At 48.3% G+C, this 72,089-nt stretch overlaps 1 protein-coding gene across 1 annotated transcript; it reads right to left on the reverse strand.

Moving 5' to 3' along the window:
* Positions 1-13,187: 13,187 nt before the first annotated feature.
* Positions 13,188-51,382, reverse strand: LOC137305854 (elongation factor 1-gamma-like). The gene is made up of 10 exons (XM_067974789.1): positions 51,300-51,382; positions 50,255-50,413; positions 47,283-47,346; positions 32,582-32,724; positions 30,749-30,892; positions 22,579-22,708; positions 19,454-20,783; positions 16,015-16,187; positions 14,455-14,579; positions 13,188-13,526 (listed from the first exon to the last, which is right to left on the reverse strand). Exons 1-10 carry the CDS (start codon positions 51,309-51,311, stop codon positions 13,371-13,373), a joined length of 2,436 nt encoding a protein of 811 aa, XP_067830890.1. The 5' UTR covers positions 51,312-51,382; the 3' UTR covers positions 13,188-13,370.
* Positions 51,383-72,089: the final 20,707 nt, after the last annotated feature.

Raw genomic sequence — 72,089 nt, forward strand, 5'->3', positions numbered from 1 at the left:
CTCTCCTCTCTCACTCCTCTCTCTCTCTCCTCTCTCACTCCTCTCTCTCTCACTCCACTCCTCTCTCTCTCCTCTCTCACTCCTCTCCTCTCTCTCTCTCCTCTCTCACTCCTCTCCTCTCCTCTCTCTCTCTCTCCTCTCTCACTCCTCTCCTCTCCTCTCTCACTCCTCTCTCTCTCTCTCCTCTCTCACTCCTCTCCTCTCCTCTCTCACTCCTCTCCTCTCTCTCTCTCTCCTCTCTCACTCCTCTCTGTGCTCACTTCTTTACCAAGAGTTAAGGGTGAATTATGTCACCACAAGTAACTCGTCTGTTGAAAACTCTCTGTCACATTCTTTTCTTTAAATTAAATGAGGGACTTCAGTTATGTGGAGAGACGGGAGAGTCTGGGGTTGTTCTCCTTAGAACGGAGAAGATTAAGGGGAGATTTAATAGAGGTGTTCAAAATCATGAACGATTTTGATAGAGTAAATAAGGAGAAACTGTTTCCAGTGGCAGGAGGGTCAGTGACCAGAGGACACAGATTTAAGATAATTGGTAAAAAAGCCAGAGGGGAGATGAGGAGAATTTTTTTTACACAGCGAGTAGTTCTGATCTGGAATTCGCTGCCTGAAAGGGCGGTGGAAGCAGATTCAATAATAACTTTCAAAAGGGAATTGGATATGGACTTGAAGGGGAGAAAATTGCTGGGCTACGGGGAGAGAGCAAAGGGGAGTGGGACTAATTGGATAGCTCTTTCAAAGTCAGCACAGGCACGATGGGCCGAATGGCCTCCTTCTGTGCTGTACCATTCTCTGATTCTATGAGCCCTGCCCTTATTTTTGCACCGCACCCTCCCCCAGATAGCTCAGTGGGTAACTCCTCCTTGTCTGGTGTGACAGTCAGCCGCACAGGCCAGGGTTGCGTTCTGGCCGATGTTAAACTCAGCTGGAGCAGGAGTTGGGGCACTAAATGTTCCTCTGAGCACCCCTGGATTGGGGAGAGGTCAAAACCGGCCAGGGTCACTGCTCCTGTCCAGAGAACTCTGATAGAAATGCATCATCTGCAGACATTCGAGGGAGAAGAGGAATGGATGAGGACATCAGTGCAGTGCTGAGGGACTGTTGTATCGTCTGGGGTTTTTTTCAAGAGTAGGGAGTTCTCCGAGCGTCGTAGCCACTCATGTGTCATACTTCCTTCGATAACCACCAAAAACAATGTTAACTGGCTAATTTCATTACTGCTTGTGGGATCTTGCTGTGCATAAGTTGGCATTTCCCTACATAACAATGACTACACTTCAAAAGTTAATTCACATGAAGCCCTGTAAGAGATCTTTTCAAAGGCAAGGTGCTATATCAATGCCAGCCTACTTTCAGGGACATTGGACGTGACAGAAGGATCTGTACTCAAAATGGAACCTTCTCACTCATGGTCTACAGCTATCTGGTTGTCTTTGTCGCCAACTGGAAGATGGCAGAGGCCCACCCACAAGGCTGTTTGGAATATGCTCACTATTGAACCCAGCTAATCTTCAGTTTCCCCATTCGCTCCGAAATGGGCATCTGATGCTTCCAGGTAACAGATTGACCCCAGTCCAGGCCCGACCGCTCGACCCCAGTGCAGGGTGGAACCAGCTACAGCCTAGGGGTTGCCGACTCTGGTTGGACGTATTCCTGGAGGTTTCATCACATGACCTCCCATGTGGCCAACCGCCCCGCTCCCACACTCCTGTCATTGGTCCATCCTCCAGGTGCCCCACCCCCACAACGCCGCCATTGGTCCATCCTCCAGGTGCCCCACCCCCATAATCCCGCCATTGGTCCGTCCTCCAGGTGCCCCACCCCCATAATCCCTCCATTGGTCTGTCCTCCAGCGACATGCACCCCCCCACACTCCCGCCATTGGTCCATCTGCGATTGGCCCATCCTCCAGGTGCCCTACCCTCACAATCCCGCCATTGGTCCATCCTCCAGCAACCTGGCCCCACACTCCCGCCATTGGTCCATCCTCCAGGTGCCCCACCCCCACTCTCCTACCATTGGTCAATCCTCCAGGCCCCCCGCCCCATCAAGCAGCCTTTTCTCCCCATCTCCAATAAAAAAATATACTTTATTTTAATGTCCCTATGAGTTCTCTCCCGGGTGTTGTTCCCAGCAGTGTCCAGATGATTAACCTTTAATGCCTGGAAACTCCGGGACAATCCTGACGGGTTGGCGACACTAGCTACAATGGAACTCCCGCTGAGGTGAGCTCCCAGCCACCTTGGGACAACCTGCCCACCTTGACCAGAGATTGCCATGTGACTAAGACCCAGTTCTCCCTTTAGATTCAGTGGACGCGGTCTCTAAGGATATTGCTTTGCAGTAAGCACACTCCGGGACACAACTTTCCATTGGGCATTCAGTGAGTAGATTTATTTTTAGTATCAGCTACATTTCTCCTAGAACATTTGGTCCCTGTATAAAAAAGTCGGTGAAAGAAAAGGACTTGCATTTATATAGCGCCTTTCACAACCTCAGGACATCCCATGGTGCTTTACAGCCAATGAAAAACTTTTGAAGTGTAGTCACTGTTGTAATGTAGGAAACGCGGCAGCCAATTTGGGCACAGCAAGATCCCACAAACAGCAATGTGATAGAAACATAGAAAATAGGAGCAAGAGTAGAGTAGGCCATTCAGCCCTTCGGGCCTGCTCCGCCATTCAAAATGATCATGGCTGATCGTCTAACTCAGTACCCTGTTCCCGCTTTTTCCCCATATCCCTTGATCCCTTTAGCATTAAGAAATATATCTATCTCCTTCTTGAATACATCTAATGACTTGGCCTCCACTGCCTTCTGTGGTGATAAATGACCAGATAATCTGTTTTTTTTAAATGATGTTGGCTGAGGGATAAACATTGGACAGGAGACCGGGGAATCTTCTTCAAATAGTGGCCATGGAATCTTAATCATCAACCTGAGGGGGCAGATATCTCATCCGAGAGACAAGGCTATTTTGCACGCTGCTCACTATAGTGAGTGCCTCACCCTTGCACATCTAGCTCACATCTTTGGTTCATCTTGTGGGAATCACAGTGAACTACATCTGCTAGAAGATGTGGCATAAAGGTGCCTGATTACATTACAGTAAGGATGGTTTGCAAAGGCCCCCTTCTCTTTCCCCACCTCGGTCAGTATCAGCCCTTGTACCCAGACACTGCCAATTGGAATCTCCTGTTATTTGCTTTCTAAAATAAAAAAAACCCCATCAAATTATTCAGGCTACAAAATAAGGGCCGTATTCGAGGATGAAAGCAGAGAAAAAAACACAAGACTGATCCCTGATCTTTTTATTATTCATTCATGGGATGTGGGCGTCGCTGGCGAGGCCGGCATTTATTGCCCATCCCTAATTGCCCCTTGAGAAGGTGGTGGTGAGCCGCCTTCTTGAGCCGCTGCAGTCCGTGTGGTGAAGGTTCTCCCACAGTGCTGTTAGGAAGGGAGTTCCAGGATTTTGACCCAGCGACGATGAAGGAACGGCGATATATTTCGAAGTCAGGATGGTGTGTGACTTGGAGGGGAACGTGCAGGTGGTGCTGTTCCCATGTACCTGCTGCTCTTGTCCTTCTAGGTGGTAGAGGTCGTGGGTTTGGGAGGTGCTGTCGAAGAAGCCTTGGCGAATTGCTGCAGTGCATCTTGTAGATGGTACACACTGCAGCCACAGTGCGCCGGTGGTGAAGGGACTGAATGTTTAGGGTGGTGGATGGGGTGCCAATCAAGCAGGCTGGATGGTGTTGAGCTTCTTGAGTGTTGTTGGAGCTGCACTCATCCAGGCAAGTGGAGAGTATTCCATCACACTCCTGACTTGTGCCTTGTAGATGGTGGAAAGGCTTTGGGGAGTCAGGAGGTGAGTCACTCACCACAGAATACCCAGCCTCTGATCTGCTCTTGTAGCCACAGTATTTATATGGCTGATCCAGTTAAGTTTCTGGTCAATGGTGACCCCCAGGATGTTGATGGTGGGGGATTCGGCAATGGTAATGCCGTTGAATGTCAAGGGGAGGTGGTTAGACTCTCTCTTATTGGAGATGGTCATTGCCTGGCACTTGTCTTGTGCAAATGTCACTTGCCACTTATCAGCCCAAGCCTGGATGTTGTCCAGGTCTTGCTGCATGCAGGCACGGACTGCTTCATTATCTGAGGGGTTGTGAATGGAACTGAACACTGTGCAATCATCAGCGAACATCCCCACTTCTGACCTTATGATGGAGGGAAGGTCATTGATGAAGCAGCTGAAGATGGTTGGGCCTGGGACACTGCCCTGAGGAAATCCAGCAGCAATGTCCTGGGGCTGAGATGATTGGCCTCCAACAACCACTACCATCTTCCTTTGTGCTAGGTATGACTCCAGCCACTGGAGAGTTTTCCCCCTGATTCCCATTGACTTCAATTTTACTGGGGCTCCTTGGTGCCACACTCGGTCAAATGCTGCCTTGATGTCAAGGGCAGTCACTTTCACCTCACCTCTGGAATTCAGCTCTTTTGTCCATGTTTGGACCAAGGCTGTAATGAGGTCTGGAGCCGAGTGGTCCTGGCGGAACCCAAACTGAGCATCGGTGAGCAGGTTATTGGTGAGTAAGTGCCGCTTGATAGCACTGTCGATGACACCGTCCATCACTTTGCTGATGATTGAGAGTAGACTGATGGGACGGTAATTGGCCGGATTGGATTTGTCCTGCTTTTTGTGGACAGGACGTACCTGTGCAATTTTCCACATTGTCGGGTAGATGCCAGTGTTGTAGCTGTACTGGAACAGTTTGGCTAGAGGCGCAACTAGTTCTGGAGCACAAGTCTTCAGCACTACAGCTGGGATGTTGTCGGGGCCCATAGCCTTTGCTGTATCCAGTGCACTCAGCCGTTTCTTGATATCATGTGGAGCGAATCGAATTGGCTGAAGACTGGCTTCTGTGATGGTGGGGATATCGGGAGGACGCCGAGATGGATCATCCACTCGGCACTTCTGGCTGAAGATGGTTGCAAACGCTTCAGCCTTGTCTTTTGCACTCACGTGCTGGACTCCGCCATCATTGAGGATGGGAATGTTTACAGAGCCACCTCCTCCTCCCATTAGTTGTTTAATTGTCCATCACCATTTGCAACTGGATGTGGCAGGACTGCAGAGCTTTGATCTGATCCGTTGGTTGTGGAATCGCTTAGCTCTGTCTATAGCATGTTGCTTCCGCTGTTTAGCATGCATGTAGTCCTGTGTTGTAGCTTCACCAGGTTGGCACCTCATTTTTAGGTACGCCTGGTGCTGCTCCTGGCATGCTCTTCTGCACTCCTCATTGAACCAGGGTTGATCCCCTGGCTTGTTGGTAATGGTAGAGTGAGGAATATGCCGGGCCATGAGGTTACAGATTGTGCTGGAATACAATTCTGCTGCTGATGGCCCACAGCACCTCATGGATGCCCAGTTTTGAGCTGCTCGATCTGTTCTGAATCTATCCCATTTAGCACAGTGGTAGTGCCACACAACACGTTAGATGGTGTCCTCAGTGCGAAGACTGGACTTCATCTCCACGAGGACTGTGCGGTGGTCACTCCTACCAATACTGTCATGGACAGATACATCTGTGACAGGTAGATTGGTGAGGACGAGGTCAAGTAAGTTTTCCCCTCGTGTTGGTTCGCTCACCACCTGCCGCAGGCCCAGTCTAGCAGCTATGTCCTTCAGGACTCGGCCAGCTCGGTCAGTAGTGGTGCTACCGAGCCACTCTTGGGGGATGGACATTGAAGTCCCCCACCCAGAGTACATTCTGTGCCCTTGCTACCCTCAGTGCTTCCTCCAAGTGGTGCTCAACATGGAGGAGGACTGATTTATCAGCTGAGGGAGGACGGTAGGTGGTAATCAGCAGGAGGTTTCCTTGCCCATGTTTGACCTGATGCCATGAGATTTCATGGGGTCCAGAGTCAATGTTGAGGACTCCCAGGGCCACTCCCTCCCGACTGTATATCACTGTACCGCCACCTCTAGTGGGTCTGTCCTGCCGGTGGGACAGGACATACCCAGGGATGGTGATGGAAGAGTCTGGGACGTTGGCTGAAAGGTATGATTCTGTGAGTACGGCTATGTCAGGCTGTTGCTTGACTAGTCTGTGGGACAGCTCTCCCAATTTTGGCACAAGTCCCCAGATGTTAGTGAGGAGGACTTTGCAGGGTCGACTGGGCTTGGTTTGCCGTTGTCGTGTCCGGTGCCTAGTGGTCCGATGCCGGGTGGTCCGTCCGGTTTTATTCTTATTATGACTTTTCGTAGCGAAATTTTACAACTGAGTGGCTTGCTAGGCCATTTCAGAGGGCGATTAAGAATCAACCACATTGCTGTGGGTCTGGAGTCACATATAGGCCAGACCGGGTAAGGACGGCAGATTTCCTTCCCTAAAGGACATTAGTGAACCATTACTGATACAAGCTTTTTATTCCAGATTTTATTTAATTAATTGAATTTAAACTCCCCAGCTGCCGTGACGGGATTTGAACTCATGACTCCGGATTGATTAATCCAGCAACATAACCACAATGCTACCATACCCGTTTAAAGGGATGAACGATAAGGAAAGACTGGAGAGACTCGGAGGGGAATTTTAACTCCCTCTGCCCCACACAAACCAGGCAGGCAGTTAAAATACCCGTTCCATTCTGATTTTAACATGCCCGAATTTTTCAGGCATATGAGGTGCCCGCCCAAGGGTCCTACAAGTATACAAATCGAGGGCCTATTGATGTAATAGGACAACATCGGAACCAGTGGCGGCCGTGACCTCAGCACCTAAAACCAGGCCTGAAGATCGCTCGACCTTTCCAGGTAACTTCAAAGCTCTCCTTCATGGGTGAGGAGGAGTAGGAGGGAAAATGTAACCCTCCCCCACCCCATCCCCCCCTCCCCCCCCCTCCTCCCACCCCGCCCCCCTCGACCAACTGACCACTCAGATCTCCCATCCCCACGTTTACCTTGGGCCCGGTGGGAGGCCTCCATCTCCCTCCCTTATTGGTCGGGGAGTGGGCCAGCAGCCTGTTAGATGCACGGACGTTGACTGGACCTCCCATTGCTGCTCCCAGCCAGGCCGGCCGGCCAATCATGGAGACGCTGGCCCGTCCTTCGGTTAAAATGGCCAGGTTGGGCTTTTTGCTTTGTGAAGGAGCCCATTTTGGAGTAGAGAGCGGAAACGATGAATGCTAAGTATGACTTTAAGATAAATTGCAAGAGGAGGAGGGCAGGACGATATGGATTTGAGCCAGTGAAAGGTTAATTTAGGACAGATCAGGAAATTCTGAGCACAGTGCGGGTGAAAACTTAGACTTGTGAACATTTCACCAGCTGTTCACCAAAGGCTATTTTGTTTAATGAGGTTTCCCCGTACTGTTCTGTAATTCAGACTCGATTCTCGATCGTGTGTACTCGGTAGATTCTAAATTATGGAGTATGGAGAAACCTGAATTAAACAAATGGCCATAGCTTCACATTGCATCTCCCACGTGCTGGGGCAGTGCAGTTATTACAATAAGCAGAAGAGGAAAGAGAAAGGCATTTGATCTTTCAAACAAGGTCTCTGGAGAATGTCCACGATCACCTGTTACTCACCAATAACCCGCTCAGCGATGCTCAGTTTGGGTTCCGCCAGGACCACTTGTCTCCAGACCTCATTACAGCCTTGGTCCAAACATGGACAAAAGAGCTGAATTCCAGAGGTGAGGTGAGAGTGACTGCCCTTGACATCAAGGCAGCATTTGACCGAGTGTGGCACCAAGGAGCCCTAGTAAAATTGAAGTCAATGGAAATCAGGGGGGAAACTCTCCAGTGGCTGGAGTCATACCTAGCACAAAGGAAGATGGTAGTGGTTGTTGGAGGCCAATCATAGAATCATAGAATGGTTACAGCATGGAAGGAGGCCATTCGGCCCATTAAGTCGCTGCCGGCTCTCTGCAAAAACAATCCAGCTAGTTCCACCCCGACCTTCCCCCCTCCGCCCTATCCCCTGCAATTTTTTCCTTTCAAGTACTTATCCTGTCCCTTTTTGAAGGCCATGATTGAATCTGCCTACACCACCCCCTCAGGCAGTGCATTCCAGATCCTAACCACTCGCTGTGTAAAAAAGTTTTTCCTCATGTCACCTTTGGTTCTTTTGCCAATCACCTTAAATCTGTGTCCTCTGGTCCTTGACCTTTCCGCCAATGGGAACAGTTTCTCTCTATCTACTCTGTCTAGACCCTTCATGATTTTGAACACCTCGATCAAATCTCCTCTCAACCTTCTCTGTTCAAAGAAGAACAACCCCAGCTTCTCCATTCTATCCACGTAACTAAAGTCCCCCATCCCTGGAATCATTCTAGTAAATCTCTTCTTCACCCTCTCTAAGGCCTTCACATCTTTCCTAAAATGTGGTGCCCAGAACTCGACACAATACTCCAGTTGTGGCCGAACCAGTGTTTTATAAAGGTTCATCATAACCTCCATACTTTTGTACTCTATGCCTCTATTTATAAAGCCCAGGATCCCATATGCTTTTTTAACCACTTTCTTAACCTGCCCTGCCACCTTCAATGATTTGTGCACATATACCCACAGGTCTCTCTGTTCCTGCACCCCTTTTAGAATTGTTTCTATTAGTTTATATTGCCTCTCCTCATTCTTCCTACCGAAATGTCTCACTTCACACTTCTCTGTGTTAAATTTCATCTGCCATGTGTCTGCCCATTTCACCAGCCTGTCTATGTCAATCTTGAAATGAAGGCCAATCATGTTGGTCCTCACCTTAAGGGGCCTGGAATACAAAGGTTGGAAGTGATGTTAAGCTTTACAGAGCTCTGGTGAGACCCCATCTGGAGTATTGTGTTCAGTTCTGGTCACCGCACCTCAGGAAGGAGATATTGGCCTTGGAGGGGGTGCAGTGCAGATTCACCAGAATGATACCGGGGCTAAAAGGGTTAAATTATGAGGACAGGTTGCATAGACTAGGCTTGTATTCCCTCGAGTGTAGAAGATTAAGGGGTGATCTAATTGAGGTGTTTAAGATGATTAAAGGAGTTGAAAGGGTAGATAGAGAGAAACTATTTCCTCTGGTGGGGGGAGTACAGAACAAGGGGGTGTAACCTTAAAATTAGAGCTCGGCCATTCAGGGGTGATGTCAGGAAGCACTTCCTCACACAAAGGGGAGTGGAAATCTGGAACTCTCTCCCCCAAAAAGCTGTTGAGGCTGGGGGTCAATTGAAAATTTCAAAACTGAGATAGATTATTGTTAAGCAAACATATTAAGGGTTATGGAACCAAGGCGGGTAAATGGAGTTAAGATACAGATCAGCCATGATCGAATGGAATGGTGGAACAGGCTCGAGGGGCTGAATAGCCTCCTCCTGTTCCTACATTCCTCTCAGCCCCAGGAGTTCCTCAGGGCAGTGTCCTTGGCCCAACTCCCTCCAGCTGCTTCATAACGTCAGAAGTGAGGCTATTTGCTGATGATTGCGCAGTGTTAAGATCCATGCCACATGCAGTTGGACAACATCCAGGTTTGGGCTGATGTGTGGCGTGAATATTACTTGCCACTTAAGTGCCAGGCAATGACCATCTCCAATGAGAGTCTAACCACCTCCCCTTGTTATCTAACGGCATCACCATCGCTGAATCCCCCACCATCAGCACCCTGGGGGGTCACCATTGACCAGAAATTCAACTGGACCAGACACATAAATAGTGGCTGCAAGAGCAGGTCAGAGGCTGGGTATTCTGCAGTGAGTAACTCACCTCCTGACTCCCCAAAGCCTTTCCACCATCTACAAGGCACAAGTCAGGAGTGTGATGGAATACTCTCCACTTGCCTCGATGAGTGCAGCTCCAACAACACTCAAGAAGCTCGACACCATCCAGGACAAAGCAGCCCGCTTGATTGGCACCCCATCCACCACCCTAAACTTTCACTCCCTTCACCACCGGCGCACTGTGGCTGCAGTGTGTACCATCCTCAGGATGCACTGGAGCAACTCGCCAAGGCTTCTTCGACAGCACCTCCCAAACCCACGACCTCTACCACCTAGAAGGACAAGGGCAGCAGGTAAATGGGAACAACACCACCTGCACGTTCCCCCCCAAGTCACACACCATCCTGACGTATGTCAGCCGTTCCCTGAGTCAAAATCCTGGAACACGCTGCCTAACAGCACTGCAGGAATGGGCAATAAATGGCGGCCAAGCCAGCCAGCGACACCCACATCCCAAGAATAAATTTTTACAAAGTTACGTTCCTTCATGTCCTGGCTCATGTGTAGATGTGCAAAGGAAAATGGTGGAAGGCATCACCCTGAAGTTAAGCAAGGAGGCCCTGAGAGCACGAGAGAGAGAGAGAGAGAGAGAGCGAGCGCGAGAGGCCCTGCAAACACAAAAGATCTATCACTGCCTTACAGAAATCACAGGGCTCCAGCTGAAATCTTCCCCAGGCAGTTCAATCTCCCATTGTCAAACTCACAGCAGGTTAAAGGGTAACCAGCACCACCCAAACATCCTGCTATCTCCAAAAACTCGTACTTCCTTTAAAAGAAAAATCTTAAAGCAATCTATAAAAAGGTTTGCTTTCTGGCTGCAATTCACTCACTCTCTGATCCCTGATTTAGTTTATTGTACCAGAGGGGATGTGCGACAGGCTCCCTTCCGTTACCAAAAATAAGTTTAATTGCAAACTTGGAGTGCCTGGCAATCTACAAGCTTCTGCAGCAAGGAACGGAGCAGGGCTGCTCTGGTTTTAGATTAAATCCAGATCCTTCCAATTTCACCTCTTTCAGGGCCCAAGTCTATCAGAGCTGGCCATACAAGCTGTGCACAGCGCCAGCTCTGTATTATTTGAACTCGTTATAGATTTACTCCTTCACCTCCCCCATACATGTTAAAAGGAAATTACTGTTCAGACAGAAGGTAAATTCAATGAGAGTAGAGTCCTAGGAGCTGAGCACGTCAGGGGACGATAAAAATTCAAGACAGCGCCTCCTTTCTCCTGCTGATGTGCAAACATATATCATAGAAAGGTTACAGCAAAGAAGGAGGCCATTTGGCCCATTGAGCCCGTGCCAGCTCATGGTAAGAACAATCCAGCCAGTCCCACTCACCCGCCCTTTCCCTGCAAATTTTTTTCCTTCAAGTACTTTTCCAATTGAAACCACCTCCCCCTCACGCAGTGCTTTCCAGATTATAACCACTCGCTGCGTAAAAATGTTTTTCCTCATGCCGCCTTTGGTTCTTTTGCCAATCACCTTAAATCTGTGTCCTCCGGTTCTCCACCCTTCCGCCAATGGGAACAGTTTCTATCGATTCGGTCTAGACCCCTCATGATTGTGAATACCGCGATCAAATCTCCTCCCAACCTTCTCTGCTCTAAGGAGAACAACCCCAGCTTCTCCAGTCTATCCACGTAATTGAAGTCCCTCATCCCTGGAACCATTCTAGTAAATCTTTTCTGCACCCTCTCTAAGGCCTTCACATCCTTCCTAAAGTGCAGTGCCCAAAATTGGACACAATACTCCAGTTGTGGCCGAACCAGTGTTTTATAAAGGTTCATCATAACTTCCTTGCTTTTGTACTCTATGCCTCTATTTATAGAGTCCAGGGTCCTGTATGCTTTAACTGCTTTCTCAACCTGTCCTACTACCTTCAAAGATTTGTGCCCTTGACACCCCACCAGGTGTTCTGTTCCTGCACCCCCTTTAGAATTGTACCCTTTAGTTTATATTGTCTCATACTTCATGCCAAAAAGGTATCACCCCCATATCTAAGGAGATTGGAGGATTATGGCCAGCACCTCTGCAATTTCCACCCTTACTTCCCTCAGCAACCTAGGATGCATCCCATCCGGACTGGGTGACTTATCTACTTTAAGTACAGCTAGCCTTTCTAGTACCTCCATCAATTTTTAGCCAATCCAGTATCTCAACTACCTCCCCTTTACCAAGATGCTGTCAAAGACAGATGCAAAATGATCATTTAGTACCTCAGCTATGCCCTCCATGTGTAGATCTCCTTTTTGGTCCCTAATTGGCCCCACCCCTCCTCTTACTACCCATTTGCTATTTATATGCCTATAGAAGACTTTAGGATTCCCTTTTATGTTGGCCACCAGTCTATTCACATTCTCACTCCACCCCTTACTTCCTTTCTCGACCTGGTTCTCTTGTGTTATCAACCTGACATGTCATACACCCCCTTTTATCGGCTTCATCTCACTATCAGCATCCAGGGAGCTCTGGCTTTAGTTGCCCTACCTTTCCCCCTTGTGGACTGTACCCAGACTGTACCTGAACCATCTCCTCTTTAAAGGCCGCCCATTGTTTGATTACAGCTTTGCCTGCCAATCTTTGATTCCAATTTACCTCCAATTAATTATTTTACTCTAGATTGCTCCATGTCCTTTTCCATAACTAATCTAAACCTGATATGATCACTGTTCCCTAAATGTTCCCCCACTGACACTTGCACCCCTTGACCCACCTCATTCCCCAGAACCAGATCATCTGATGCTTCCCTCATTAGGCCAGAAACACTGGTCAAGAAAGTTCTCCTGAACACACTTCAGAAATTCCTCCCCCTCTTTGCCCCTTACACTACAACTATCCTAATATAGACTGGGATAGTAAAAGTCCCCCATTATCACTAGTCTATAGTTCTTGCACCTCTAATTTCCCTGCAAATTTGATCCTCGATATCCTTCCCACTAGTTGGTGGCCTATAGAAGACACCCAGTTTAATGGCACCTCTAACCAAAGATTCAGTCCTTGATCCCTCCAGGACATCCCCTCTCTCCAGCACTGCAATATTCTCCTTAATCAATACTGCCACCCACCACCCCCCCTCCCTTTCCTGAACACATTGTATCCAGGAATATTTAGTACCCAATCCTGCCCTTTGAGCCAGGTCTCCATTATCACCACAACATATGCCCATGTGGCTATTTGCACCTGCAGTTCACCAACCTTGTTTACCACACTTTGTGCATTCATACTCATGCACTGCAAACCTATTTTAGATCTTGTACCAGGAACACAACACTGCTGCATCTAGTCATGTGATACCCTCATCCCTGCTCTTCCCTTCCCCCTATCAAAACCAATATTAGAGAGACCATCCTCCTTCAATGAAGGTTTTCATACCATGGTTAGAGTTTGACTAATATTGTAAAGAAAGGAGCTTCAGATTGGTTTTGAAATGCTTTATTCTTCATTTTTTCCATATAGATATAAATTTCTTCAAATACTTTCTTGTAGCTGAGCTCCAGGTTTACACTGTGCAATATCTAGTGAGATTGTGCGTCCAAAGGTGCAGGAGACCAGCTGATTCACCAATGGCATCAACTGATGTGTCGTCATTCCAAGTCCTTTCACTTAAAGATTTTTCCCTGATTGAAGGGTTTGCCCACATGTCTGAAGGTTCCATCCAAGGCAAAGTACTCATTAACCAGAGTCTTACATTCATCGGTGTCCACATCCAACTTCTTCCAGGAATACATCTCAATTGCCTGCCTATCTTCATTCAGCTGGGGAGGAATACAAGTACAATTAGAGCTGGGGGTAGGACATCTCCAGAACTACAGGGCCTCATATTTAGGGAGTAAGTGAATGATTACACCAGGGTAGAGAGTGTATAGGACAAGCTCCCCCCGCCGAGGGAAACTCAGGACTTCAGTTGAACCATGTGACAGAGCAGGCCTACCTCTAACGATGCACAAGGTCAATCATAGGCTATGCTCAGGTCCTGGAGAACTCAAATGGCACAGGTACAGGCCCAAGAGCAGGTAAGGGGAGGGCAGAGACTTGGAACAGTGGTGAAGCCAACTAGTGTAGGCATGTGATCCAACATGGCCAAGGTAAATATAGTTGCAGAATGACAGTCACTAATCTCAATCCCTTTCAGATGAGACTTTTCCTCGGCAGGAGAGGGGGGAAAGCTGCAAAGAGTCAAATACAAGGGGACACATCTTAAAATTAAGCACAGCATCATTCCAGAGATCAGGCGAGTGTCAAGATAAAGGATTGAGGGATTATAATAAGGTGGTTGAGGGAATAGGCACATTCTACCTTAACATATTGCCACAAACCTTTTCAGCCCTTATGACTTGATAAAGGGGAAGAGGGACAGCCCCAGGGTAGAAAACCCAACTAGAAGGTCCCAGGTTTGATTTGCTGAAAGTGGATCTTAAGCCAGAGCACTAGAATGGGCTTTGATGCCCTGGGGCAAGGCAGGGGGTTGATGTGCTAGCTCCTGACTGCTATCCACTCACCGCTACCTGTGGGGGCATTAGGCTAGAAATAGGGTTGCACTTTTGTACCCAAACTACCCACAAGTCAGACCCTTCAGAGCAAACGAAAAACTACCTCCCGTTTGCACACTTTCCACTCACTGCCGAGTCACGTCTTGGAAAGATTCAACTAAAAATCCTCAAACTACCCAACTCAAGTTCTGACCTCAGAAGCAAGCTGCCGCCCTCGCAGAATCCAAATCCCAGAGATCGAGCTGTCGCCGTCAGTCCCAAAGAGGATCACGCTGGCAAAGCTATGCTGCCGCAGCCCATCTAAACGCTGGAACATCCCTGCATTGGATGGAAAGATGTTTGAAAGCAAATGAGCAGAATCCTTCCCAATACACCATGCTATCCTGGCAGTAGCAAGCACACCTTATCCAGGCTAGTTAATTGACTAGGCTAATCCATTTACCCAGTGGGTAGCAAAGAGGTCAACCAATTTGCACAAGGCCTGCTCAAGAATGCCATGGTTGGTTGTTACATGGACCTATTTAAGAGGTATCAGCCCCTTGAATTTCTAGGTTCTCATGGAAGTGGCAAATATCACAGCAGATTTAGCAACACTCCCACCAAGACTTGTCCAACTCACTGGGGTTAGAACAAACTTCCACAAGTAGGACAGACTCAGGTTAACCTTCAAGAGGCAGAATACCCAGAGCCCAAGTCACATGGTTACTGCCACAGCTATTTCAACCCTAGAGGATGTGTGTTAGTTAGCAATATCCCACAGATGTCAATGCCCATTGGGTTCTGGTCATTTACACTGCATTCTAGGTAAATAAAGACTAGAATTAACATGCCTGAAACCAAAAACTCTGCTAGTTTGTGATAACAGAATACTTGTAGACAAGTTTACAATCAGGTCATAACAGGCACTTGCTCAGGGCAAAGACAACAGTTAGGTATTTTACTAAAATGGCCACCACCAACATGCATTTACACAGTAAAACATCCCAAGGCTCCTCACAGGAGTGTAATCAGACAAAATTCATCACCAAGCCACATCATGAGATAGGTTTTAAAAGGAGCTTCTTAAAAAGGAGGTAGAGTCAGGGAGGGAATTTCAGAGCTTATGCCCCAGGCAGCTGAAGGCACGGCCAACAATGGTGGAGTGATGGACATTGGGGATGGGCTGAAGGAGGTTAGAGGTTACAAATCCTCTCCTCCCCATTAAAATACCACAGGAATATTCCTAACATTAGATTCTATAGCCAACAGCCAGTAAAGCTCCAACTATGTAGCCAGGGTTGGTTATATTCCAGGAGGTTTCATCACATGATCTCCCACGCATTACAATTCTGCCATTGGTCACCCGACATGTCCATCCCTGCGGTGCACCGCCCCCACATTTCCACCTTGTCCAATCTCAGTGTCCTGCCTTCCCACAGCCAATTGGGAAGTGAAAAGACTCCATTATCTGATTGTCAGTCAAGAATCATCCAGTCAAAAACCATGTTTCCCCATCTCCAATATTTTTAATTAATAAACACAAGTGTTCAAAGATAATGAAACACAAAATTTGTTTTAATGCTCCTAGGAATTTTCTCCTGGGTTACTTGCAGCAGTGTCCAGGAAATTAATTCCTGGAGACTCCAGGACAATCCTGGAGGGTTGGCAACCTTACATGTAGCCATTACTGATATTAGTAGCAATTCATATCCTAAAAGCAGATGGACATTAGATTACAGCAAACATGGTTCATGCTCCTCGGTTGTTTACTGACCAGTTATTAGATTGGAGCTCAAGGCGACCAGGCTGAGCTCTCCGGGGTGTTTGTACTCCATGTACCAAACTGACCAGCCCTCCTTGTCAAAGTGGTCCCAGAAATAGGGAAGTGCCACAGAACTGATGTCTTCGTTTGAGTATTTCCACTTGAACTCATCCAGAATAAAGGCACTGAAAAATAAAGTGATAATCTAGGATTTCCATGCTGTTAACAATATTCAGCACTGGACATACTATAGAAAAGCCCACTCAACTTTAACCAGACTGCAGAATTAATACACTGGGAATTGGGTGGTTCAGAGAGTGGCCTCTCACTTTTGGGATCTGGGTTATGGTCCAGACTGCAATTGAAATCTCCACAAGTGCTTCATGCAAGATATTGACAGGTTAAACAGATAACTAGCATTGGACAGACTGGAATATAGTTATGGGCAAACCTTAAGTCTATAAATTCAACATGAAATTTGTGAATTGAGATGCATGAGGTGATCAAACACAGTCAGTATGGATTTATTAAAGGCAAATTTTGCTTGACAAATGTTTTGAAGTGACTGATTATAGAGTGATACAGTAGCTAGGAACAGGCCATTCAGCCCCTCAAGCATGTTCCATTCAATTATACCTGGCTGATCTGTATCTTAACTCCATTTACCTGCCTTAATACCTTTACCTAACAAAAATTTATCACTGTTTTGACATTGTCACCATTTAGAATCAAAGGTTACAGCACAAAAGGAGACCATTCGGCCCATAGAGTCCACGCCGGCTCTATGCAAGAGCAATCCAGCCAGTCCCACTGCCCCACCCTATCTCCGCAGCCCTGCACATTTCTTTCCTTTCAAGTACTTATCCAGTTCCCTTTTGAAGGCCATGATTGAATCTGCCTCCACCACCCCCTCGGGCAGTGCATTCCAGATCCTAACCACTCGCTGTGAAAAAAGGTTTTTCCTTCATGTCACCTTTGGCCAATCACCTTAAATCTACGTCCTCTGGTTCTTGACCCTTCTGCCAATGGGAACAGTTTCTCTCCATCTACTCTGTCCAGACCCTTCATGATTTTGAATACCTCTATCAAATCTCCTCTCAACCTTCTCTGCTCCAAGGAGAACAATCCCAGCTTCTCCAGTCTATCCACGTAACTGAAGTCCCTCATCCCTGGAATCATTCTAGTAAATCTCTTCTGCACCCTCTCCAAGGCCAGAACTGGACACAATACTCCAGTTGTGGCCGAACCAGTGTTTTATAAAGGTTAATCATGACTTCCTTACTTTTGTACTCTATACCTCTATTTATAAAGCCCAGGATCCTGTACGTTTTTTTTTTTTTAAAACTCAACCTCCCCTGCCATCTTAATTTGTGCACATACACCCCCCCGATCCCTCTGCCACTTTTAGAATTGTGCCTTCTAGTTTATATTGCCTCATTTTTCCTACTAAAATTCATCGCCTCACATTTTTCCATGTTAAACTTCATCTGCCACGTGTCTGCCCATGCCCATGCCATCAGCCTGTCTATATCCTCTTGCAGTCTATCACTATCCTCCTCACTGTTCACTACCCTTCCAAGTTTGGGGTCATCTGCAAACTTTGAAATTGTGCCCTGTACACCCAAGTCATTAAAAAAACGGATCTATCTTTTAGATAGAAAGTGGATGACCTCACACTTTCCCACAATGAACACCATTTGCCACAGTTTTGCCCACTCACTTAATCTCAATGTCCCTTTGCAACTTTCTGCTCCCATCTACACTTTACTGTGCCACCTAACTTAGTGTCAGCTCTGTATCCCTTCATCCAAGTCATTTATAAATAGTGGAAAGGTGGAGGGGATGCAGCGGATGCAATGTCGATAGATTTTCAGAGCCACTTAAGATGTCTGGTCACAAATTCAGCCTATGGTACAAGGAAATGCAAGAGTATTGATAGAAAGTTGGTGGATGGGCAGGAAACAGTCAGGATTAACGGAAACTGTTTGGATTGAAGAGTTGAAGTGGTGAACCACAGGAAACCATAATACGCTACCAACACAAGGGCGCTGTTTCAAAAATACTCACTTCCTCTTTCAAAGTATCGACTCACATTAATGGGCATCACCTCCTTAGACGGACCTACTGCACTGAATTCAATGGAAGCTTCCTGTTTACATGACTATCCTTTAATGGAAGAATCTGGTGCACCACAAAGCCATAAAAAGGCCAAGAGTATAGGAGCAAGTACAAGAGGAAGAGGTTAAAATAAATCTGTACAAGTAATTAGCTGGGCCAGAGTGCAGTGCTTTATAGAAAGAGCATTAATACCACAAAAGATTGGACAATATAGATTCATCAACTTGCATTTATGTAGCACATTTAATACAAGACCCAAAGCACTTCACAGGAGCAATTATCAAACAAAATGTGACCGAGTCACAATGAGATATTAGGACAGGTGACAAAGCTTGGCAAAAGAAGTCAGTTTTAAGAGAGGTAAAGGGAGGGAATTCGAGAGCTTAGGGCTTAAGCAGCTGAAGGCATGGCCACCAATGGTGGAGAGATTAAAATCAGGGATGTGCAAGAGGCAAGAATTGGAAGACCGCAGAGATCTAGGAGGTTACAAAGATAAGGAGGGGCGAGGCCATGGAGGGATTTGAAAACAACGATGAGAATTTTTTTTTAAAAACGAGCTGTTCAGATTCAGCCAATGTAGGTCAGCAAGCACAGGGGTGATGGGTGAATGAGACTTGGTGGGAGTTAGGATTATAGGCAGCAGAGCTTTGGACGAGCTTAAGTTTATGGAGGGTGGAAGATGGAGGTCAGCCAGGAGAGCATTGGAAGAGTCAAGTCAGGATGGGAGGAGGAGATGAAATGCTGGGACTATTTCCATTTGAACAAAGGCCAAGAGGAGATTTAAGAGTGTTCAAGATTATGGAAAGGTTTGGTGCAATGGGAAAGACTACTTCCTCTGGTTGGGATCCAATGATGAGGTCTTCAACTAAGTTTGAGATAGATTAGGAGAAAATTTATTTTATCCAGTTGATGGAGAAGCATGGAATGCTTGGCCACGGAGTAGCTGGGGCAGAAAAAGTTACTCAGTAAGATTAGACTGAATTTCAAGCAAAGGAAGATAGCTTTAAGAGGAGGATGTAGGACAGTAGCAAAGAGCTGGCACAAAATGGTTTAATTCTGTGCTGATGGTGCTATGGACCAGAGACAAAGCTTTTGAAGGTCAGTTACATTGGGGATAATTGTCACATGGGCTGTCAATTTATCACAACCTTTTGAATTGCTAGTGAAGACCCACACTGGACAGCAACATGTAGTTACAGCTTGCTGTGTAAATTAGGAATTACAGGAGGTGTATCCCATAGCCATGGTGTATTATGTAGAATATATAATCAACCAACCATAGCCCAACACAAACGGGAAACTAGCTCCACACGAGACGGACCAACTGACTTACCTCTTCGGCAAGCAAGCAAAAGGATCTTTAGCCTTCAACCTCTCAGGTGATTGGGTGGGATCCCACCCATCACCACACTCTCCGGAAGCCCCCATGGTTTCCTCTGCAGCCAGTTTATCTGCTTGGGATGGATCCACTGTCCCACTTTCAGTTGTCTGGTCTCCTTTGGGAGCATTGACTACACTCACTGCAACTGATCCATACTCTACAGGTGCATCAACTTTGTGGACTTCCTCTTGCAAAGTATCTAGCAAGCCCACTTCAACATTAGTGGGTTTATCCTCCTTAGAAGTACCTACTTCACTGGTAGCTTCCTGTTTACATGGTTCATCCTTTTTGGAAGGATCTAGTGTCCTCAATGTAACTGCTCTGGCCTCATTCAATGATCCTGCCATACAGACTTCACCCATGGCCTCCTCTTTAGCCAGCCAATCTTTGGATGCACCCATTATGCCAATTTCCTCTTTAGATGGTCTACCTGGTTTAGAAGCATCCACTACCTGCACAGCAACTGAACTGCCCTTTTGAGAAGCATCTACCAGCCTGACCTTAACCATGGCTGCCTCTTCAACTCCTCTATTCCATTGAGGTGCATCAAGCTGGCTTACTTCAACTACTCCACCCTCTTCAGAGGCTCCTGCTGTGCAGACTCCAGCCACAGCTTCCTCTTTCAAATCACCTACCAAGCTCACTTCAACTTTACCTGGTCTGTCCTCTCCTAAAGAGGACGTTACACTGACTTCAGTTGTAGCTTTCCCTTCAGCTGAACTATCCACTTTAGCTGCAAGCACATTTGATGCTTCAATTGACTTGGTCTCTTCAGAAACTCCTTCCACTTGGACCCACACTGCAGCTTCCTCCTTAGCTGGTTCACTTGATGGACCAGTTATGCAGACTAACTCTTCACAAACATCCACACTGACAGATGTAGCTTCCTCTTTGAACACATGTATTCTGCCACCTTCCTCTTTGGTGGTTCTAACCTCTCTAGGAGCAACCACCAACCTCACTTCATTTGTTCTATCCTCCTTAGCGGCACACACTACGGAGAGTTCTTCTTCTGAGGCATCTAACAAACACTCAACTTTAGCTGGTCTAACCTTCAAAGGAGGATCGACATCATCAGCTTCACCAACTGGTCTATCTGCAATAGAAGGTCCTACCATGCTGACCTCAATGGCAGCCATTTCTTTAGACATTTCTGAATCTACTGGGCCAACTTCCTCTGTATTGGATCTACTCTCTTTGGGAGCTCCCATCAAGCAAATCCCCACTGTAGCAGCTTCTTTGGTGACATCTTGTTCAGTTGGAGTTTCCAATGATTTTCTGGCTGTTTTAAGAAAAATTAAGCTGCATTTATTTCCAAACTGTAGAAAATTACATTTTAGCTAGTTCATCCAAAAAAAGCCAACTCCTATACAAGTTCTTGTAGATAAGCAAAGAACCGCTGTACAAGATTAATGGTTTCTCTTCAACTAGGGCAACATCATTTGGTCTTTCAAAAGCTTCTCACAGGAAAGAAATACAAACAGCTATAAACTAACGAGTGCAAGACATTTAATCTTGAAAGTTAATGTTTGCAGGGGATTTATTCTAGTATAAGAGCTCTCCAATTTACTGATTAATAACTAAGCATATTTTAAGATAGCTAGTTATTGATGACATTAAACTCCTGGTACAACTCATCAGGATTGAGAAGTACTAGGAACACAAATCATGCTGTTTCCACCGTGAAACACTTGCACTTTGCTGCCCCAGATCAAGTTTGCAGATCCTCAGTCCTTAGTCAGAGGGGCTTCTGCTGGGCAATATGGCAATAAATCACACTGTTCAGAAACCAAACGAGTTGCTCCAATGTTCAATCTGGCCACTGACCATCCCCAAGATGACACCATACTGGCCAAGGGTTAAAAAAGGACAGTGGTGCACCTGGCTGTGGCCAAACTAGAGATGGAAGAACCTACAGCAAGTGCCAGCAGATCCATTAATCAATCAGAAGCACCCAGTAAGACCCCCTGCCTAAGGAGCTAATGCACTCACTTCAGGGGCACACCATCAGAAACAGCCCTGTAGTCAAAAGGAGAGAGAGGAAGGGGAAACCAAATCTATTGAAGTGGCATCTGCAGGCAGTTTAGATTTAGGAAAGCAAGAGCTACTGTATTGGAGCCAACAAGCCAACTCAATTGTGCCACCACAGCAGCCCCTCCTCCTTCCTATAAGGACTCCCATACATTATATTCTTGGTCCCTATTCAAGTCATCAGCAAATCTGGCTAGCTTTATGTACCCATGCTGAACGAGCAATTTTTTGTTTTGAGATCAGGAAATAAAAACTAGAATTCTGATGAGGAAATTACCCAGATGTTAGAGATTAAAAATCAGTTGAAAACCAGGTTACCAGCCAACTAAATCAGTTCATTCTAAGCCTACTCTTGGGAGGCAGGCTAGATACAGCCAGGCTATAACTGAAGATTCCAGTGATCAGCAATTTGAAATTCTCAAGAGGACGTAAAAAAAGGAAAATACTGGACTTGAGGGAGTGTGAAAGGAATGCAAAAGATCAAGAACGGAAAAATGGGAAGGATTTAAGAAACTTAGGTATGTGTTTAGAATGTGCCCAATGACAGTAATAGAGCAACAGCATATTAACAGGAGACTCACAATGGTATTTAAGGGAGCAGAGTGAGAAAAATTAGAAGTTTCTCAAGAAGTTTGCCCAAACCCACTACACATGTAGTGATACAAGAGGCAGCCCAGCCATTCAGTCCATCAAATTAGTGCTAGCTCCTCCCTTAGAGAGCCCATTTGAATCCATCACTCTGGAGTCTACACCTGGTAATTCAAAAAAGTTTGCCCAAAAATATTATCCAATATTTCACTAAGGAATGCAGACAGTGGGAATTTACTGCTAAAAATGGAACTAAATTCAAAATAGATTAATTCAATTTAAGATCAGATGGTATATGAAGAGGGTGTTTCACATCTATCTTTTAGAGAAGGTAGAGATTTGCCCAAGTCAGGAAATCATGCTACGCAAGGTCTCCTGAACCTCTTTGGGAGATTATTGTCCCATAATCACAGCAGCACTTTGAGGGATTGCTCATTCCTCTGCCCATTACTGTTTACCTGGACACTGGACCACTTGCTCACAGAGTTTCACTACTCCCAGCACTTTCTGGAATGGAGGCTGATTAACACATGTGGTGAACCAACGGTTTACATCGGAATACTCCTCCCATAGAGAGGGCACAAGGACCTAGAGAGAAAATACAACAATTACTCACATCTCCTTGGAAGATGTTTGTTAGCTGTGAGGATCCAGGTCATAGTCCTTGAAAAAGTTTATATAAATTCCCATGGGTGATTATTGGATTTTATATAAATCTAAAACATCACCAGACAACTCTCGAATGATCCACTAATGGAAGTTTGGAATTTTGGGGGCCATTTTTAAAATCGATAGCTATTCAATTTAAATCAGGCAAATTAGCATATTTGCATAATCCCATCCTCTTAATGAAAGCTGGACATTTCTGTGAACTTTGCTTAATTGGACACAGGTGTAGAGAGGCTAATTTCACCATGGAGGGAATCACAAGGCTTGATCTGGTCATCACCTGCCATCCGCACTCATGCACTTTCTAGTAGGGATCACTGGATTACAATGTGGAGAACCCTGGCTGATGTCTCCCCACAAACCCCCCAACGACCAACAGGGGGGGGTAACAGAGATTTCCCTTCTTTCACCACCCCCCCAAAACCAAGGGTACAAAGATTTCCCCTCTCAACACTAAGAGGTGATGTCCCCTCTTCCTTTCCCCACCCCAAATCAGGGGTACAAAGATTCCCTCCCCCACAAATGTAACAAGCAGCAGTGCTTTAACTCCTACCCTAGTCATGTCAGAGTGCTAGAACAGCCCCTGGTGAAATTCTTACTGAGAACAGCACTCTTGTCGTTACCATTCCATCTATAAAGGAAATGAAAGAGTCAAAATGAACCACTTAATGCCAAGGGCAGCTCTTGGCTATACTGCAACATCTCAATACTGGAGCCAATTCACAGACGAGGTTACTGCCAGTCAATAGAATGTGCGCAGATGATCAGAACTTGGAGAAGTGGAATGTTCCAGTTCGGGCAGCAAGACATCAGGTAACGACAGGTCAGAAACCCAGCCTTACTGCGAGAGGGAAAAATTGATCTCTAACAATAAATAGGAACGTCAAAGTTCAGGACCCCTGCTGCCCCCCCATTAAAAGAGACCCCAGCAGCTGGCACATAATTACAGTGAGCCTAGTTTCCTTCAGCTTGGCTCAGAGTGCAAAAGCAACTTCAGTCCAGTTGAAGAAAGCTTACCCACAACTCTCCAAAGGCCACGTCCGTTCATTTAAAGGATTCAGCAGTATTAAAAAAAAGAATCTTAGCCTAGAGTTCTTTACATAATTCAAGAGGTCAGTGATTGCAGTCTAGTGATGTGAAGGTCCAAGGGATAACAGTGTTCTCAACTTCAACCCAGTCTCCCTCCAACGATGAATCTAGAGGGAGTACTGGTGCATTCTGTCCCCCGTGAAATGGGAAATCACTGGTGAAGGTAGGTTCTGCCAACCTGGGCAGGAGTAACACTTGAAACTAAAACTCTTGCAACTTGGAGCCTGCACCCTCCCAAAGTCCATTTCCACCACCAGTCATCCATAAAGGATGGAAGACAGACAGATGAGAAGGTTTTTGAAACAAATCTTTTGCAAGACCACAATACTGGGGGGGCAGTACACAAATTAAACCCTACACATGCAGTGCCAAATGAGAAATAGACTGCTCTCTGCATGTTACATATTAAAACACACCAGGAGAACGAAGGCTGGAAACGGTTAATCAATAGGACCTGTGGACCTATCTGGCATGAGCATTGTAAGCAATGCGTCCTGTACCTCTTGCTAAACTCAACAAGGAGAACTGTGCTGCAAGATGACAGCGTCCAAGTCGGAACTGAAGGCCTCAGCTCTTCATTTTGTGTAATGAGTTCGACCCTTCACTAAACAGTAATTTCTGCCTTGGAAAACAAACTACAACCAGTTACTGAACTGAAAGGGCAGATTAGAGAGAGTTCCTGTTTACATGAGACATTGTGAATCCTGCAGTGGCAGTCACCCTTTATAGTCAGGGATTAAAAAAAACAAAAAGCCTTCACAACCAATCCACTCCAAGCTAATGTTTATACAGAAAGTTCTGATAGCAATCAAAAATGCACTGCAGATATTAAAAGCTGGGTTTTGAACATGAGGGACAGGAATGAGTTACAATGCACTAAGTGTTAAGAACCAAGTTTAATTCTCACACTAAACTTGATTCCAGGCACACTAGTGCAAGGAAGCGTTGGCTCACATTTAGGTACTGCCTCTCCTGCCATTTAGTGAATAACTGGAAGTAGATCAGCCCTCTTGATGGCCAAAGGTTCCCACTGTTGGGGGATGGGCCTAGATCAAGTAATCAGTTGCTGGATTCCTCCCTCTGGCAGTATCCATGCTGGATACAGGTCTATAGGCAGCGGTCCCATTTACCTCATTCATTAGGCAAAGTGGAAATTTGCCCTAGAGTGTCACAGCCCAAACTACACCACCTTTACCCCAATGCCCAAACACTAGTGAAGGAGCCCTGACCCAGTAACACCCAGCATCAACTGGAGCACCAAAACAGATCAGCCAATTTAGCAGGGACCAACTAAACCAGAAGAGCGCAGAGCAATTAGGTAACACATCTGGCACTGCCACCTTGGCACATCTGCATTAAAAGAGTGTCTGCACAAAAACAGTAAAGCTACACCACTTCACAATCAAACTGGATTAAGGAAGTCTGCAGGACCCAATGCTGTAGTCGGGTCAGGATTGAATGGTGGGAGGGGTAAATGAGTGTACTGGAGCCAACTTGTAAAAAAGGCCCAGAGAATAGCTTGTACAGGAGCCAAGATATCCAAGCTGTCAGACCAGCTAAAGGTGGGACCAGTTAACTCACCGTTGAGTTAGACAGGTGTTACCTTCAAATGCTACAAGTTGGCTCCCAGGCTAAAAATCAGGGAATAAAGTACAGAATTTTCCCTCGGAGGTTAAAGTTAATTGTACATGGCACATATTCTATGAAGGAAAAGATTTGATGGGCCAATTGCTTCAAGGAAGGAACTTAGATATCCCATGCCAACATACACAAAAACTACTTGGGATCAGAATCACCTGAAAGCAAAGTCTGGACAGGCTAAAATAAACTGGATTGTAGGGTTGGAGTACAAATTGGCATCCTGCTCTTGAATGGTTCCATCTATTGGGTTCAACAAAGGATTTTGGGCATTACCTTGATCTTCTAGTATGCAAACAGGTCATTTATACCCATGGGTCCCCACAGGCCTCAACTGGGATATTGGACACTACGGGAACATCCTGGTCTCCTCTCCCACTACCTGCCTCAGGATTTCTTCAGCATCCCCAAACTTGGGTCACAATCTGTGCCTGAAAAGAGGCACTGGACCAGTGAGGATTCATAGACATGGGCTATTCTGAACCTCCCAATGCACTTTCCTGAAGGTCTGACCATTGATACCCCAGCAGAGGAATACCTGAAGACACCAGTTATTAAGGCTTGCGTTGGGACTCCTGTGAACTAGAGGGTCTGCAGGGGTCCTGGGATTGGGAGAATCATGGAAACATTAATTTACGGCAGAGAAGGAGGCCATTTGGCCCATCATGTCTGCCAGCTGAAAGCTATCCAGCCTAATCCCACTTTCCAGATCTTTGTCTGTAGCCTTGTGGGTTACAGCACCTCAGGTGCACATCCAAGTACCCTTTAAATGCAATGAGGGTTTCTGCCTCTACCACCCTTTCAGGCAGCGACGTCCAGACCCCCACTCCCCTCTAATCCTTCTACCAATTACTTAAATCTATGCCCCCTGGTTATTGACCTCTAAGGGAAATAGGTCCTTCCTGTCCAGGCCTCATGATGTCACCTCAATTAAAACTCTCAGCCTCCTTTGGTGGAAAGCAAGAAACCCCGGCCTTTCCTCAACTAAAATTCTCCAGTCCTGGCAACATACTCAATCTCCTCTGTACCCTCTCTAGTGCAATCACATCTTTCCTGTAATGTGGTGACCAGAACTGTGTGCAGTACTCACACTGTGGCCTAACTAGTGTTTTATAGAGTTCTAGCATGACCTCCCCGCTCTTCTATTCTATTCCTCGGCTAATAAAGGAAAGTATTCCATATGCCTTTTTAACCACCTTATCTACCTGTCCTGCTACCTTCAGGGATCTGTGGACATGCACTCCAAGGTCCCTCACATCCTCTACACCTCAGTATCCTCCCATTTATTGTGTATTCCCGTGCCTTGTTTGCCCTCCCCAAATGTAATCTCAATTCTCTGCATTGAATTCCATTTGCCACTTTTCTGCCCACCTGACCAGTCCATTGATATCTTCCTGCAGTCTACAGCTTTCCTCCCCACTATCAACCACACGGCCAATCTTTGTATCATCCACAAACTTATTAAATCATACTCCCAACATTTAAGTCTAAATCATTGATATATACACACCACAAAAAAGTAAGGGACTGAGTACTGAGCCCTGTATAAAATTGAGGTGCCTAGATAGGTCCTCCCTATCCATTATTTCCCTTAGCAGAAGGAAAAATAACCAGGGGGCATAGATTTAATAATTGGTAGAAGGATTAGAGGGGAGCTGAGGAGAGATGTTTTCACCGAGTGTGGTGGGGGTCTGGAACTCACTGCCTGAAAGGGTGGTAGAGGCAGAAACCCTCAACTCATTTTAAAAAAAGTACCTGGATGTGCACCTGAAGTGCCGTAACCTACAGGGCTACAGACCAAGTGCTGGAAAGTGGGATTAAGCTGGATAGCTTTTTTTTGGCCGGCATGGACACGATGGGCTGAATGGCCTCCTTCTGTGTCGTAACTTTATGAACCCCACTGGAAACAGCCTTCCACAAAAACACCCAACGACTATTACCCTTTGCTTCCTGCCACTGAGCCAATTTTGGATCCAACTAGCCACTTTCCCTTGGATCCCATGGGCTTTTACTTTTCTGACCAGTCTACTTCCTGTGACCTTATCAAAAGCCTTGCTAAAATCCATGTACACTACATCAAACACACTACCCTCATCAACCTTCCTCGTTACCGCCTCAAAAAATTCAATCAAGTTAGTCAGACACAACTTTCCTTTAACAAATCCATGCCGATTGTCCTTGATGACTCCGTGCCAATGATTAATACCGTCCCTCAGAATTTTTCCCAATAATTTGCCTGCTGAGGTTAGGCTGACTGGCCTGTAATTATTCGGTCTATCCCTTCCTCAACAATGACACAATGTTAGCAGTCCTCCAATCCTCTGGCACCACACTTGTAGCCAGAGAGGCTCAGAAAATGATGGTCAGAGCCTCTGCTGTTCCCTCCCTGGAGTACCTGAGGCCAGGTACTCCAGTACAGTAGGGGCCATCTGGTCATGCAGAACAGCCAGAAGGCCTAGAGTGTAGCTGCAGGCTCTGGTGTTTGGATTGGGGTGGGGCAAACACAAGACCCTGGCAGGAGGCAGATGTGCAATGGCCAGGAAATCCAAGAGCACCCCCTTTGACAGGTGCGGCACGTCAGGTATATGGCCCTTCGGGCATCCAGCAGAGAGCCCGAGGGGGGGGGGGGGAAATCTGCTCTAGTATACCAAGGGAGGGAGCTAGAAATAATCAATTCTTGCAGATTCTGGGATGGCAAGTGTTGGAAGGTGGTTGGAGATGGAAGAAAAATTAAAAAATTATGGCCAAGAGGACACAGATACACCTAAGCAATACTGAAGATTTGGTACTCTATTGAGTCCCCTTCAGCAAGGTTCACTCAATATAGTGTAAAACTCCAGCCAAAACAAACGGCCATGTTATCTCTACCGCTTCAGGTGAGGTGCCTGAAGATTGGAGGGTAGCAAATGTTGAGCCTTTGTTTAAGAAGGGCAGCAGGGAAAAGCCTGGGAACTACAGACCGGTGAGCCTGACATCTGTAGTGGGTAAGTTGTTAGAGGGTATTCTGAGGGACAGGATCTACAGGCATTTGGAGAGGCAGGGACTAATTAGGAACAGTCAGCATGGTTTTGAGAGAGGAAAATCATGTCTCACGAATTTGATTGAGTTGTTTGAAGGGGTAACCAAGAAGATAGATGAGGGCTGTGCAGTAGACGTAGTCTACATGGACTTCAGCAAAGCATTTGACAAGGTACCGCATGGTAGGTTGTTACATAAGGTTAAATCTCATGGGATCCAAGGTGAGGTAGCCAATTGGATACAAAATTGGCTTGACGACAGAAGACAGAGGGTGGTTGTAGAGGGTTGTTTTTCAAACTGGATGCCTGTGTCCAGCGGTGTGCCTCAGGGATCGGTGCTGGGTCCGCTGTTATTTGTTATTTATATTAATGATTTGGATGAGAATTTAGGAGGCATGGTTAGTAAGTTTGCAGATGACACCAAGATTGGTGGCATTGCGGACAGTGAAGAAGGTTATCTGGGATTGCAACGGGATCTTGATCAATTGGGCCAGTGGGCCGATGAATGGCAGATGGAGTTTAATTTAGATAAATGTGAGGTGATGCATTTTGGGAGATCGAATCGGGCCAGGACCTACTCCGTTAATGGTAGGGCGTTGGGGAGAGTTATAGAACAAAGAGATCTAGGAGTACAGGTTCATAGCTCCTTGAAAGTGGAGTCACAGGTGGATAGGGTGGTGAAGAAGGCATTCGGCATGCTTGGTTTCATTGGTCAGAACAATGAATGCAGGAGTTGGGATGTCTTGTTGAAGTTGTACAAGACATTAGTAAGGCCACACTTGGAATACTGTGTACAGTTCTGGTCACCCTATTATAGAAAGGATATTATTAAACTAGAAAGAGTGCAGAAAAGATTTACTAGGATGCTACCGGGACTTGATGGTTTGACTTACAGGGAGAGGTTAGACAGACTGGGACTTTTTTCCCTGGAGAGCAGGAGGTTAAGGGGTGATCTTATAGAAGTCTATAAAATAATGAGGGGCATAGATAAGGTAGATAGTCAAAATCTTTTCCCAAAGGTAGGGGAGTCTAACGAGGGGGCACAGATTTAAGGTGAGAGGGGAGAGATACAAAAGGGTCCAGAGGGGCAATTTTTTCACTCAAAGGGTGGTGAGTGTCTGGAACGAGCTGCCAGAGGCAGTAGTAGAGGCGGGTACAATTTTGTCTTTTAAAAAGCATTTGGACAGTTACATGGGTAAGATGGGTATAGAGGGTTATGGGCCAAGTGCAGGCAATTGGGACTAGCTTAGTGGTATAAACTGGGCGACATGGACATGTTGGGCCGAAGGGCCTGTTTCCATGTTGTAACTTCTATGATTCTATGAAGCAGTAGAAATGGCAACACTGCGCCCAGTGTACACTCTTCGACCATGAAGATTTTTTCTTCTATCTAAAAAAAGTCAAATCAACTCATCACGGCCAGAGCCAAGATTGTCCCTGCACCAAAATTGAAGAATCAAGCTTTCCCAGAATAGATTGGAAAATCAGCCACAACATCCAGAAGTTAATAAAAGCAGACAGCTGATGCATTCACAAGGGAGGGGGATAAAAAACAAAACAGGCAGCAACTATGGATTTGGCATCAGTTGAAAAAGCAAACTGAATACTGATTAGCTCCCTCTTCACAAAGAGTCTGAATGACTTTACTGTATCCAATGTAAAGCAGAGTCAATCTAGCCAAGTCCTGTTCTGTGGTGCAGATGTGAAAAGTCACATCACTATCCATACTGTCGCCGCCAGCTCGATGAAACGGGAACATTCTGGTAATTAAAAGTGCAGGCAGGCCTGAGCCCAGAATTAAACACCTCCTCAGTCTTGGGAATCAAAAACAAATCAGATAAATCATGACATTATCCAGTTACCTGTTTAGATATTTAAACTAACTCATGCCAATAGCGAGCTACAGTGATAGATCAATCAACAAATGGATTCCAATTTGGTTGCAACAGTAACAGATGCAAACTAACCAATGGGAAATGAGCACAGTCAAAGCCCTCCAGTATCTTCCTCCCCAGCCCAACATCAAATACCCCAAGGTCAGAGAAAACAATTTGATTAACTACAAAACCTACACAATTGTAACCTTGACCAATTTAAAGAGGTTGAGGAACAAGAGAGATGATAGAATGAAGACACCTTCAGTGAGGGACTCCTGCAATTACAAAAACAGTAGGAATAATTCAGACCAGGTCAACATTCAGCAGACAATCCTTACCTGTTTATAGAGTCCCAGCATTGCACACACCAGCGTGATGTCAGCTAGAGTGATATGCTCACCCACCAGGTATGTCCTGACATGGAGGTGATCATTCATCAACAACAGAACCTTCTTCACATCTGCTTTAGCTCGCTCAGTCACCTGCAGAACAAGATTACATTGCAATCCTGCAGTTCAACTGATCAGAAACGTTGCAAGCACGGCAGAATAGAGTACCAAATCTTCAGTATTACTGGTGTATCTGTAGAGCAACATGAGTCTTGATGGGACAGGAATGAAGATGGAAACCTTGAGTTAGATGCTTTTCACTTATTTATCAGGGGTGGTCTTGAGGGGGATGGGCACAGAGTGATGTCTTCTGGAAAGCATCAACCTGTAGCCAGTGCTAAGTTTTGATGCACATATACCTGCTATTAGAATGCTGAAATATGTAGACGCTTGTAGTCGGGGACACTAACAGCAATGGCATTGTGGCCATTCGAGTTATCAGTCTCAAACCAACCATGAAATTGGAAGCTGCACCACTTGGTTCTGCAGAATTGGATTGGAGGTTATGACCTCTCGCTCTGCAAGAGCCAGACTGATGTTAATTGGACTTTTCCTTAATGGTCAGACACATTTAGGAGCAGTGACTGTTGAGAAGCAAGTGTGAGGCTGTTCTCCCAGGGTCATTGATAAAGGCCAAATATGAAGAGCCCAGAAGGTTCCAAGTTCAATTCTTCGTCTGTGCCACATTAGAATATTTTAGCAGGGGTAGCATTTGAGGAGTTACAACGGGCCTCAACACCCTGTGGCTTCTTGCCCCTCTCCCCAGTTCCCTACCCATCCAAGGCTCGCTAACTCCTGCTCTGAAGTTAACACGGCTGTCAGATGAGGATTGGGTTGTGCTTGGCCCAGGTTGAATAGCTGGTCACCAGCGAGGCTGTGTCCCAGAGTGCACTTGGTGCTGTGCACAGCAAGAGTTAATGAAGGGGGAGGGGCTGGCCTTCAACAGCAAAGTTTAAAAGTGGAGATATTATGTAATCACTCCAGATTGTTCGCATTTGGATCAAAACTTGCGACAGTCAAAGGCTGCAGCCAATTTCATGTCGAGTCCAACAAAGAATTACATTTCCTGCTGCACTGCGAGAGGTCATTTAAACAGCGGCTAGTAACTCACTGACTGTCAGAGCTATTCCCTTGAACACTAATTTCATAGACAGCCTCACGTTCCCACAGACAGCAGGAAGGGTGGGCTGCCTTTGGGGAGGGAGCATTACATCAAGGCAATTTATAGCTCGAGCACAGCCCGAGGAGAACTCGGGCACCCAGGGCTGGTGGGGAAGCAGCACGTTTACAGCGTGTGGACTGATCAAATCTGTGCAAGGGAATGGGAGGGGCCGTATGGGAGTGTACCAGAACCACCGCAGCCCCAAACAACAAGAGTACAGAGCAGGCCCAGTCTTTGTGAAAGAGACAGGCTGATGTTTCGGGTTTGTTGAGGTACTTGAGCAGGTGGGTTGTTAATCCAAGGCTCCTCTTAGAGGCTGGCCAGCAATTCTCGGCCTAGGAATAGGGCTTGGCAGGGAGTCAGCTTTTCAAGTTACCTGCTCCACTGACCAGCTACCAACTGCAGCCAAAGTACCAAGTGATGGAGTCCCAACTATGCCAGCTTCAAGGAGAGTGTTACACTGGGGATTAAATAAAGGTTGGGCCTCCCATCACAGTCAAGTTAGTGCTCCTGGTTAGTGCTACAATAAATAATTAGAGTTTAATAAACTAGTGGCAGGCTGATGGATTGGACCAAACATAGCCCAGTTTTAAAGCCAACGCCCAAGCCTGAGAACGTACCAGCTCACTGCACTTCACGATGCCCAGAGTTGGGAAGACCCAGGCCGCAACTGGAGGGATGAGCTCACTTTCAGCAAAGTTGATCCACTGCTGAACGAGGACAGATTCTTGTCTGGAAGAACCTCGCAGCACATTGCTACTAACTGGAAGGAGGAGAAAGATCAGATCGTTTGGGACCCAGTGCAGACAATCACTCGGAAATAATTTGTACCGACACGATTACGTATTGAGAATGCCAAACTCTCATGAATCACAACCATTAATAGTCAAAATATCAAAGACATGCTCCCGCCTCCACTGAGCATGTCCCAGCAGGCCAACGCTGCACCAGAGAGGCACGTGTAAGTTGGCATCTGAAGACAGACATGCATTTATATAACACCTTTCATGACTCCAGGACATTCCAAGGCATTTTACTGATAATGAAGTACTTTTAAGGTGTAGTCACTATTGTAATGTAGGAAACACAGCAGCCAATTTGCACACAGCAAGATCCCACAAGGACCAGATAATTTTTATTAAATTGTTGGTTGATGAAAAATATTGGCCAGGACACCAGGGACAACTCCCCTGCTCTTAAACTTTTACGTCCACCTGTGGGCAAATGGGGCCTTGGTTTAACATCTCATCTGAAAGATGGCACCTCCGACAGTGCAGCACACCCTCAGTACTGGCACTGGGAGGGTCAGCCTAGATTATGTGCTGAAGTCTCTGGAGTGGGACTTGAATCCATGACATTCTGGTTCAGGAGTGCACTCTACCCACTGAGCCACTGCTGTGGAATTTATCATTCCAGGTGTACACCATGTGTCACTGCTCCTTCCACCAACGTTGCCAGTAACATCAGGCAGGATTGAGTTAGTGGTGCGCAAGCCGTTAGCTCCAGCTATCAAATAGTTAAAAAGTTCAGAGAAAAAAAGTTAGGCGGTTGAGATTTCAAAGCAGGAGACTGAGGTTATCTGATTCCAGTTTACGATGGTGATTAAAATGGATCCCAGTAAATTGCTCCCTCTGCAGAACAATGAATTCCTAGCCCTTTGAAACAGTGACCATACATCACAATCCTCCAGTTCAAAATAGTCCCATGCCTCAAACCCTTTAAATAAAACGAGGTTTTTTGATCCAAATCTTCCAGCTTGGGTTATTTAAGATAGCGAGTCTGCATCCTCTGTACACTAAAGTACAGTTCAAGGCCACGAGCGCAACACAGCTGGAGCACATCTGCTGCAGTTCCTCCCACAGGGAAGCCTGGAACAAGCAGCCAACAACTGCAAGCACCTGCCACATAAAGCGCCAATTAGGCAGGAGGGGCAAAGGGGGCACAAGGCACTGGGGGCAAAGGGCATAGTACTGCCAACGAAGGTGAAGAGCCAACTGCTTACAAATTGGCTCCGTTCTGTGGGAGCAGAATCAATGGCAGTTTTATTGAATTTCTGATTAAACAAAATTCAGTCTGAAGTACAAAGTCTGGCCAATTTAAATGGAGAGAGACATATCCAATCCTCATGGAGGGAGAGGACTAACCCAGGCCTGGGACCCAACCCCCCTAATACAGATAGAACGTCAATTTACAGAGAAGCAGCAAACAATTACATTCGGCAGGGTCCTGGGACTAAAACAGGCAAATAATCCAGACAGGAGTTTAATAAAGGACACAAGACCGGCCCAATTCCCGATGTACAAGGTAGAGCTGAACATTCTCCCAAACTCAGCTCGACCCTCGTTTAAAGAACTGAATTTCTCAAGAGAAAAATGAAACCTTTTTTGCTGCCACTCATTGAGACAAGAGAAAATATCACTCGTGTCTGCTCAAGCCATCAATTCAGATCACCAATTCCCCACTGTCAGAGAAAAACTTCAATATCCTTCCAAGCAGAATAGAGGCACGTTTACAGCACAGGCTGGGATCTCCTGCCAACCCCCCCCAAATGGAAGGAGTGTTCAGGAACAAACGCACGCAGCACTTCCATTATAAACAGGACATCCTAATCACACAGAAGCTTCCTCTGCAAAGACGGGCAGTCTGCAGCTCCACCCTGGCAAGGATCACGTAATGCTACAACTGATGGTGCTCTGCTCACGGGGTCTCATCCCCTCGATCTCTGGGAACAAGGCAAGGACCCAAAACACAATGAGCTTTCAAAAGAAAAAAAGGCAAACTCCCCCCCCCAGTGAAATCTCAGGATTTCAAACCCAGTTTACAGGAGCAAACATTAACCAGTCCATCACCTCCGTCCCAAAATCAGCTGCTGTGTCCTGGCCACAGGCTGGTGAGATGAACCCACTGAACTAGTAACATTCACAGAGCACCTTCAACATAGAATAAAAGGATCCCAAGTCACTGGAGAGGCCAAAGGAAAAAAATGGATGCTGAGTCAAAGGAAAAATTAGAAGAGGTTAAAAAAAGCTTGGTAAGAGGTGGGTTTTAAAGGAGTAGCAGAAATGTTTAGAGATGGAATTCCACCGCACAGGAAGCTGGAAGCATGGTCATCTCAGGGTGAATGGGATACTGAGGTTGCAACAGTCTGGTTCAACCAGAGAGTGACTAGGGAGAGGGGGTGAAATCAGTGTCAAAAAGGTAGAGTTTGTGGCAGAGGCCAAGGATAGTGAATCAGAAATGTTACAGCATGGAAGGAAGCCATTCGGCCCATCGAGTCCACACCAGCTCTCTGCAAGAGCAATCCAGCTAGTCCCACTCCCCCGCAGCCCTGCAAATGTTTTCCTTTCAAGTACTTATCCAGTTCCCTTTTGAAGGCCATGATTGAATCTGCCTCCACCGCCCCCTCGGGCAGTGCATTCCAGATCCTAACCACTCGCTGTGTAAAAAAGCTTTTCCTCATGTCACCTTTGGTTCTTTTGCCAATCACCTTAAATCTGTGTCCTCTGGTTCTTGACCCTTCCACCAATGGGAAGGGTTTCTCTCTATCTACTCTGTCTAGACCCTTCATGATTTTGAACACTTCTATCAAATCTCCTCGCAACCGTCTCCATTCCAAGAAGAACAATCCCAGCTTCTCCAGTCTATCCACGTAACTGAAGTCCCTCATCCCTGGAATCATTCCAGTAAATCTCTTCTGCACCCTCTCTAAGGCCTTCACATCCTGAGATGGCTTCAGTCTTCCCAATGTTTAACTGGAGGAAATTACAGCCCATCCAAGACTGGATGTCAGACAGCACAGAGGCATGGGGGGGGGGGGGGGGGGGTAGAGTTGGAAGCCATCGGCATACATCCAGAAATTGACCCTACATCCATACAGATGGTCAATTAAGGACCAGCATGTAGATGAGGAAAAGGCGGCCAAGAGCAGATCCTTAGGGGATTTGAGATGCAGAATGGGAAGAGCAGCCATTGCTGGAGATACTCTAGCTACAATTGCAAGGACAAGAATGGAATCAAATGAGGGCTGTGCCTCTGAGCTGGACCAAAGGATGTGCTGGAGGAGGATGCTGTGTTAAAGGTTGCAGAGAGGTCAAGGAGAGATAGCACACCATGGTCATACTCAGCAATGTCATTTGTGACTGAGGCCAATGTGAGGGCTGTAGCAGGGATAGATTCAAACATGGAGCTGCTGGAGAGATGGGTACAGATTTGAGGTAACACATTCAAGGGCTTGAGAATAATGGGATGTTGCAGATTGGTGGGGGAGTAGTTTGCAAGAAAAGACGAGTGGAGGGTGGGGTTTGAGGGGGAGGTGGTGAGACAGTGGTTTTGAAAGAGGGAACTATTTAAAATATCATTGGCATTGGGGGGAGGCCAGGAAGGAAAGTTGGGTGGTCAGCAGTTTAATGGGAATCGGGTCAAGGGAGCAGGAGATGGGTCTTATGGTCAAGGTGAGCTCAGAGGGTATGAGGGGAGATAGGAGAGAAACCAGAGAAAGATGAGAGTTCAGGGCTAGGTGGGCATGGAAAGGGAGGGTGGGAAAGAGATGAGAAAAGCAGAATGGATGGTCTCAAACTTGGTGATAAAAGTCCTGGAGCTCCTCACACTTAGAGGCGAGAATGGAGCAGGAAGAGGAGGGGTTTAAGACGGTTGGTAGTGGAGAGGCCCTAACCCTAACTCCAGGAGTAGTGCGTGGCCTCAGCACTTGACATAGTCCAGCCGTATCTAATGATTACTGACTAAACCAATTGCATGGCAGATATGCTCACGTCTGCACCCTTTGGATTTGAGGGAGTGAAGATCGGGCTATACCAGGGTGATGAGAAGCAACAGTTCCAAGGTACAGCTGGCAGCCATCAGTGTATGAGCTTGCCGAGTGGCAGCACGTAGACTCGGATGAGCCAGGCCAAGGATGGATTCTTAGGGCATGCCCATGGTAACAATGCAGGGGTAGACAAGAAGCCATTTCAAGAAATGTTCATTGCTGAATCAAACGGCTCCTGTATTTCTGCAACTATTGGTCACCTTCAATTAAAATGAAGCAGGAGCCTTTAATTTTGCTTCCCTTTGGACTAAAAGGATATGTAGCAGCCCAGTCACCGTAGTGAAGGAGGCAGCTACAGTGACATTCCTTCACCAAACAAGTAAATCTTAAACCAAAGGCTACCATTAGGAAATAGTCTCTTTCCTCTGTACAAATTTCACTTTGGAAGTTTATCGCCTGGTTACCTGGAAGGTCAATGTGATCACTGGGATTTCAATAAATGTAAAGTTTTGTGTGGATCCAGTACAAAACTGACAAACACCAATCAGTACAAACCTGGGCTGTGTCTGAAGATCATTGTAGCCAAGTGTTGATTCAGGTCACAGTCAGTCACTGGTAGAGAAATCAGTCATTTGAGAAGGGCATTAACTCAAATGAGACTTTTCCTACCATATTTTGGAACCCTTCATCAAATCCCCTTTTATATCACATTCTGAACTTGAAGGATCTGGTCAGGACTTTAACTGAAGATAATGGGAGGTCAATACAAGGCAGAGATGTGCAAACCAAATGGCTGGTTCCTGCAGGTAGCAGAGAGATAAGCCCAGTCATAGCCAGGCCAGAGAATGGGCACTATTGGCTTTTGTGCTGTTAGCACATTAGTTGGAGACATCAGGCAAAAATCTGAGATGAGGCCTGGGGGTGGGTCCACTGACTTGGCAGTTCTCCTGCCCGAGTCAACCTCCTGCTATAGAAGGATTATTTCAAGCAAAGCCTTTAACGGTGATGTTTCCTGAAGAGATAGAGAGTCAGATTAATACAATTACCAAGAGCTGTATACATTAGCTGGAAAGGGGTTTGGTTCTCGAATTCTGTACTTGGTTAGAATCTGGGTTCCTGTACAACAAACTAGTTTTCAGTAACTATAGAAATTGTGTCGACTATTCACAACTGAAGACCCACCAACTCACTTCATGTCTCAGGAGCGACTGTTAGGTGGGGAGGGCGGTCTATCCAAGACCCCCATCTTAAACCAGAAAACATTCCCATAAATCAAAGGTGTTACAGCTGATAGACTTTTGGCTGGCAAAAGTCTGAGCATGGTTTTAGTCACCGAGAGAACGATTTTAGTTGAGGTCGTGCTCCTACACTGCTCAGTCAACAGAACACCACAACTATGTCATGATGCAACTTATAAATCAGCACATGTACCCAGGATATGATTCAATACTTAATTTTAGCCAAAAATACTCATTAGATCTGATTAGCTTGGATGACCGTAGGCACTGTTATAAACTGCTCAGTGCCAAGTTCGACAACAGTTATTTGCCATTTCTGCAGATCTACAAACAGTGCTGGCGTGTGTCTGCTTCAGGGCAAGGCACAGCATCAAACACTACAGTTTAAAAAAACTACACACTGAAAATCAAAACCAGAAGATGCTGGAAATACAGGTCAGAGGGCAGAGCCCAGCTTGTATTTTGGACGCAGAGCACTGATCAAAAGGGTCTCTCCCAGAACAATCTGCTCATTTTTGACAGTGTCCCAAAGTCTATTTCCAGCACAGCTAACACCAGCTCCTTCAATGATTGGGGAGTCCATTGAGAGTTAAAGGGCAAAATCCTGCATTTATAAAGCCCCTTTTATGTCCTTGAGATATTCCAATGTGCTTCACAAACAAGTTTTTTTTTTAAAAAGGTCAGTTTTGTCAGTAAACAAGGCAACCAGTTTTCACACAGCAAATCAACAGATTACAACACTATGTTTTGGTGCTACTGGTTAAAATGGCCCATATCCCACTAAAGGAACCACCCATTCAAATATTGCCATGGGATCTTTTATAGCCACATTATTGGTTTAAAAAAAATATCATCTGAAAGTGATGAGAAAGCTCCTCTCCGAGGGACTGGCCCAAACTGCCCTCTAGTGGTGTTCAGTCTCTATTCAAGTTTCAGAGAGAGTGCTGGTAAATTATTGAACAGTGCAATCCCACCCTCACTGAACATGCACTTTCCAGCAGTGATCAATGGACAATGATCAGAAGCAGGTCCCCTGGAAGATTGTCTCCCCTTCAACTAACCCGAGGACAGAAGCCACTTGGACTGCCTCCACTTCCCAGGCAAGAGATTGAACCTGGTCTGTATGACTCAGTACTGCCCAGGGACACCCCCCCACTGGGGAGCCTGTCAGTTATTTATCCCAGTTAGACAGCCTGTTCCAACCAACCAGAATTCAGATTCACCACTGTCATCTATAAGTGAACTCCAATAACCAGAAGCTCCCTTAAAGACAAAGCTTTTCTTGTACACACCTCAGTGCTGTTGTGTGGCACTACCACCGTGCTAAATGGGATAGATTCAGATCAGATCTAGCAGCTCAAAACTGGGCATCCATGAGGTGCTGTGGGCCATCAGCAGCAGAATTGTATTCCAGCACAATCTGTAACCTCATGGCCCGGCATATTCCTCACTACCATTACCAACAAGCCAGGGGGATCAACCCTGGTTCAATGAGGAGTGTAGAAGAGCATGCCTGGAGCAGCACCAGGCATACCGAAAAATGAGGTGCCAACCTGGTGAAGATGCAACACAGAACTACATGCATGCAAAACAGCAGAAGCAACATGCTATAGACAGAGCTAAGCGATTCCACAACCAACAGATCAGATCAAAGCTCTGCAGTCCTGCCACATCCAGTCATGAATGGTGATGGACAATTAAACAACTAACAGGAGGAGGAGGCTCTGTAAACATTCCCATCCTCAATGATGGCGGAGTCCAGCATGTGACTGCAAAAGACAAGGCTGAAGTGTTCACAAACATCTTCAGCCAGAAGTGCCAAGTAGATGATCCATCTCGGACTCCTCCTGATATCCCCACCATCACAGAAGCCAGTCTTCAGCCAATTCGATTCACTCCACGTGATATCAAGAAACGGCTGAGTGCACTGGATACAGCAAAGGCTATGGGCCCCGACAACATCCCAGCTGTATTGCTGAAGACTTGTGCTCCAGAACTAGCTGCCCCTCTAGCCAAGCTGTTCCAGTACAGCTACAACACTGGCATCTACCAGACAATGTGGAAAATTGCCCAGGTATGTCCGTCCACAAAAAGCAGGACAAATCCAATCCGGCCAATTACCGCCCCATCAGTCTACTCTCAATAAACAAAGTGATGGAAGGTGTCGTCGACAGTGCTATCAAGCGGCACTTACTCACCAATAACCTGCTGACCGATGCTCAGTTTGAGTTCCGCCAGGACCACTCGGCTCCAGACCTCATTACAGCCTTGGTCCAAACATGGACAAAAGAGCTGAATTCCAGAGGTGAGGAGGTGAGTCACTCGCCGCAGAATACCCAGCCTCTGACCTGCTCTCGTAGCCACTATTTATATGGCTGGTCCAGTTAAGTTTCTGGTCAATGGTGACCCCCAGGATGTTGATGGTGGGGGATTCGGCGATGGTAATGCCGTTGAATGTCAAGGGGAGGTGGTTAGAGACTCTCGTTGGAGATGGTCAATGTCTGGCACAAATGTTACTTATCTGCCCAAGCGTGTGACTGCCTTTGACATCAAGGCAGCATTTGACCGAGTGCGGCACCAAGGAGCCAGAGTAAAATTGAAGTAAATGGGAATCGGGGGAACACTCTCCAGTGGCTGGAGTCATACCTAGCACAAAGGAAGATGGTAGTGGTTGTTGGAGGCCAATCATCTCAACCCCAGGGCATTGCTGCAGGAGCTCCTCAGGGCAGTGTCCTAGGCCCAACCATCTTCAGCTGCTTCATCAATGACCTTCCCTCCATCATAAGGTCAGAAATGGGGATGTTCACTGATGATTGCACAGTGTTCAGTTCCATTCACAACCCCTCAGATAATGAAGCAGTCCGAGCCCACATGCAGCAAGACCTGGACAACATCCAGGCTTGGGCAGATAAGTAGCAAGTAACATTCGTGCCAGACATTGACCATCTCCAACAAGAGAGTCTAACCACCTCCCCTTGACATTCAACGGCATTACCATCGCCGAATCCCCCACCATCAACATTCTGGGGGTCACCATTGACGAGAAACTTAACTGGACCAGCCATATAAATACTGTGGCTACAAGAGCAGGTCAGAGGCTGGGTATTCTGCGGCGAGTGACTCACCTCCTGACTCCCCAAAGCCTTTCCACCATCTATAAGGCACAAGTCAGGAGTGTGATGGAATACTCTCCACTTGCCTGGATGAGTGCAGCTCCAACAACACTCAAGAAGCTTGACACCATCCAAGATCAAGCAGCCCGCTTGATTGGCACCCCATCCACCACCCTAAACATTCACTCCCTTCACCACCGGCACACAGTGGCTGCAGTGTGTACCATCCACAGGATGCACTGCAGCAACTCGCCAAGGCTTCTTCGACAGCACATCCCAAACCCGCGACCTCTACCACCTAGAAGGACAAGAGCAGCAGGCACATGGGAACAACACCACCTGCACGTTCCCCTCCAAGTCACACACCATCCCGACTTGGAAATATATCGCCGTTCCTTCATAGTCACTGGGTCAAAATCCTGGAAATCTCTTCCTAACAGCACTGTGGGAGAACCTTCACCACATGGACTGCAGCAGCTCACCACCACCTTCTCAAGGGTAATTAAGGATGGGCAATAAATGCTGGCCTTGCCAGTGATGCCCACATCCCATGAACAAATATTTTAAAAATGCATTAAAAATCAAGACCCATTGACTCCACAGGAATTCATTCAGGATCAAACAGTTGATTTCTGTCCCTCCTGAAACCTACAGATTAACCTGCAAGTGTCACATTCTCCAACTACCCATTTTACCATTTTAAACCTTGGATACCCTGCATCATGAAAGTTAACTGAACTGCAAGTAATTACACCCAGGAGGAGCTGCTGTTCACAGGTTCAAAACAGGGGAAAGAGTTTCAGAGAACAGGAGGCCTGGACATTAATCAGGGTTCAGAAAGCAGCAACAGGATTTCTGTGCATTGGGCCTCTCTTCCTTCTCCCTCCACCGAAAGCCTGGCTGACATGTGCTTTGATCCTGGTTTAATGCAACATTATAGGACACGTGCAATCCATCAGAAGTCTGCTGCTCTACACCATTTACATTCCACCACTTCACAAAAGCAACTTTCCAGAGGGCAGTTGGTCTGGAAATGGCAGATTAATAGCTGCTGCCAGATGTTTATTCTAGTCTGCCAGATGTTTCATTCCACCACTTACTGGATTATCAATACACTCCATCTCAGCAAGCCTCCTTATTCATCAGAAGTCAGCTTTGTTTCTAGCTCAAGTGAAGGCCTAAAAGCTTTAGTGAAACATTAAGAGGTCTGAATTTCAGGACCATCTAAGAAGTGGACTAACATGTGCCAGTGCACAAGACAGTTACACAGGAGGAAGGCCATTAGGTCCATCTTAAAATTCATCCACCTAGGGAGATCCCAGAGTCCCCATCTCTTCTGGGACGGGTATGCCAGATGCTGATCAGTGTTCCCCAGGTTTTTGCTGCTCAGTAACGAAGAGTTTAATCAGCATCCAGACACTTGGTCAACCGAGCCAATGCTGCCTCCTGTTGGATAAACCACACCACTGTCTGATGTCAATTGAAACAGGTTCAGGAGGAGCTGTGCAGTTCAGCAGCTTTATAGATTGGCAGAGACCGTCCTTCCATCCTTCCTCCCTAAAATTTCTAAGTATCTGACCCTCAGTGTAAATTAGGTCAGGCCTCCTGCATTTCACACTAGTTAGTACCCAGACATAAACAAGCTTCAGGAAAAGGCCCCCCCCATCAAATTATAGCACAAACCCAATCTCCCACCCACCCCCTCACCAGGTCCTTTAACCTCTTCTCCAGAAGGTCATTCAATGACCCATTAACCCCATTTTTATGGTCTGGGTCAGTGACCTTCCCATTTCTGTGCTGGAACATTCCAAGACACCAGCAATATTTATTTTAAATCTCAATATTAAAATACATGTGGAGATGCCGGTGATGGACTGGGGTTGACAATTGCAAACAATTTTACAACACCAAGTTATAGTCCAGCAATTTTATTTGAAATTCACAAGCTTTCGGAGGCTTCCTCCTTCCTCAGGTGAATGCTGTGGAAATACAGGCAATGTAGCATCATTACGAGAACAGGGGAAAGCAGTGATTCCCATGGGAGGGGGGGCGATGGGGACACATTGTATTTTTCCCCTGTCCTTGACCATTTCACCTTTCGTTCCTTCAAGTATTTTTCAACCCAACACCAGAGACAGATTATCTGGTCATTCATCTCATTGCTATGTGTGCAAATTGGTTGCTATGTTTACCGATAGAAATCAGAAAATCTATGGCACAGGAGGTGGCCATTCGGCCCATCGTGTCTGTGCCGGTCAAAAATGAGCCACCCAGGCTAATCCCACTTTCCAGCACTTGGTCCGTAGCCCTGTAGGTTACGGCACTTCAAGTGCACATCCAGGTACTTTTTAAATGCAAGAGGGTTTCTGCCTCTTCCACCCTTTCAGGCAGTGAGTTCCAGACCCCCACCATACTTGGTGAAAAAATTTTCTCCTCAGCTCCTCTAATCCTTCCACCAATCACTTCTGTGAGCATCAGCACAGGCCCCAGGGATTTACAAACAGACACTGTGAACTTTTGTGTTTAAGATTTTTCTGCTGAAGAAAAAACAGCAGCCAGTTTGAAAAGTGGGTGTGGCCCAGGTGTGTGTAATGGATAAGGGATTCTGACCAGACCCCCTAAGCCAATTAAGGGAAACGTCTGAGCAGACAGAGTTTCTCTGGGAATACAATGAGCCAGGAAGGGCAATGCATACAATAACTGGCAAGAGATGGAGACACCATTGTTAATCAATGTTAAACCACTTAGCCCAGGACCGGGTGTGAAGTGAAACCCACTGTCAGCCATTACCACCATTGCCTCGATGAGGTAACCCCAAAGGGCGGGAAACCAAACAAAGGAGGGCCATCAAAATCCCAGACTGGTTGGAAGCAAAAAAAGGACATCATTGTGAGATTACTGACTACACAAAAACCACACTGCAGGAAAAGGAACATTTCATTCTTTGGGGTGAAGAAGTTTGGAACTTTGGTGGGGGGTATAAGAGGAGTCAGTTTTGGGACTTTTCGCTCTCTTGCTTCCTCACCTGCTCTCACCTTCACAACATGAGTGAGCACTCCACCTAGGGCAGAGAGAGAAGAAACCACGAGAAGCAGAGCCTTGCTCTTCACCTGTATGGATGAACTACTCCCACTCTTTTTGATATATTGAAGATGGCGGTGTGTTAACCTTAATAAACACTGTACAACTGAGTCTCAAACTTGTCTGAGTCAATTCTATTCGCCGTAATTGTGGGAAAAAAAGGTATTTCGAACCACCTAGGCAAACCAGTTACACTTCCTTCAATTTTGTACACATCACCCCTCAGCCTCCTATGTTCCAAAGAGAACAACCCCAGCCTATCCAATCTTTCCTCATAGCTAAAAACGCATGCACACATCGACCTTTACCCTTTGCTTCCTGTCACTTAGCCAATTTTGGACTTTCCCTTGGATCCCACAGGCTTGTACTTTGACCAGTCTGCCACGTGGGACCTTGTTTGCAACCATCTTCAGCCAGAAGTGCCGAGTGGATAATCCATCTCAGCCTCCTCCTGATATCCCCACCATCATGGAAGCCAGTCTTTGGCCAATTCGATTCACTCCACATGATATCAAGAAACGGCTGAGTGCACTGGATGCAACAAAGGCTATGGGCCCCAACAACATCCCAGCTGTAGTGCTGAAGACTTGTGCTCCAGAACTAGCTGCGCCTCTAGCCAAGCTGTTCCAGTACAGCTACAACACTGGCATCCACCCGACAATTTGGAAAATTGCCCAGGTATGTCCTGTCCACAAAAAGCAGGACAAATCCAATCCGGCCAATTACCGCCCCGTCAGTCTACTTTCAATCAGCAAAGTGATGGAAGGTGTCGTCGACAGTGCTATCAAGTGGCACTTACTCACCAATAACCTGCTCACCGATGCTCAGTTTGGGTTCCGCCAGGACCACTCGGCTCCAGACCTCATTACAGCCTTGGTCCAAACATGGACAAAAGAGCTGAATTCCAGAGGTGAGGTGAGAGTGACTGCCCTTGACATCAAGGCAGCATTTGACCGAGTGTGGCACCAAGGAGCCCTAGTAAAATTGAAGTCAATGGGAATCAGGGGGAAAACTCTCCAGTGGCTGGAGTCATACCTAGCACAAAGGAAGATGGTAGTGGTTGTTGGAGGCCAATCATCTCAGCCCCGGGGCATTGCTGCAGGAGTTCCTCAGGGCAGTGTCCTAGGCCCAACCATCTTCAGCTGCTTCATCAATGACCTTCCCTCCATCATAAGGTCAGAAATGGGGATGTTCGCTGATGACTGCACAGTGTTCAGTTCCATTCGCAACCCCTCAGATAATGAAGCAGTCCGAGCCTGCATGCAGCAAGACCTGGACAACATCCAGGCTTGGGCTCATAAGTGGCAAGTAACATTCGCGCCAGATAAGTGCCAGGCAATGACCATCTCCAACAAGAGAGTCTAACCACCTCCCCTTGACATTCAACGGCATTACCATCGCCGAATCCCCCACCATCAACATCCTGAGGGTCACCATTGACCAGAAACTTAACTGGACCAGCCATATCAATACTGTGGCTACGAGAGCAGGTCAGAGGCTGGGTATTCTGCGGCGAGTGACTCACCTCCTGACTCCCCAAAGCCTTTCCACCATCTACAAGGCACAAGTCAGGAGTGTGATGGAATACTCTCCACTTGCCTGGATGAGTGCAGCTCCAACAACACTCAAGAAGCTCGACACCATCCAAGATAAAGCAGCCCGCTTGATTGGCACCCCATCCACCACCCTAAACATTCACTCCCTTCACCACCGGCGCACTGTGGCTGCAGTGTGCACCATCCACAGGATGCACTGCAGCAACTTGCCAAGGCTTCTTCGACAGCACCTCCCAAACCCGCGACCTCTACCACCTAGAAGGACAAGGGCAGCAGGCGCATGGGAACAACACCACCTGCACGTTCCCCTCCAAGTCACACACCATCCCGACTTGGAAATATATCACCGTTCCTTCATTGTCGCTGGGTCAAAATCCTGGAACTCCCTTCATTACAGCACTGTGGGAGAATCGTCACCACACGGACTGCAGCGGTTCAAGGCGGCAGCTCACCACCACCTTCGAGGGCAATTAGGGATGGGCAATAAATGCCAGCCTTGCCAGTGACGCCCACATCCCGTGAACGAATAAAAAAAAAAAATCCATGTAGACTACATCAAATGCACTACCCTCCAAACCACCTCAAAAAATTCAATCAAGTTAGTCAGACACGACCTTCCCTTAATTCCATGCTGACTGTCCTTGATTACTCCGTGCCTGTCAGTGATGGTTTATCCTGTCCCTCAGAATTGATTCCAATAACTTGCCCACCACCAAGTTTAGACTGACTGACCTGTAAATACTCTGTCTCTCCCTCACTCCCTTTTAAAACAATGCTATGGAACATTGATTTCAGGAGTGATCCATTAGCTGCAAAACACTTCTATGTTCGAGGACAGGAGTGGTGATTTAATGCTGGTTGCCTCATCGAGATGCTCTTCCTACATCACCCAATTTTCACCTTGAGTTTCGCAAAACTCCATTGTCTAGCCATCACCCAGAGAAGTCTAGACCCAAACATGACATACCTTCAGATCGGGCAAGTATTTCCAATCACCAGTTTAGTGGGTAATCCCATCTCCAAAAGAGAAAATGTCTTTTAAAGACATGTCCACAGATCAGCAGTTGAGAAGAACTCAAACCCAACATTATATAGAGAGTCTTCGAGGGGAAGATGGTGGCATTGAGCCTAACCCCTTGGACGGTTTCCAGAACTATTAAACAATGTGTGTAGGATTTTGTCTCATTGGAAATAAACTCAATTGACTATTTTAACCTGCGCAGTGGGTACCATATTGATAAAATTCTACCTTACATGTGGGGGAATCCAAAACTAGAGGACATAAATACAAGATAGTGACTAATAAGTCAAACAGGGAATTCAGGAGAAACTTCTTTACCCAGAGAGTGGTTAGAATGTGGAACTCACTACCACATGGAGCAGTTGAGGTGACTAACGTCAATGCATTTAAGGGGAAGCTAGATAAACACAAGGAAGAAAGGAATGGAAGGGTGAGATGAAGTAAGGTGGGAGGAAGTTAGTGTGCTATAAATTCTATGTACAGATGGAGCAGTGGAGAGTCCCAGCAGGGAGGGGAGCAAGGGGCAGGAAACAGAAGGCTTACTCACCATAATAAGCAGCAGCATTACTTTCCTGTAGACAGAAACCACTATCTGCCACCAACACTGGCACCTACAGGGGAAGCAGACAGGTTGAGGCACAGTTATATCCACATTAAATTAGGTGGGTCACTTTTACGCTGCAGAGCGCTGGAGGCCATCCTGCAACACGCCACTGACCGACAGGGATCCTCAGAGGAGGCGTCACTCGTTGAGTCACACCTCCTGCCAGCACTTGGTGTCAGGCCCATCAGCTCGTGGCTGATCACACTGCTCTCCCAGCCCATCACTGCACTATTGGCAGCACAAACACACAGGGGAGGTCACACCAGACAAACCACGTTCCAAACAACTGAACTGCCCATGAACTTTTCCCCAAAAGTATAACCGGGGTAAATTCAGCAGCTCAATAACATTTGTAATATTAAAACTGCTGTCCCTTCTACTCAATAAATGGAGATACCCATTAGCCCACAATACAGTCACACAGAGAGAGCACAGCCTGGAATGCTAACACAAGCCCACACCTCAGCAGGCAGAGAGAGGGTGAGCTATTCACAAAAACCACCTGGGCCCAGCTCCTGCTGTGCACCTTGCCAGCTGAGGTCTGGAGCAGTGCAACACATCTAAACTTGACTAAAACCACTTCCTCTATTGGTCAGAGGTAATGTCCCTCAGTCCAGAGAAGTTAGAACCAAGTCAATTACTGCATTAACCCTTCCAGCTCCTGCATTCACCCAATTTGCCACCTCTATATTTGGTGGAACTCCCCTCCATTAGGGCCAAGTGACCTCACCCCATTGAGAATTCTCTAAATGCTAGGACAGTCCCACTGGATTGGAAGGTAACAAATGTTACCCTACTATTCAAAGAGAGAAAAGGAACTACAGTTAGCCTGACATCAAGAAAATGCTGGAATCCATTATTAAAAGGACATGGTAACAGGGCACTTAAATCATAATATGATCAGGCAGAGTCAACATGGTTTTATGAAAGGGAAATAATGTTTGACAAATCTATTAAACTTTGAGGATGTAACGAGCAGGGTAGATAAAGGGGAAACAGTGGATGTCATATTTGGATTTTCAAAAAGGCATTCGATAAGGTGCCACATAAAAGGTTGTTACACAAGATAAGGGCTTATGGGGTTGGGGGTAATATATTAGCATAGATAGAGGATTGGTTAAATGGACAGAAAACAGACCCGAGATAAGCGGGTTATTTTCAGGTTGGCGGGCTGTAACTAGTGGGGTGCCGCAAGGATCAGTGCTTGGGCCTCAGCTATTTACAATCTATATTAATAACTTAGATGAAGGGACCGAGTGTAATGTATCCAAGTTTGCTGACAATGCAAAGCTAGGTGGGAAAGTAAGCTGTGAGGAGGACACAAAGTCTGCAAAGGGATATAGACAGGTTAAGTGAGTGGGCAAGAAGTTGGTAGATGGAGTAAATATGAAATTATCCAATTTGGTAGGGAGAATAGAACAGAATATTTTTTTAAATGGTGAGAAACTATTAAATGTTGGTGTTCAAAAGGATTTGGGTGTCCTTGCACAAGAAACAAAGTTAACATGCAGGTACAGCAGGCAATTAGGAAGGCAAATGGCATGTTGGCCTTTATCACAAGGGGGCTGGAGTGCAAGAGTAAGGAAGTCTTACTGCAATTGTACAGGGCTTTGGTGAGACCACACCTGGAGTACTGTGTAAAGTTTTGGTCTCCTTATCTAAGGAAGGATATACTTATCATAGAGGCAGTGCAATGAAGGTTCACTAGATTGATTTCTGGGATGGGAGGTTGAGTAGAATGGGCCTATACACTCTGGAGTTTAGAAGAATGAGAGGTGATCACATTGAAACATAAGATTCTGACGGGGTAGATGCTGAGAGGTTGTTTCCCCTGGCTGGAGAGTCTCGAACTAGGGGGCATAGTCTCAGGATAAGGGGTCAGCCATTTAAGACTGAGATGAGGAAAAATTTCTTCACTCAGAGAGTTGTGAATCTTTGGAATTCTACCCTAGAGGGCTGTGCATGCTCTGTCGTTGAGTATATTCAAGGCTGTGATCAATAGATTTTTGGACACTAGGGGGAAATCAAGAGATATGGGGATCAGGTGGGAAAGTGGAGTTGAGGTCAAAGATCAGCCATGATCTTACTGAATGGTGGAGCAGGCTCGAGGGGCCGGATGGCCTACTCCTATTTCTTAGGAATTTGCAAGAGCTCAAAGAGCAATAGTCAGGCTAGTAAACCACCCAATTCCCTCCTTGCCTATGTCGCACCAACAAAATCATGATTTAGAGCCCTCAGCCATGTTAAGAGACATCTCTAGTGTTCAGACAAGCACAGACTGCAGGGCCATCCAATCACTCAGTTCAGACCGACAGCTCACCAAGAAGCATTTTTGCCCAGGCTTACATTCTATTACTGTGAAAAAAAAGGGAAAGGACAAACAGTGGAATGGGAAAAGCCAGGTTGAGGACACTCAGTTAACACCATTTCCATATTATAGTATTGAACCATTTATCAATGCGAATCTATTTAAAATTTGCTACAAGTCACCACTTATTTGGAATTCACTATTGCACCAGGCCCCTAGGGGGCAAGCTCTCCATAGGAATTTCCCCATTATAAAAACTACCGACACATTTACCACTAGAGGAACACAGGTTAAAACTAATGGCAAACAAATTTAGGATTGATGTCAGGAAGTTCCTCAGTGATCAATACATGGATGGGACTCCAGATACAGCAATGGAGGCAGAAACCCAGCAGTCATTTAAGAAGACAACAACTGCCAGTGTAGAGTTTCCAGATGGATCAATTAAGATGGGCCAAATGGCCATCCACATCCATCAGGACCATGCAATTTTGCAGCAAATCACATCAGCCATCTTTGCCATTAAACCCTTTCTTTAAAAGGGAAAAGCCAACTCAAAATGGCTTCCTGGAGACCTTCAGGACACAACCAGGACTAGCTGACTGACCTTTCCCAGGGGGAATCTGTTCAGGAAATACGGAGTTACACGACCAGTCTCTGGGTGGAACGCTGGACCCCCAGACACAACGGTGAGCGGAAACTCACTGTATTCAGCGGCAATCAGAACTGGGTAGGACCTCCAGAAATCAGGGGGAGTGTACAGAGTCTGAAAGACAAGAAGCCATTATCAAGCAAGGAATCAAATTATTTATATAGACAGAAATAGGATTAGGCCTTTAAGGGTTGCCAACACGAGTTGGAGGTTATCACATGATCTCATCTCAAACCACCCCACACGTAACACACCCATCCTTGTGACATGTGATCATCCCACACCAAATTTAAAGGGAAAAGACTGTTAGTCAATTGGATATTTTTGACTGTCAGGAAAATTAGCTGTTTAACCAAATCCAATATTTTTACAACTAATAAAATGCTCAAAGAAAATGAAACTGTACAATTTTTATTAACACCCCTATGATTTTCCTCCTGGGTTACTCACAGCAGTGTCCAGGAATAAGATTAATTGCCAGGAGACTCCAGGCCAATCCTGGAGGATCGGCAACCCCACCTCCACTCCTTCTCTCCCACCTCATGGGACCAGGAGAGGCATGAACATGAAACCAGACAGGATGGGGGGTGGGAATAAGAGAGATAGTCACCTCTAAGCACAAAGCAAGGACAAGCAAAGGCCATTCAACCCATCCTCTGGTACATTAGCCCTCCCACCTGGTCCAACCAAGTACTTTAAACAAGTAAATTCCACAAAGGATATCACAGTAACAAATCCAGTGATTGTTGTCCAGAGCAGCATAAATTTAAGTTATTATAAATAGTAATTCTATGTCCAACTCCAAATAACTAAAACTCAATTACAAATTCAGGCCATTCGCAATAACCAGGCCCCAGAAACCATAGCAACCACCCCCAAAAGGGCAGGGAAAATCCAGGCAGAAAAACACATGAAAGTCCACAAATATCCACAGCAAACAGCAACAGATCACCCACCCACTCAATGGCAGAGTGTTCAACCAGATTGTGCAAAACCTCACCATTCCAGCCATTGTACAGCAGACCAGGCCCCACCACAAATACCTGCAGTAACTGTGGGTAAATGGCCTGGTTTTCACTCCAGCTCAACATTTGCTGCAGGTGCTGGGAACAGGTGATAGTTGCACAACTTAAATATCGCAATTTAGCCTTATTGTAATTTAAAGGGACAGTGTCTCAGCTGCCAGAGGGCAATAAGGGAGGCAAAGTGGAATGGCCCCACATCACAAGCTCTAATTTGCCTGAGCTGATGAAAGAATTGCATCTATAGCATCTTAGAACATCCTAAAGCTCTTTACAACCAATGAATTACTTTTGAGGTATAGTCACTGTTGTAATACAGGAAGAATGTGCACAGCAAGATCCCACAAACAGCAATGTGATAGTGACCAGATAATCTGTTTTTTAGTGATGTTGGTTGAGGGATAAATATTGGCCAGGACACCGTGGAGAACCCCCCTGCTCTTCTTTGAATAGTGCCATGGGATCTTTTACATCCACCTGAGAGGGCAGACAAGGCCTCGGTTTAACATCTCATCCGAAAGACGGCACCTCCAACAGTGCAGCACTCCCTCAGTACTGCGCTGGGAGTGGGGGCCTAGATTTGTGTGCTCAAGTCTCATGGAGTGGGACTTTGACCCCACGTCCTTCTGACTCAGAGGTGAGAGTGCTACCCACTGAGTCACGGCTGGCAGTAGAGTGTTATTGGTGCAACCTAATGTCTCCACAAGTCCCCACCCCATCCCACAGGCGAGTGGGCATTACTGAAACAAAACAAGTGGCCCAATGGACCAAAAATGGGAACAAGTATTATACAGTGATATCATTCTCATTGTTGATGAGGCAAGCAATGTTCTGCGCAGCCCACCAGTCACAGAAAGCTCCAAACAGCCAAGGGACACGGTGAGATCTCACTCCAACGTCTACTGGACGTGGACTAGAGTTTGGAGAAAGAGCAAGCCTGGACCTGTGAATGGCTGCTTACACCAGGCCCAGGAGCAGACCCATAAAGAGGTCCTCTGATCCCCTCACCCCTCTGCAGACCATTGGCCAAGGATGAGGAGTGTGGGTCTGAAGTCTAACCCAACGTTGAGGAGCAGCCCCATCACATCACCAGCAACTCAATGAATTGCACTTTTGCGACGCATTTCACTATAAATGTGTTGATTGTGTGACAAACGGGAGATCTGTTGATAGAAACAAGAGGTTGACCATCCGGATTTGAAGAGGACGGGGGATGGGCGGTGCCTGCTCGATCATTTTAAGAAGGTTGCACACTGCACAATTGGGGCCCATTTTGTGTTCCTGGACATACAGTGAGGTGCAGTAGGGACCACTCATCCAGTTCTGGGCCGGACAGTCCAGGACCAGAGGTTGGTTCCTGGTAATTGGGAAGATTGAAGGCGGACAGAAACGTTTGGTTTTGCAAAACGACAACTAAAAAAATGTCTGTGTGCATGTGCTATGACCTGAGGGTGAAGAGTCCAAGACTGTCTGAAGGGAGAGGCCCCGAGGCACGAGGTACCCAAGTCTTGTTCACTCCATCCATCCATATTTTCAATGAGTTGTTCAGCCTTTTTTCACTGTCTGTACTCAATTAGATCAAAGTTAGCTGGTTTTTTCTGAACCCAGGCTTGTTTGGAGACACGCATGCATCCCAAACCCGGAGGTCCCATCACCACTTAATGCCATTGGGCGGATTGTTAAAGGGGCAGTTTACCTCATTGAAATAGTTGAGTTACTTAATTTTTTGTGGATTCTAAATTTAAGCTCACCTGCATGGGTTTCCCATTGCTTCTGATCCTCGTTAGGTGAAAGTAGACGAGAAGGATTGGATCCATGAGGTGAGTGTCTTTATTGCACTGCTTGTGGGCCAGGAGTGCTTCACACAGGCCTAACAAGCTCACCTGGTACAATCAGACCCCCGCAATTGGCTGACACCCGCCCCTGACCTCCGATCTCTTCTCCCAAACTGCGACCTCTGACTCTTCTCCTGAAGATTTGGCGTTAGGTTTGACCGGGAGGATTTGTAATGATTATGGGATGGAACTGTTATTTGATGACGGCTCTGGACAGAGCTAGGAAAATTTCTTCATCGGCTGTCAAGAGGGCTTTTCATCTGCCTTCGACCTCCTCCTGGCATCAGCACCCCGCCCCCCGTCAATCAGACTGGCTGCCAGGAGCGAAACTCAGAAGTTAAATTTATTGCCCAAATTAGGTCTCAATCGCAGATTGTGATGCCAATTTACTTCCGGGTTTTGGAAGGACTGAGGGAGTGTTGCACTGTCGGAGGGTCAGTACTGAGGGAGCGCTGCGCTGTCGGAGGGTCAGTACTGAGGGAGTGCTGCGCTGTCGGAGGGTCAGTACTGAGGGAGCGCTGCACTGTCGGAGGGTCAGTACTGAGGGAGCGTTGCACTGTCGGAGGGTCAGTACTGAGGGAGTGCTGCGCTGTCGGAGGGTCAGTACTGAGGGAGTGCTGCGCTGTCGGAGGGTCAGTACTGAGGGAGCGCCGCACTGTCGGAGGGTCAGTACTGAGGGAGCGTTGCACTGTCGGAGGGTCAGTACTGAGGGAGCGCCGCACTGTCGGGGGGTCAGTACTGAGGGAGCGCCGCACTGTCGGAGGGTCAGTACTGAGGGAGCGCCGCACTGTCGGAGGGTCAGTACTGAGGGAGCGCCGCACTGTCGGAGGGTCAGTACTGAGGGAGCGCCGCACTGTCGGAGGGTCAGTACTGAGGGAGCGCCGCACTGTCGGAGGGTCAGTACTGAGGGAGCGCCGCACTGTCGGAGGGTCAGTACTGAGGGAGCGCTGCGCTGTCGGAGGGTCAGTACTGAGGGAGCGCTGCGCTGTCGGAGGGTCAGTACTGAGGGAGTGTTGCACTGTCGGAGGGTCAGTACTGAGGGAGCGCCGCACTGTCGGAGGGTCAGTACTGAGGGAGCGCCGCACTGTCGGAGGGTCAGTACTGAGGGAGCGCTGCACTGTCGGGGGGTCAGTACTGAGGGAGTGTTGCACTGTCGGAGGGTCAGTACTGAGGGAGCGCCGTACTGTCGGGGGGTCAGTACCGAGGGAGCGCCGCACTGTCGGGGGGTCAGTACTGAGGGAGTGTTGCACTGTCGGAGGGTCAGTACTGAGGGAGCGCCGCACTGTCGGAGGGTCAGTACTGAGGGAGTGTTGCACTGTCGGAGGGTCAGTACTGAGGGAGTGCCGCACTGTCGGAGGGTCAGTACTGAGGGAGCGCTGCACTGTCGGGGGGTCAGTACTGAGGGAGCGCCGCACTGTCGGAGGGTCAGTACTGAGGGAGCGCCGCACTGTCGGAGGGTCAGTACGGAGGGAGCGCGCACTGTCGGAGGGTCAGTACTGAGGGAGCGCCGCACTGTTGGGGGGTCAGTACCGAGGGAGCACCGCACTGTCGGAGGGTCAGTACTGAGGGAGCGCGCACTGTCGGAGGGTCAGTACTGAGGGAGCGCCGCACTGTCGGGGGGTCAGTACTGAGGGAGCGCCGCACTGTCGGAGGGTCAGTACTGAGGGAGCGCCGCACTGTCGGAGGGTCAGTACTGAGGGAGAGCTGCACTGTCGGAGGGTCAGTACTGAGGGAGAGCTGCACTGTCGGAGGGTCAGTACTGAGGGAGCGCCGCACTGTCGGAGGGTCAGTACTGAGGGAGTGTTGCACTGTCGGAGGGTCAGTACTGAGGGAGCGCCGCATTGTCGGGGGGTCAGTACTGAGGGAGCGCCGCACTGTCGGAGGGTCAGTACTGAGGGAGCGCCGCACTGTCGGAGGGTCAGTACTGAGGGAGCGCCGCACTGTCGCAGGGTCAGTACTGAGGGAGCGCCGCATTGTCGGGGGGTCAGTACTGAGGGAGCGCCGCATTGTCGGGGGGTCAGTACTGAGGGAGCGCCGCACTGTCGGAGGGTCAGTACTGAGGGAGCGCCGCATTGTCGGGGGGTCAGTACTGAGGGAGCGCCGCATTGTCGGGGGGTCAGTACTGAGGGAGCGCCGCATTGTCGGGGGGTCAGTACTGAGGGAGCGCCGCATTGTCGGAGGGTCAGTACTGAGGGAGCGCCGCATTGTCGGGGGGTCAGTACTGAGGGAGGGCCGCGCTGTCGGAGGGTCAGTACTGAGGGAGCCCCGCACTGTCGGAGGGTCAGTACTGAGGGAGCCCCGCACTGTCGGAGGGTCAGTACTGAGGGAGCGCCGCACTGTCGGAGGGTCAGTACTGAGGGAGCGCCGCACTGTCGGAGGGTCAGTACTGAGGGAGCGCCGCACTGTCGGAGGGTCAGTACTGAGGGAGCGCTGCGCTGTCGGAGGGTCAGTACTGAGGGAGTGTTGCACTGTCGGAGGGTCAGTACTGAGGGAGCGCCGCACTGTCGGAGGGTCAGTACTGAGGGAGCGCTGCGCTGTCGGGGGGTCAGTACTGAGGGAGTGTTGCACTGTCGGAGGGTCAGTACTGTCGGGGGGTCAGTACTGAGGGAGCGCCGCACTGTCGGAGGGTCAGTACTGAGGGAGTGTTGCACTGTCGGGGGGTCAGTACTGAGGGAGCGCTGCACTGTCGGGGGGTCAGTACTGAGGGAGCGCCGCACTGTCGGAGGGTCAGTACTGAGGGAGCGTTGCACTGTCGGGGGGTCAGTACTGAGGGAGCGCTGCACTGTCGGAGGGTCAGTACTGAGGGAGCGCCGCACTGTCGGAGGGTCAGTACTGAGGGAGCGCTGCACTGTCGGAGGGTCGGTAGTGAGGGAGCGCTGCACTGTCGGGGGGTCAGTACTGAGGGAGCGCCGCACTGTCGGAGGGTCAGTACTGAGGGAGCGCTGCACTGTCGGAGGGTCGGTAGTGAGGGAGTGTTGCACTGTCGGAGGGTCGGTACTGAGGGAGCGCCGCACTGTCGGAGGGTCAGTACTGAGGGAGTGTTGCACTGTCGGAGGGTCGGTACTGAGGGAGCGCCGCACTGTCGGAGGGTCAGTACTGAGGGAGCGCTGCACTGTCGGAGGGTCGGTAGTGAGGGAGCGCCGCATTGTCGGGGGGTCAGTACTGAGGGAGCGCTGCACTGTCGGAGGGTCAGTACTGAGGGAGCGCCGCACTGTCGGAGGGTCAGTACTGAGGGAGCGCCGCATTGTCGGAGGGTCAGTACTGAGGGAGTGCCGCGCTGTCGGAGGGTCGGTACTGAGGGAGCGCCGCACTGTCGGAGGGTCGGTACTGAGGGAGCGCCGCACTGTCGGAGGGTCCGTACTGAGGGAGCGCCGCACTGTCGGAGGGTCAGTACTGAGGGAGCGCCGCACTGTCGGAGGGTCAGTACTGAGGGAGCGCCGCAATGTCGGAGGGTCAGTACCGAGGGAGCGCCGTACTGTCAGGGGGTCAGTACCGAGGGAGCGCGCACTGTCGGAGGGTCAGTACTGAGGGAGTGCCGCACTGTCGGAGGGTCAGTACTGAGGGAGCGCTGCACTGTCGGATGGTCAGTACTGAGGGAGCGCCGCACTGTCGGGGGGTCAGTACTGAGGGAGCGCCGCACTGTCGGAGGGTCAGTACTGAGGGAGCGCCGCACTGTCGGGGGGTCAGTACTGAGGGAGTGCCGCACTGTCGGAGGGTCAGTACTGAGGGAGCGCCGCACTGTCGGAGGGTCAGTACTGAGGGAGCGCCGCACTGTCGGGGGGTCAGTACTGAGGGAGCGCCGCACTGTCGGAGGGTCAGTACTGAGGGAGCGCCGCACTGTCGGAGGGTCAGTACTGAGGGAGCGCCGCACTGTCGGAGGGTCAGTACTGAGGGAGCGCCGCACTGTCGGAGGGTCAGTACTGAGGGAGCGCCGCACTGTCGGGGGGTCAGTACTGAGGGAGTGCCGCACTGTCGGAGGGTCAGTACTGAGGGAGTGCTGCATGATCAGAGGGGCTGTCTTTCAGATGAGACTTGAAAGCGAGGCCCTGTCTGCCGTCTCCGGTGGATGTAAAAGATCCAATGCCACTATTTTGAAGAAGAGCAGGGGGAGTTCTCCTGGTGTCCTGGGACCAATATTTATCTCTCAACCAACATCTCTAAAAAACAGATTATCTGGTCATTATCACATTGATGTTTGTGGGATCTTGCTGTATACAAATTGGCTGCCGTGTTTCCTACATTACACAGTGACTACACTTCAAAAGTACTTCAATGGCTGTAAAGCTGTTTGGGACGTCCTGAGGATGTGACAGATGCTGTAGAAATGGGAATTCTATCTTTATAACTTGTGCTCATGGCGATCTCCATAAGTAGATTGATTTGTGAGTGAGCTGGTGTCATGGGACAAACAGTTAGACTGCTCCGAAAACTTGGCAAAAGAACCAGAGGGGAAATTAGGGGAATTTTTTACGCAGCGAGTTGTTCTGATCTGAAATGCGCTGCCTGAAAGGGCGGTGGAAGCAGATTCAATAATAACTTTCAAAAGGGAATTGGATAAATACTTGAAATGAAAAAATTTGCTGGGTTATGGGGAAAGAGCAGGGGAGTGGGGCTAATTGGATAGCTCTTTCAAAGAGCCGGCACAGGCACGATGGGCCGAATGGCCTCCTACAGTCGAAGGAAAGCTTTCATGTCACGTATGTTAATGTTGAGACATCGACATCTTCCTCCCAAGTCTATCCACTGATGGGTCAGCCATTCGAGATAATGAATCTGTCTATAGCCCTCAGTCTGAGGACTCACTTGCATTAACATTGCAAAGAGGAACTGTGCAATTACCCAGCAAACTTTGACCTAATTGAGTGCAGGCCACAAAACCAACAAAAAAGGCTGTCCAACTCTCACTGAAAATGTGGATGGACCAAGCCAACAAGGCTCGGGTACCTCCTGTCCAGGGGCCTCTCCCTTTCGACAGGCTTGGACTCTTCACCCTCAGGTCTGGTTACCACATCTCAAGCCCCTATGTTGAGATCTTCATTGCCATGTTTACCTCTCTGTTAGTCTTTCTCTCACTCTTTCCCTCACTCTCTCATTTTCTCTCTCTCTCTACTCGTGCACATATTGTCTGCCATTGTGATCTTATCTGCTCTACGTTCCTTTTTCAGCCGCTGCCTCCTCTCTCCTCCTCATCCACTGACACTGCTTTCACCTCCTCCTCCCCCAGCACCAATTCCTTTCAGATCCCTCTCCTCACTTGAGATTTCTCTCCTGCTGCTATCCCAGACACGAGTCATTTTTAGATAAGCTTATGGCCCTCCCTCTGCCCCGTCTGTCCAAGAGCGCCAACCCTGTCTCATCCTCTGCTCCCGGTGACTAGTTCTCCTCAATGGTTAATCTCTCTACTCTCCTTCTCACCTCTCTTTGCTCTGTCTACTGCTTTCCCGTGAACTCATCAACCATCATCCTGCTCCGTGTTGCCCTCCAGAATGGTCAACCCCTCACAAACAAAACCCTCGTCATCCATAACTTGATTGGATCACTTCATTCCTCTCCTGGCCTTGGAAATCTGGCCCTTACCCCATTGGAAGAGTGTAGACATGTTTTTACATTACTTTTATAGAGAACAGGATAGGCACATATAGATTATTAAATAGATAAGCTGGTTGGATAATGTGCAGCTAAGAGGGTCGTTAGGTTAAAAACGGCTTTTGATCACCGCAGTGGGGAGTGTACGAGAGGCAATCACTGTAATATACAAAGGCAATGGGTTTCTGCTGCACATAACATCAGGTTTGTACATCAAAGCTATGGATCTGGAAAAGGGATAGGAAGTAATAGTCTGGTCAGACATGATCCCTGTCCAGGAACCCGTTCATAGAGGTATAGGCCGTAAAACACCCAGCAGCTTTTGAATCCATTAGGATGCACTGCAGCAACTCGCCAAGGCTTCTTCGACAGCACCTCCCAAACCCACGACCTCTACCACCTAGAAGGACAAGGGCAGCAGGCACATGGGAACAACACCACCTGCACGTTCCCCTCCAAGTCACACACCATCCCGACTTGGAAATATATCACCGTTCCTTCATCGTCGCTGGGTCAAAATCCTGGAACTCCCTTCCGAACAGCACTGTGGGAGAACCTTCACCACACGGACTGCAGCGGTTCAAGAAGGCGGCTCACCACCACCTTCTCAAGGGCAATTAGGGATGGGCAATAAATGCCGGCCTCGCCAGCGACGCCCACATCCCATGAACGAATAAAAAAAAAACTAGGCCGTAAAGGAAAATGGTATAAAAGGAAATACGTTTTACTCAGTCGAAGCTTTTGCCGATCTTCAGGACCAGGTAATGTGGATAGGTTCATCCTCGCGATTTCCCCCTAGAAGATGGTTTCAGACTTGGGTCTAAATGTGTACTATTCTGTATGAAATGTTTAATGATGAATGGTTTGAAGCAAGAATAAATTAAGTTAATTCTCAGCCATATTACTGTCTCTAGCTTTACGAATCTGTTAAAAGGATAAGGAATGAATTATCCCAAAACTCATCACAGCAACCTCCCTGCCTCGCTACACTTTCCATCACATGGACTTCCCAGAACTCTGTTTATGGAGTTGCTCTTACCAGCATGTCCCACCTTGGTCTCTCCCCGTCTCCTCCTGTGAGCACCTCATCCTCCTTCCTCACTCTGATCATCGGCTGCTCTCCCAGTCCCACAGTGACTCACCCACCAACACCCCTTAGCATCTTGCCTCTTTCACCTCTGCCCCAAGTGACTCCTCATCCTTGGTAAATTCAACCAGCATCTAACCTCCACTATCCACCTCGCCCCCAAATCCTCAACCCTCCTGCCGACACTCAATCTCACACTTCACATTAACACACTCCTCTAACTTCCTTGTTATCTCCCATGGTCTCTCCACCTCCAAGGTCTCATTTGCTGACAGGACCATCTCTAACACCTTTCCCATCTCCCCCACAACCCACATCTCCCAACTCCACCGTCCCCACCCTCCACTTCTGCAAAAAACTCCCTCACAAATTCACTCAAACTCTCAGCTCTCCTTCTGTCCCTCTGTGGCCGTTGTTCTGTTCAAAGGCACCCCCGTCCCACTCACCTTCATTCCCACCTATTTTCTCACCATCTCACATCCCATTATTTCCCTGGTACAGCTCCCATATTTGCTCCATTAAATCCAAGGGCCAGAAACCCAAGGGTATCTCAAACACAGTTAGTCCATTTCCAGGTCTGGCTTCAACACATTAAGTTCGACTCTGTCCCCATCTCCTCAGCCCAATCCTCCAGGATCATTCTTGAGAATAAGGACCACCCACGACTTCTTTCCTCCACATTGAGCCACCTCCTCAAACCCCTCTCTCCCATCCTTAAGTCCAACAGCAGATCTGAAGAGTTCCTGGATTCCTTAGTCTCCAATATTGAGACCATCTGTGCAGCTCCACCCCCATCTCCCACCCTTTACCCCCTCACCCTCCACTCCTCACCTCCCACTGACCTATCACTCTCTGAGTTTCTTTCCCATTTCTCCAGACATTTTTTTTTATTCGTTCATGGGATGTGGGCGTCGCTGGCGAGGCTGGCATTTATTGCCCATCCCTAATTGCCCTTGAGAAGGTGGTGGTGAGCCGCCTTCTTGAACCGCTGCAGTCCGTGTGGTGAAGGTTCTCCCACAGTGCTGTTAGGAAGGGAGTTCCAGGATTTTGACCCAGCGACGATGAAGGAACGGTGATATATTTCCAAGTCAGGATGGTGTGTGACTTGGAAGGGAACGTGCAGGTGGTGTTGTTCCCATGCGTCTGCTGCCCTTGTCTTTCTAGGAGGTAGAGGTCGCGGGTTTGGGAGGTGCTGTCGAAGAAGCCTTGGCGAGTTGCTGCATTGCATCCTTTGGATGGTACACACTGCAGCCACTGTGCGCCGGTGGTGAAGGGAGTGAATGTTTAGGGTGGTGGATGGGATGCCAATCAAGCGGGCTGCTTTATCCTGGATGGTATCGAGCTTCTTGAGTGTTGTTGGAGCTGCACTCATCGAGGCAAGTGGAGAGTATTCCATCACACTCCTGACTTGTGCCTTGTAGATGGTGGAAAGGCTTTGGGGAGTCAGGAGGTGAGTTACTCGCCGCAGAATACCCAGCCTCTGACCTGCTCTTGTAGCCACAGTATTTATGTGGCTGGTCCAGTTAAGTTTCTAGTCAATGGTGACCCCCAGGATGTTGATGGTGGGGGATTCGGCAATGGTAATGCCGTTGAATGTCAGGGGGAGGTGGTTAGACTCTCTCTTGTTGGAGATGGTCATTGCCTGGCACTTGTCTGGTGCGAATGTTACTTGTCACTTATCAGCCCAAGCCTGGATGTTGTCCAGGTCTTGCTGCATGTGGGCACGGACTGCTTCATTATCTGAGGGGTTGCGAATGGAACTGAACACTGTGCAATCATCAGCGAACATCCCCATTTCTGACCTTATGATGGAGGGAAGGTCATTGATGAAGTAGCTGAAGATGGTTGGGCCTAGGACACTGCCCTGAGGAACTCCTGCAGCAATGCCCTGGGGCTGAGATGATTGGCCTCCAACAACCACTACCATCTTCCTTTGTGCCAGGTATGACTCCAGCCACTGGTGAATTTTCCCCCTGATTCCCATTGACATCTCCAAGCACACGTCTTCCTCCTCTTCCCTCAATTTCCTCCTCACTTAACTACCAACCAACCACTCATTTACTTTGCAGTGAGTGACAAGGGGGTGGGGGGTTACAGTGTGTGAGGAGGCCATCGTCAAAAGTGGGATTGAGACTGGGACTGAAACTGAGAGTGAGACTGGGAGTGCAACTGGGAGTTGGAGTGAGATTGTGAGAGAGACTGGGAGTGGGAGTGGGAATAGGAGTGTGTTTGGGAGTCGGAATGAGAGTGGGAGTGAGAGTGAGAGTGGGAGTGGGAGTGAGTTTGGGAGTGAGACTGGGAGTAGAAGTGAGACTGGGAGTGGGAGTGAGAACCCCAGTTTCCTCAGACCATACACATGGCAGTGAGTCTACAGTTGTACAGGGCATTGGTGAGACCACATCATTAAAACCTACTTAATATTATTAACCTTGACAATAATTATAATTATTTTAATTAAACAGAATGTAATGTGCCCCAAGACAAACCTCCAATTAATTCAAGAACAACAACAATACTCACCCACTCAACACTAACATTCCCCAGAATACTGTGTGCAGTTTTGGTCTCTTTATTTAAGAAAGGACATAATTGCTTTGGAGGCGGTTCAGAGAAGGTTCACTCGACTGATTCGTGGGATGAGGAGGTTATTGTATGAGGAAAGGTTGGACAAGTTGGGCCTGTATACACTGGAGTTTAGAAGAATGAGAGGTGATCTTATTGAAACATATAAGATCATGAGGGGATTAGAAGGGGTAGATACTGAGGAGATGTTTCCCCTTGTGGGAGAGACTAGAACTAGGGGCAACAGTTTAAAAATAAAGGGTTCTCCCATTTAAGACGGAGATGAGGAGAAATTTTTTCCCTCCTGAGGGTCGTGAGTCTGTGGAACTCCCTTCCCCAGAGAGCGGTGGAGGCAGGGTCATTGAATATTTTTAAGGCTGAGTTAGACAGATTCCTGATTAACAAGGGAGTCACAGGTTAAAGTAGGTAGACAGGAAAGTAGGGTTGGGTCACAATCAGAGCAGCCATGATCTTATCAAATAGCAGAGCAGGCTCGAGGGGCCGAATGGTCTACTCCTGCTCCTAATTCGTGTTCGTATATCATTGGGGATTATTTGGACCGCACACAGACCCTCACTCCAGGGTCAGCACATTCCTCTCCCCCGAGCAATCCTGGCTGCAGCTCACTGCGATCAAACAAAATCCCTTGTGTAGCAGAGAGTACATAAGAACATAAGAAATAGGAGCAGGAGTAGGCCATCCGGCCCCTCGAGCCTGCTCTGCCATTCAACAAGATCATGACTGATCTTCTACCTCAACTCCATTTTCCTGCACCATCCCCATATCCCTTGATACCTTTAATATCTAGAAATCTATCGATCTCAGTTTTGAATGTACTCAATGACTGAGCCTCCACAGCCCTCTGGAGTAGAGAATTCCAAAGATTCACCACCCTCTGAGTGAAGAAATTTCTCCTCATCTCAGTCCTAAATGGCCCACCCCTGGTTCTAGACTTCCCAGCCAGGGGAAACATCCTCCCTGCATGTACTCTGTCGAGCCCTGTAAGAATTTTCTATGTTTCAATGAGATCACCTCTCATTCTTCTAAACTCTAGAGAATACAGTCGACCCCAATCTCTCCTCATACTTTAAATTGAGGATTTCTCAGTCACGTCCAGCAGGTTTTGTGCGCGAGGATTCTTTGCTTGTGTGGTGATTGTGTCTCTAAGCTCTCGATCTGTCGCTGCTCTTGTTGTAAGGAAGTGCTGTGATCACATGGTCATATCCTGAGATCAAAGCGAGAGCAAGAAATTCTCAATCACCAGTCAGAAAATGTACAAACCAACACGTTTTTAAATGAAAACTTTATTCAGAAAGTCAGGTGAGGGGCAAGGGCCCCGAGCACGGGACGGGAGGAGGGGCCCGAACACGGGACGGGAGGAGGGGCCCCGAACACGGGACGGGAGGAGGGGCCCCGAACACGGGACGGGAGGAGGGGCCCCGAACACGGGACGGGAGGAGGGGCCCCGAACACGGGACAGGAGGAGGGGCCCCGAACACTGGACGGGAGGAGGGGCCCCGAATACGGGACGGGAGGCGGGGCCCCGAACACGGGACGGGAGGAGGGGCCCCGAACACGGGACGGGAGGAGGGGCCCCGAACACGGGACGGGAGGAGGGGCCCCGAACACGGGACGGGAGGAGGGGCCCCGAACACGGGACGGGAGGAGGGGCCCCGAACACGGGACGGGAGGAGGGGCCCCGAACACGGGACGGGAGGAGGGGCCCCGAACACAGGACAGGAGGAGGGGCCCCAAACACAGGACAGGAGGAGGGGCCCCGAACACAGGACAGGAGGAGGGGCCCCGAACACAGGACGGGCCCCGAACACGGGAGGGGAGGAGGGGCCCCGAGCACAGGAGCAGGAGGAGGGGCCTCGAACACAGGACGGGAGGAGGGGCCCCGAGCACGGGAGGGGAGGAGGGGCCCCGAGCACGGGACGGGAGGAGGGGCCCCGAGCACGGGACGGGAGGAGGGGCCCCGAGCACGGGACGGGAGGAGGGGCCCCGAACACAGGAGCAGGAGGAGGGGCCCCGAACACAGGAGCAGGAGGAGGGGCCTCGAACACAGGACGGGCCCCGAACACGGGATGGGAGGAGGGGCCCCGAGCACGGGACGGGAGGAGGGGCCCCGAGCACGGGACGGGAGGAGGGGCCCCGAGCACGGGACGGGAGGAGGGGCCCCGAGCACGGGACGGGAGGAGGGGCCCCGAGCACGGGACGAGAGGAGGGGCCCCGAGCACGGGACGGGAGGAGGGGCCCCGAGCACAGGAGGGGAGGAGGGGCCCCGAGCACGGGACGGGAGGAGGGGCCCCGAACATAGGAGCAGGAGGAGGGGCCCCGAACACAGGAGCAGGAGGAGGGGCCTCGAACACAGGACGGGAGGCGGGGCCCCGAGCACGGGACGGGAGGCGGGGCCCCGAGCACGGGACGGGAGGAGGGGCCCCGAGCACGGGACGGGAGGAGGGGCCTCGAACACAGGAGCAGGAGGGGCCCCGAACACAGGACAGGAGGAGGGGCCCCGAACACAGGACAGGAGGAGGGGCCCCGAACACAGGACAGGAGGAGGGGCCCCGAACACAGGACAGGAGGAGGGGCCCCGAACACAGGACAGGAGGAGGGGCCCGAGCACAGGAGCAGCAGCGGGAGTGAAAGGGAAGAGAGGGTAAGTCAGCAAATGGTGCTGAGGTGACACCAAGTGTGAGGTTTAACATCCTGTAGACTGTAGGAGGAAGATCCACAGCTGTGAGGAGACTTGATCACGACTCAATTTCAACACAGGTCTAATTGTGTTTGTAATACTGAGGTTTTGTCGAATTTATTTGTAATAGTCTCCCGAACTGATATAAAGTGCCGTGTAATGCATTACTCTGGTTACGCACAGGGTGCGACCCCATGTGTTTCACTTGTGTACTGGTGTCTCTCTATGGATCTGGACGGTGTTACTGTGCCTCTGAGCACTCAGTCTGAATCTCAGTATCATTTTCTTTCGTTCATGGGATGTGGGCGTCGCTGGCAAGGCCGGCATTTATTGCTCAATCCTAATTGCCCTTGAGAAGGTGGTGGTGAGCCGCCTTCTTGAACCGCTGCAGTCCGTGTGGTGAAGATTCTCCCACAGTGTTGTTAGGAAGGGAGTTTCAGGATTTTGACCCAGCGACGATGAAGGAACAGCGATATATTTCCAAGTCAGGATGGTGTGTGACTTGGAGGGGAACGTGCAGGTGGTGTTGTTCCCATTTACCTGCTGCCCTTGTCCTTCTAGGCGGTAGAGGTCACTGGTTTGGGAGGTGCTGTCGAAGGAGCCCTGGCGAGTTGCTGCAGTGCATCCTGTGGACGGTACACACTGCAGCCACAGTGCGCCGGTGGTGAAGGGAGTGAATGTTTAGGGTGGTGGATGGGGTGCCAATCAAGCGGGCTGCTTTGTCCTGGAGTGTGTCGAGCTTCTCGAGTGTTGTTGAAGCTGCACTCATCCAGGCAAGTGGAGAGTATTCCATCACACTCCTGACTTGTGCCTTGTAGATGGTGGAAAGGCTTTGGGGAGTCAGGAGGTGAGTCACTCGCCGCAGAATACCCAGCCTCTGACCTGCTCTTGTAGCCACAGTACTTATATGGCTGGTCCAGTTAAGTTTCTAGTCAATGGTGACACCCAGGATGTTGACGATGGGGGATTTGGCGATGGTAATGCCGTTGAATGTCAAGGGGAGGTGGTTAGACTCTCATTAATCCTCCTTCTCAGACGCACAGGCCCAGTCACCTCCCATCAACCCCTCTCCCTGAATTTTCTCTCTATTCCCCTCTCGCTCAGGCCACAAAGCAACTGCAGCCAGACAAAATCACAGGGTTCACTCACCGCTCTGTGTATTGGGTCATTGTCCAGGGAACTGCACCCCTTCCATCAGTGTGCAGATTCCCTGTCAGCCTGAGCTCCATTGGTGTGGTCGAAGGTTTTTTTCTTTGATTTACAAGCCTCTTTTCGTCAAACGTTTCAGAGTGCTGCACTTCACAAGTTCTTGGAAGGTCAATTTGTGCACAGCAAGATCCCACCAACAGCACTATGATAATGGCCATCTGTTTTAATGATGGTTGAGGGATAAATATTGGCCAGGACACCGGGGAGACCTCCCCTGCTCTTCTTCAAAATAGTGCCATGGGATCTTTTACATCCACCTGAGAGGGAAGATGGAGCCGCGATTTAGTGTCTCATCCAAAAGACGGCACCTTCAGCAGTGCAGCACTCCATTGGCACTGCATTGGAGTGTCAGCGAAGATGACGTGCTGAATTCTCTGGAGGGGGACTTGAACCCACGAGCTTCTGATTCAGAAGCGAGAATGCTAACACTGAGCCAGAGCCGAGGCCTCAAGGTTTGCTGATTCTCAGGTCCCTCTGAGATAGATCTGTCAGTGTGCTGGTGGATTATTTCTGGGCTTTACAAGATTGCTTCAATATGAGATGCTAATTTGGCACAGGTCTTCGGGGGGCATACAGATAATAATGTGGAGACTTCATCAAAACACAGGATGACAAACAGGCTCGCAGAGTGGGCGGAGAAACAGCAAATCAAATTGAATGGAGCAAAGTGTGAGGTGCAACTATGAGGAAAGTTTGAGCAGGCTGGGGCTCTGTTCTCTGGCAAAGATTAAGAGGATATGTGATAGAGGCCTTTAAAAGTATGAAGGGATTCGATAAGGTGCATGTGGAGAAAGTGGTTCCCCTTCTAGGTGAGTCCCACCCATGTCCCACTGTTGCTGAAAGTTTAACTCAGCCCTTCAATTTTTAAAAAATCCTGCTTCTCCCTCTCGTCTCACATTAATATCACTTCAGTCATTTAACCATCCAGTTTGCCTTTTAAGCACTTTACAGGTCATTCTTCCTCTGAGAGTTCCCTTACTATCTTTTTGTTCTGCCCCTTTTTAAAAGCAGTTGATCTCTTTAGTTCCCAGTTCTGACGCAGGGTTCGAGCTGTCTCCTCTCCACAGACGCTGACGGACCTGCTGAGTGTTTCCCATTTGTCGGTCCTGTTTTGGATGCTGCTCATCCCGCACGTATCTCCACAACCCATGTGCAGTTCAGCTTGGGGGGTGGACTTTGGAATTGAGCAGTGACAGACACTGAAGTATAAACGGGACCAAGGGACCATGTGATGTGTTTCTGGAGGGAGAGAGGATGGGAAGGTGGGACTGGAAGAGCAGGATTGTTGGGACTGAAGGCTTTTTCCTGTAATTTCAGACATTCCTGTTTGGATGAAGCTTGGATTTTATTGGGAGGTGGAGCTAGAGCTCACTCCCTCACTAAAATGCAGATGATTGACAGCTATCAGTCATTCAAAACACTGGAATATGAAACAAGACAGGTAGAGATATGTAAATATGTAGAAATCCCCACTGAGAGGCAGGTTTATTATGACAAAGAATTGGCTAGTTAACATTGTATGTAAATTTACCCAGCAGTACAATTTTAATGCAATATAAATTAAAAAACATGCAGATTCCAGTACTGTCCAGTAATCGTCCATAAATACATAACACGGATACGGGGGGGGGGGGGGGGGGGGGAGGGGTGAAAGAGAGGGTTAACACTCTTTAAAGGATAGCTTTGTAAACAATGTGTGTTTAAATGTATTGGGAGCTGGAAGATGAAATTTCAGAGTTACGATGGAGGGAAAGTGGCTCAATAGTTGCAGGGAACAGTTAAACCAACCGCAGCCTTCCATCAGTTCACCTGAGTTAAACCTGATTTATTTCTGGGGCGGGGGGGTGGGAGCGGTTAGCTTCGGGGGGGGGGGGGGGGGGGGGGGGGGAGGGGGAGGGAGGCCCCCCTCCTCACTGACCCCAATCCCTCCCCTCTCTTCACCCACTGACCCCCATTCCCCTACCTCCTGCCACTGACCCCCCCACCCCGGCCCCACTCTCTCTCTAGTGTCAGTCCTGCAGTACCTGAGGCGAGTATCTATCAGTTATGGAGTGGGTGAGCTGCGGGTCACTGTCGGGCACACTCTGCACAATGGGTCTTTCTCTGACGAGCGTCGAAAGGCCTGACTGTATCGAAGAGCCAGATTGCAACACATGAGCTGGCAGGGGGACAGCGAGATTCTGGCACTTTCAAACTTTTCAATCTGAACATTGTTCGGATGAGATGATGCGACTTGGTAAAAGCAATTGATAAAGTGCAGCGGACTAAATTAACCCTTTAAGGGCCAGATAGTTTCCTCACTTCCTCAACACAAGGTTGCAAACCGTGACCCCCACAGATTTATGACTTATTAACGATCAAAGTTAAATACAAATCCCTTACTGCTGTCTTGGGGGGGGGGGGGGGAGAGACAAGAGAAGAGGGGGAGGGAGGAAGCCCCCACCCCCCCGCCCCAGCTCACCTTGTGTCAGGATGGGTTCAGCCAGCCTCTCGCCCTCCGACACGACCCCAGCCCCAGGTGGACATTAATTACAGCTTAAGAAAAAATGTGTCGGTCCCACAAGACCCTCAGGAGTTTCTGTGCAGGCCGAGAAACGATGCAGATAAAATAAAAACAGTTCCAGCACAACACAGCAGCTCTGCTGGTTCACAGCCCGGTCTGCAGCCCTGCCCTCGGCACCAGGACAGGGCCCAACCTCGGAGGAAAATCGGCCAGAAACAGAAAGAAAATATACAAACAGCAACATAATCCAGTTCAGGCACAATGCATTTCGGATTCAATTTACAGCGTCCAGTATGGTACAAGAGATATTTCTATACAAGACAGGGGCCCCTCTAAACAAGGCGAGAGTCCACAAATATTTACAATGACTGAACTCGAGTCGACCATCGATGATCATTTTGTTCTGATATTTCAGTGCTGAAACCAGGATTTCAGTAAAGGGAGATGCAGGCTGAGTGAAATTTCCACACAGTGTTAATTCTCGATCCTGCCTGTCCAAACCCATGCCGTGTGGGGAGAGATCTATCTGAGCTGTTTAATACTCCGGTGATGTACTGGTGGGAGAAAGTCTGCCCCTGGTAACAGGACAATTGGTGAGGATTTCAGAACAAAGTGTTGTAGCTCGGAATGCTGGTTTAGGTGTGTTGTGTACTGAATGTGCCGAGTGACTGCACTGCTCTCTGCTCCTACTGTAACTGTTACAAATGAGTATAGTTCTAAAATTAACTTTTTTTAAAAGCCCGCATGGACACCGAGCGACCAAGCTGGTGACACAGGTGCTGCCTAAAGCTCAGGAAGGCAGTAGGTAAATCACACTCAGTAGTAAACCACACTGCAGTAGGCTCCTGGTCACAATCACTCCTCTCTCACCCGTGCCACACAGGGACCCAACAGCGGGTTCCTATTTAAGACTGCCCGTGGGGCAGGGGCACGGAATTCAGGGCTAAACGGATTGGGGCACCAATTTTCTTTCTGGTTTCAAATAACATTTCCAGTTTACTCGCAGGATGAACTGATTGAATTATTGGCGACGGCTTCAGTGTCTCGATGGGCTGCACATGGCAACCAAGGTTTCATGAAAAGTTCGGCTGCTTGAAGTGAATGAAACTCAGATTAAACCAACACCGAGTTACAGAAGATTGGGCTCCCTGCCTGAGTCAGCACCAGAAAGGCGGAGACTGGGTCTGAGTGGCAGGGGGGAGGGGAGAGCTGTCACAGCCAAGTCCAGGATATCCAGTAAGGATTTCTTACCTCTGTGTGTGCGCATTAACGATTGAGACTATTTAAAAATCCGTACAAAATAAAAACCCTGACGTTTCTCGGTTATAATGCCAGCTCCCTTGAAATATTCTACAGAATTCACTAAAAATACTTGCTGTAAAAGGGATTAACCCAGACCTGGAACGACCCGCCCCCCTCCTGCAAATAATCATCCCCGGCAGCAGAAACCCAGGGGGTGGGGGAAACTTTAAAAACTCCTTCATGGATGAGACTCCACTGGTTAAACAACATTCATGCTTGTTTTTCGGTTAGACCTTGCCCTGAACAGCAGGGATTTTCCAAAGCCTGAGTGTGTCAGAAATACAAACAGCAAATGCTGTGAAATACCAGTCCAGAATCAGGAACATAGCATTTCAGACAGAGACCCGTCTAAACTCATCCCACTCTTTCCCAGATCCTGACTGACCTGCTGTGTATTTCAGGTCTTTTCTGCCAATTCTGGGAATGTTTCCAGTGCATTTTGGGAGCATTTAAAATCTGCTGATGCAGCATCTTCTCTCACTTAGTAAACTTGCGGGAGACATTTCCAGAAGTATTCCCGTTCCAAATTCTCAATTCCCAGGATTAGGAAGAGTTGGAATCATTTTTAAATGTATGGTACCACCTGATGCTAGACTTAGAAACCAGTCTCCCTGGATCAGCTAATAGCAGCACTCTGGGAGTCGCTAACGGCTGGAATCTTTCCACTCCCAGCCCTCAATCGCTGCCACACTCAACTGGAGGTGGAACAGGCCCAGGAGTCAAACCCAACGTCCTCAAATATTCTTCCCATTGCAGACTGAGCACTCAACCAACCTTCCAACAGGAAGATAGCAACTTGCAGGGAACTAACCCCTGGACTTCATGCTCCACAATGGAGCCCATCCAGTATAAATCCACTCTCACTTTCCATGTCTCCTGTGTGAATGCCCCTGACTCTGCCATCGCTCCCACTGACTCTACATGTGTTTACACTTTTGGTGGGCCATCACTGGTATAAACAGTGTACTAACACACACTAACAATGGTTTTCTTCTTGGATTCTGGCACGAGCCTGTGTTTGGTTACAGTCAGCTATCCCGCCATGAGGAGCAGGTGAACAGCGCAGAGTCCGTCTATCCCGCTACAGACCTGTGCCCTTTGGGACCCTGAACAGGAGGGGGCTCTGGCTTTCCACCCAGACTATCGCTGCAGGTGCTGGGAGGGACAGGCCGCACACAGCGTGTAACTGCACTGACGAGGGCAGACTGCCCAGCTAACTGTGTGGAGTGCCGAGACCACACACAGCACTTCCTACTCCCTGTCCTCTGGGGCTTCCCTGATCTTCGACTTCCTCTCACTGTTTGAGCCGATAATCAGCCACAGCCCGACTCCTATTTCCAAGCACCGCAGAACAAGAGTGAGCAGGAACGAGCTGTGTTAAATCTCTGCTCGAGTTTGATCTCCCTCCCCCTACCCCGACCATTGTCCTTTGCATGTACACACACTCATACTCCTACCTCTCACATCCCCATCTGGTCTCTAGGCAGGACTTTGGGGGAGGGTGGAGAGCTGCCTGTGGTTGTCACCTGCCCTCAGTCACTGTGCAGAGAGCCTCCTTGGTCAGTGAGCGGCCCGTGTCCTGCAGGGTCAGGGTATTACCGGGACACAGCCAGCCCCCGCTAGCAAAGCCAAGCCTCCCACAGAGACCAGACAGCGGAATGCTGGAGCAGGCAGGTCCCCATCGCTGCTGATAAACACACAGAGAGAGAAAGAGACGCTGTACACAAGGGAGAAATCTCAGTGCGGGACACTGAACCACATCATGAGATTTAGACGAAACTTTCGTGCATTGAGAATCTCTCTGATTTCACAGTGGGATGGCACTTTCTGCTCAACTGCCCCCATCCTCCCCACATATCCCCCCCCCCGGCCCCCCACCAGTTAATGTCCACCGTGGGTTTAGAAATGCATTACAGTTTTTTTTTAATTATTAGTTTTTTTAAAAAAAGGTTAAACCCATGATACATATTTACATTAAGAACATCA

This window comes from Heptranchias perlo, chromosome 41, assembly GCF_035084215.1.
Source record: "Heptranchias perlo isolate sHepPer1 chromosome 41, sHepPer1.hap1, whole genome shotgun sequence".
Taxonomy (NCBI): Eukaryota; Metazoa; Chordata; class Chondrichthyes; order Hexanchiformes; family Hexanchidae; genus Heptranchias; species Heptranchias perlo.

Coding starts and splice junctions, on each gene's coding strand:
- LOC137305854 (XM_067974789.1), bottom strand. Junction 47,347..50,254: donor ACAGATTCCCCCTGGGAAAG/GTCAGTCAGCTA, acceptor CTTCCCCTGTAG/GTGCCAGTGTTGGTGGCAGA. Junction 16,188..19,453: donor TTTGCTTGCTTGCCGAAGAG/GTAAGTCAGTTG, acceptor TTTATTTTTCAG/TGCCTTTATTCTGGATGAGT.